Source organism: Emydura macquarii, unplaced genomic scaffold (genome assembly GCF_026122565.2).
Source record: "Emydura macquarii macquarii isolate MOO-44397 ecotype Brisbane River unplaced genomic scaffold, CSIRO-AGI_Emac_v2 contig_3287, whole genome shotgun sequence".
Lineage (NCBI taxonomy): Eukaryota > Metazoa > Chordata > Testudines > Chelidae > Emydura > Emydura macquarii.
In genome coordinates this window covers 6,727,586-6,795,337 of record NW_027133424.1, presented here as the reverse complement: position 1 = coordinate 6,795,337, position 67,752 = coordinate 6,727,586, and the positions used below count along the sequence as shown (strand labels likewise).

The 67,752-nt window shown below is 42.8% G+C and overlaps 1 protein-coding gene across 2 annotated transcripts; it reads right to left on the bottom strand.

The window, feature by feature from the left end:
• Nucleotides 1-25,194: 25,194 nt before the first annotated feature.
• GORAB (golgin, RAB6 interacting) lies at nucleotides 25,195-40,979 on the bottom strand. 2 transcript variants are annotated; one of them, XM_067532518.1, is made up of 5 exons: nucleotides 40,894-40,979; nucleotides 35,372-35,720; nucleotides 31,773-31,874; nucleotides 29,865-30,005; nucleotides 25,195-27,264 (listed from the first exon to the last, which is right to left on the bottom strand). In XM_067532518.1, exons 1-5 carry the CDS (start codon nucleotides 40,901-40,903, stop codon nucleotides 26,787-26,789), a joined length of 1,080 nt encoding a protein of 359 aa, XP_067388619.1. In that variant the 5' UTR covers nucleotides 40,904-40,979; the 3' UTR covers nucleotides 25,195-26,786. The 2 variants fall into 2 exon arrangements, with proteins under 2 accessions (XP_067388619.1, XP_067388618.1); XM_067532517.1 differs by lacking the exon at nucleotides 40,894-40,979 and adding an exon at nucleotides 37,526-37,784.
• Nucleotides 40,980-67,752: the final 26,773 nt, after the last annotated feature.

The window sequence follows — 67,752 nt, the reverse complement described above, 5'->3', positions numbered from 1 at the left end:
AGGTTTTATTACCAGCCAGCATAGCAAAAGCACTCAGAGGTCATCCAAAAACTTTCATCAGCACCAGGGGTCACTGGATAGCACTTGGAGACAGGAGACAGGGGCAACGGGGAGGGAAACCAAATAAATAAATAAGTGCATTTAACCCCAGCATCAAGTGATCTTTATATTTAAAGAAATCAATGTTCTTTACAATCAGCAACGCTAAAACAGCTGTAATTGCCTGTCAGGAACTACAGACTAACTGCAAATTTAACCAAGAATTTTATCCACATACATTTTTTTTCCACCCTTCGCAGTTGGAGATGAAAGTTTGGCCCTGTGGTGGCTTTCAGGCTGGATATCAGATATCTCTAACCCTGAAGGGAGAAACCTTCCCACCAAACCCCTCTTGCTGACAAAAAAATGCATCCCATAATCAGAGCCTGGGCAGACAAATTGGCACCAGTGCTTTTTTTCTTTTCCAAGGGAGGAATAAGCCCTCAGAGTTTAGGCACAACTCAGAAATATCTGGGGGTATTATATTGCAGGGGGGGGGGGGAGGGGAAGAGAGAAAGAGAGGAAGGTAATTCTTAAAAGCTCAGCCTTCACTCACCGAAAGCAAGTTTATGCTTCTCCATAAATCTCCCTTCTAAGTGGCCATTAAAATAGCAACTAATTTAATTAAAAAATCTCTTTTAAACACTCATTTGGATCTTGCAAATGAATGATGTCATTTGCAAGCTATTAATTAAGTTAAAAGAAATTTTTTTCAGTGCATTTAGGACTCTTTTCAAAGCAAATATTTAAATACCCGGGCCCTAATCCAGGAAAATACTTCAGCACATGCTTAATGTTAAGCATGTGCTTAAGTGCTTTGTTGGCTCAGAGCCTAATGCATAACTTGCATTTTAGGCCTTGATCCTACAAAGGCTTATGAACATGCTCAACTTTACACCCGAGTTTATTGGGACGACTGGCATGTTTCAAGTTAAGAAATACATGCATTAAACTTTGTGGAGCAGAATCTCAGACTATTAACATTTGGCAGACCAGGAACTGAATTTGGTTTAAAAAAAAAACAAAAGAAGAATTTCGGTTATGTACTTGCCACATTGTATTTTAATGCAGCTTTGAATGAAATGCAAACACAACATAATGCTAGTCTGTGAGATTGGGAAGGGTGACAATCCATTCCACATTTTTCAACTAATAATTAGGTGTGTTTTTAATTAAGAAACTGTTAACTGCTTCAGAACTGAATGAACTGTGCATGGCATAAATTCATGTGAAAGTGGGACTACTGATGTTAACAACGCACAATATTGGGGGTTCATCTTTCTGATAATAAAACAGGAAACAAATAATGTAACCCAGGCTCTCAGAAATCTAATCCATCTTTAGGGCTCTGGCTGTAAAGTTTGTTCTGTAATTTATTAGGGTTCCAAACCAACCCTTATTGAATAGCCTTGTAGTGTAATAAATATCAGCCTTGTTTGTTTTTGTAAGGAATAAAATCACACAGCTTTATTTCTAAAGTGGATTATTTAATTACATTGTAATGAACAAACTCATTGTCCAGGTTGACCAGGGAGGAGCTTCACAAACATTGCAGGCAAGCAGAGAGGTCGAAGGAAAAAAAGTGATCAAACACCCAAAATTATTGAAAGGTGGGATTTTACTCTATGAGAAAAATGCTTCAAACTGGAGACCACACGACACTGTAATTACTGTAGCATCTAGAGACCCCAAGTTTGGGGGCCCGCTGTGCCAGGTGGTGTACATACACACAGTGAGAAACAGGCCCTGCCTTAAAGATCTTACAATCTAAATTGACAAGACAGACAAAAGATAGGAGGGAGAACACAGGGGAAAATGACTTGTCCAAGGTCAACCAGCGGTCAGTGGCAGAGCTGGGAATAAACCCCAGTTCTCCTGACTCCCAGTCCAGTGCCCTATCATACACAGTCTCCACAGTTGTGATTTATTTCCCAGCAAGGTACAGATATCAGTTTCCCCCACTGCCAAATGAAATTCTGTCATTTCTGTGTGTATTAGCCCTTCTGTGTCACAGATTAAAATAGTCTCTCGTAGTTTATGTTTTGCCAGTAGATTTCTCTTTCATGCAAACTCCAGCTAAATCAGCCTTCCTTGAAAGTTATAGTAATGCTCCCATCCTGCATCCTATGCCTTAATATCTCGAAACCTGGATGTCAAAAAGATGAGGTTCGACCGCTGTGGAACTACTCCCTTTAGGGTAAATCTCTCCTTCTATGAGCTCCGATCCAGGATTTTTTATTTCTCATGGAACTCATTTGCAACAATAAAGAGGAAGGGGCAGCAGATATAAGTGGGATGGTGTAAGAAACGTTGGGATAAAAATGACTAGGTAGATTCCTTACTGCTTACTGAGTAAGAGCTGCGCAAGATTTTCTGGACAAATAAATAGTTTATTCAGTGAAAAATGCAGATTCGGTCTACCTGAAACTATTCGTAAATTTGACAAGAATAGTTTCAGCCATTCACAAAATAGCCAGAGGAGAAAGGAGAGTTACCGGTTATTCCTCACCCCATCCCTCTATTGTCACATAACTGTTCGCCCAAGAGTCAGAGCGCTCCCCTGTGATTTAGAAGACTGTGGTTCAAATCCCTGCTCTAGAACAAGCCCAACATTCTGAATCAACAAAAATTCTAAAAATTTTCGGATTTGGTTCCACTCAAACCCCAGCACTTTCACCCCCCAAAAAAACCTGCCACCAAACTGAAAAATCAGTTATTGACTCAGCTCTGTTACAGAGCCAGTGGGAATATGGCCTTCCTAGCACAGGACAGAATGGGACACTCCAAAAAAACTACTTTCTTTCCCTTTCTGAAAATATCTCTGCTGCACCACCCCCCTCCTTTCCCCGGCTCCCTTTCCTGAGTATCCATTCAACTTTAGTAGCGTCTTTGTCCCGAAGTAGCCGACTAAGGAGGCTGATGTCCAGATAAGCACGTCCAATACATTTAATTGCACAACAAGCGTTCCTGGGGAAAGTCGAACAATTACAGCCAGCAAAAAATAGAGCCGCTGGCTGTCAGAACACAGCCCATCAGTCTTTTCTTGGGGGGTACAATTAGCGTGCTGCCGGGAGCAAAGCTGCTTCGACTCTGCCACAAGGCCCTGCTGCCCCCAGATAATATTTTCATTTACCCTAGCCAGCCATTCAAAGCTGAGGTGTCAGTGATCTGATTTGCAGCCCATCAATTGGAAGTAACATGATGAATCAGGCCCTTAAACTTCCATTGAAACCAACAGCTGTGACATGACTAAGGACCTTTGAGGATCCAGAGTTTATTGCGATTTGTGGCTGCAATGAGTCAGGGCTTGCAGCCCTTTCTTTGCTTGAGTCGTCTGGCAGCAGTGAAATCTCATTCATTAGATTGAGTGAGGGGCTACAGGGAGCCCTGATTTAGCACATGTGGGAATGCTTTGCTGAATGGGCACCTGGGTTCCTATATGGGACTAATCCAAAGCCCACTGAAGTCCAGGGGAGTCTTTGCATCGACTCCAATGAGCTTTGGTTTAGGCCTTTATTAGCTGCTGCAACCAATTTTCTTTCTAAATAGACTTCCATATGTTCAAAAAAAATCTCCCAAGTGCTGGAGTTCGTTACAGGGTAAATCTGGGCTTTATTATTCAGCTCCCCCTTTCAATCAATCCCCCCTTTTAATTCCTTGATCAGGCACTTCCAGCTCCCATTTCACTCACTCTCTCTAAGTGCCTTTCATTGGAAAGCAAATATTCTCGCTGCAACAGATTCCACCGCACCCCATGCCCCCAAAGAATTCGTTTTACTCCGTGGGGGAATTTTTATACCTGGAAATTATTGGGAAGAAGAAATGCTTTCATGTGTTGAGGAAGCAGGGGGGAGACAAAAATCTAGGATATCTGATCTGAAAACTTGGCACATGTTTCCAAACTGGCAGGTCTGGGATCCAGGTCTGAGCAGAGGTGGCTGAAAATGCTCAGTAGCAATGGTGATGAATATTCTACCAGGAAAGGCTTTTGGATTATTTGTGGAAGGCAATTTCCATTTTCATTGAAAATATTTGGGTTTTTGTCTCTCTCTCACACTCTCACACACACACACACAAAACTCCAGCTTTTAGTAACTGAGTTTTTTAAACTGAAATTTTTTTGGTTTACAACAGAAACTGGAGAAATGTAGACGAAAATGAACATTTTTCAGTTTTTGGGGGTTTTTTTAGACAAAAGTGGGAATAATAATCCATTTCCTGACCTAGATGTCTATGACACTTATTTCTATAAGAAATTTAGAAACCTGCACACTATTTTCAAAAGGGACTTAGACACTTAGGAGCCTGAGTCCCATTGGCTTTCAATGAAACTTAGGTTCCTATGACCCAGATCCTCAATGGTATTTATGATCTAAAAACCTGGCCCTACATGCCTAAGTCAATTTTGAAAATAGGACAGATTCCTAAACAACTTGAGCATTTGAAAATTTCTTTCTTTTCCTCAGTTTCCCTCCCTATTTCACAAGGCTGTTGTGTGGATAAAATCCATTAGTGTTTAGTATAAGCGGCTCAAATCCTAGAATGTGATGTAAGAGTTTCCACTGATGTATATGATAAGTGTAGGGCAATAAAGAATGAGATGCAATGCTATTCCTGTTATATTATATACACATCATCCCTTCCTCCCCAACTGACTGTTTTCGACACAGAAGAGGTAAAGAGAAGAGATTTAGTGCTGATTAGAACAAATGTTGCACTGTGCCTTACAGATTTCAATGTGTCTCATTAAAATTGGTCTTGCAATTTACATATCCTTTAATAAACAAAGCTTAAGGCACAAACACTGCAGCGGATATAAATTTTAACCAAACATGAAAGGGAAAAAATAGTAGAACTCAATGATCCAGGACATTTTACAGTAAATTGGACTTCATCAGTGGTTTTTATTTTTATTTGATTTTTGGAGTTCTTTCACTAAAGCTGTAAGTTTTATAGCATTTAAATTAAAAGTGTGAAATAAAATATTATATGCCATCAAAATTCCTCTTGAAAAAAGACCCAACTAATTAATGTCTTTTGGCTCTGCATACATTATACCCCACCACTGTAAAAATTCATAAAAAATAAGAGATGGGATTAGGAGTTTAATAACCTTGCAGACATGCAGTATTGGCAAAGAAATCGCTGCCTTCTGGGAACTAGGAGCTTGCCTAGCTGCTTTTAGTGGTGTTTTCAAACATTTACATGCCATTGGAAAATGTCTGAAAAGAAAATCCTTGACTCCTGCTTGTTTGGTTTCTGGAAATAGCTGCATAAAGTAAAGACATTTCCTGCTATTCTCTATATTGTTCACTTTGGGGCAGATTCATCTACTGCTAATAGAGTTTGGACCATGCACTTCAAGGGACAAGTTTGTACAAAGTGAGCGGGATGAGGTTCATGATTAGTGAGGACTGAATTGCCCCCTCCCCAGTAATCGCTCTGATTGCAGAGTGGGCTGGAACTATATTAAAGAACATTATTATCAGACATGTAGATGAACACAATGTGTTGGGGAAGAGTCAACAGAGCTTTTGTAAAAGGAAATCATGCCTCACCACTCTATTAGAATTCTTTGAGAGTGTCAACAAGCATATGGACAAGGGCAATCCAGCGGATACAACATCCTTGGACTTTCAGAAAGCTTTTGACAAAGTTCCCCACCAAAGACTCTTAGGCAAACCAAGCAGTCAGGGGATAAGAGGGAAGAACTTCTCATGGATTTAGCACAAAACAATCAATGAGAGTCCTGTAGCACCTTAAAGCCTAACAAATTTCTGTGAGCATTTTTGTGGGCTGCAACCCACTTCGTCAGATGCATGAAATGGAAATCACAGATAGGAGGTGTGTATATATATATATATATATATATATATATATATATACATCCAAGGCTAAGAAACATAACAAAGGGGAGGGCAAGTGTTAACAAAATCAATTCAGTTAGAGTAGATGAGGCCTATTCACAACCACTGATTAGAGGGTGAGAATGTGTGAACAGTGAAAATTACTTCTTGTAGTGAGAGAACCATTCCAAGTCCCTATTCAGACCCAGTCTGATTGTGTCAAGTTTGCAGATGAGTTCCAGCTCTGCAGTTTCTCACTGAAGTCTGTTCTTGAAGTTTTTTTGTTGAAGTTTGTCAACTTTCAAGTCAGCTACAGAGTGTCCTGGGAGATTGAAGTGCTCCCCTACTGGCTTATGGATGTTACCATTTTTTATGTCTGATTTGTGTCCATTTATTCTTTTGCGTAGTGACAGTCTGGTTTGTCCCATGCACATGGCAGAAGGGCATTGCTGACACATGATGGCATATATTACATTAGTAGATGTGCAGGTGAATGAGCTCCTGATGGTGTGGCTGATGTGGTTAGGACCTGTGATGGTGTCACTAGAGTCGATGTGTGGGCAGAGCTGGCAACGGGGTTTGCTGCAGGGATAGGTTCCTGGGTTAGTGTTCTTGTTGTATGGTGTATGGTTGCTGGTGAGTATTTGCTTCAGGTTGGGGGGCTGTCTGTAAGCAAGGATAGATCTGCCTCCCACTGCTTGAGCGAATGAGGGATCATCTTCTAGGATAGGTTGTAGATCCTTAATGATGTGTTGGAGAGCTTTTAGCTGGGGGCTGTAGGTGATGGCCAGTGGTGTTTTGTTGTTTTCTTTGTTGGGTCTGTCCTGTAGTAGGTGACTTCTGGGTACCCGTCTGGCTCTGTCAATTTGTTTCTTCACCTCCTCAGGTGGGTACTATAGTTTTAAGAATGTTTTATGGAGATCCTGTAGGTGTTTGTCTCTGTCTAAGGGATTGGAGCAAATCCGGTTGTATCTTAAGGCTTGGCTATAGACAATGGATTGTGTAATGTGTCCAGGGGGGAAGCTGGAGGCATGAAGGTACGTATTGCGGTCAGTTGGTTTTCAGTATAGGGTGGTATTAATGTGACCATCGCTTATTTGTACTGCAACATCCAGGAAGTGGATTTCTTGTGTGGACTGGTCCAGGCTGAGGTTGATGGTGGGGTGGAAATTATTGAAATCCCGGTGGAATTCTTCGAGGGACTCTTTCCCGTGACTGGGTCTGAATAGGGACTTGGAATGGTTATCTCGTTACAAGAAGTAATTATCACTGTTCACACATTCTCACCCTCTAACCAACGGTTGTGAATAGGCCTTATCTACTCTAACTGAATTGACTTTGTTAGCACTTGCCCTCTCCATTGTTTTGTTTTTTATCCTTGGATGTATATATACACACACACCTCCTATCTGTGAATTCCATTTCATGCATCTGACGAAGTGGGTTGCAGCCCCTGAAAGCTTATGCCCGCAGAAATTTGTTAGGCTTTAAGGTGTTACAGGACTCTCATTGTTTTTGCTGTCTACAGACTAACACAGCTACCCCTCTGGAACTTTTCTCATGGATCTGTAACTAATTAAAAGACAGGAAACAAAGGGTAAGAATAAATTTTCAGTTTTCACAATGCAGAGAATTAAATAATGGTGTCCCCCAAAGATCTGTACTGTTCAACATATTCATTAGTGTACTGGAAAAGTGAGTGTACAATGAGGTGGCAAAATTTGAAGACGGCACAAAATTATTTAAGATTACAGTCAGCTCTGGATTTAACAAAGAGTTAGAAAAGCATCTCATGAAACTGGGTGACTGGGCAACAAAATGGCAGATGAAATTCAGTGTTGGTAAACAAAGTAATGCACATTGGAAAACAATCCCAATCCTCATTTCACTCAAATTCACCCATTTTATTATTTAGACATATTGCATTTGTATACAAGCACTTATAAAAATTAATATTTAGTTGTCTGATTTCATGTGATGTAATTGAATGGCCTTCTTTTTTTTTTTTTTTTGCTTCTTCCTACCTGCACTTTACCAACTTCTATACTCTCCTCTTTACTAAGATATAGAGTATCCCCTTTAATAAATCCTCCCCTAAGGGATGTCTCTGTACAAACTGTGTGCTCCTCCACACCTGTTGGCTTTCTCCCAGCCCTTAGTTTAAAAACCTCCTCTACAACCTTCTTAATTTACCTGTGAGCAATCTGGTTCCATTTTGGTTTAGGTGGAGCCCATCCTGTCTTTCTAAGCTTCTGCTTTGCCCAAAGGTTCCATAATTCCTAATAAACCTAATTCACTCCTCCCAACCCCATTGTCTTATCCACACAGTGAGACCTGATCATTCTGCCTGTCTAAGTGGCCCTGTGCATGGAACTGGAAGCCTTTCAAAGAATGCTACCATGGAGATCCTGGACTTTAATCTCTTACCTAGCAGTCTAAATTTGGCCTCCTGGTGCTCTCTCCTATTGTTCCCTGTGTCATTTCCTACAAGTACCACAACCTCTGGCTCCTCCCCACCACTGCACTGTCCAGATACCTTGAGAGGTCTTCAACCTTTGCACTTGGCAGGCAAGTCACCATGCGGTTCTCCCGGTCATAAAAGCCAGCTACCTATATTGCTAATTATAGAATCCCTCCTTACTATTACCTGCCTCTTCCTAATACCAAGGTCCCCTCTCCCAAAGAGGTGTCCTCAGTTTGTGAGGAGACCATGACATCATCCAGAAGGAAAGTCCCAACTATGGAAGCATTTCCCTCCACTCCAGGTTGATTTTCTCATTCCCGGAGACTTCCATCCTTCTCAACAGCACAGAGGCTGTCAGACCAGGGCTGGGACCACTTTTCTGTGTCCTGGAAAGTCTCCTCTGGGTACCGCTGTCTCCTTTAGCTCCTCCAGTTCAGCCAGCCTGGTCTCAAGGGTCCGTATTCAGTCTGAGGTCTGGGAGCTGCTTGCACCAAATGTACACACCCCCCACCTGCCCACAAGGCAGGTAATTGTACATGTTGTATGCAGTGCAATAGAGGAGATAGCCCCCACTCTGCTGCTGGACTTCTGCCTGCACTAGTTTACTCTTGCAGAGTTGTTACTTCTTTTTTGGGAAGAGAAGTTTATTGGCCTAAGTTTAGAGAATGTTTATTAGGTGCATCTGGCTCCTGCCCTCCTTCTCTAAGCTCCTGTTTGCTGCTCCTGTTCACTAGCTCCTCCGGGCACGTAGGAACTTCCTCTGGTCCATCAAAGGTTATTAGCCAAGAGGGTCAGAGACACAAACCCATGCTTTGGGTGGCTCTAGTCTGACTGGCAGAAGCTGGGACTGGCGACAGGGGATGGATCACTCCATAATTGCCCTGTTTAGTTCATTCCCTCTGAAGCACCTGGCAGTGGCCACGGCTGGAAGACAGGACACTGGGTTAGATGGACCATTGGTCTGACCCAGTATGGCTGTTCTTAGCTTCTCCTCAGTCATCCCAATGGGGATGGAGGGAGATCACAGCTTTCCCCGCTCGTGGAATCTCCCATGGATCCCATCCCCCAGGCTGGTGAATGCCACTGAATCGCAGCTGATCCACCGGTGCCAGGGGTCATCCACACAGAGGCTTTGATGCGCCATGTCAGTTTCGTGGCCAGCAACGTCAGGGTCTTGCACTGGCTGTAGCTACCTGCCTCCTCCCCTAGCATCCTCATACGCCTGTGGTCAGAAAAGATCAGCCCTAGCTGCTCACTTGCGTATTGCTCAAGCTGCTGGGAAAGGTACAATATTATCGAGTGGGGCCTGAACCCCACTGAAGATGGGAAACCATCCATGCCACCCCTTAAAATAGGTGGCAGAATTTTAACAAGGGGAACCCAGGAGTCATTTCCAGCAGATCACAGAATTCTTACTCATAATTAGCACCTATCCAAGATCAGGGCCCCAGCGCGCTAGGCGCTGTATACACATATAGCAGAAGACGTTCCCTGCCCCCAAAAGCTTACAATATAGGGGTCTGAGCCTGCAATTCAGAGGCTGACTGCTGTGCCCACAAAGAGGCTTCTTGAAATTCACATGGGTCCATGCAGGCTTAGCTTTTACCCCCTATGCCCTCTTTTGCAGGTCCGGGGCCTAAATGGTGGTGCTCTCTCTGCTAGACCATACTGCTACCGATAGGGGTGTGTGCACCTATTGATCAGAGACAAACCATTGTCTCAGATCCCCTATCAGACACCAGGGAGAGTGAGATGGCTGGTGCCAGCCTAGAGGTGCAGGGGTTCAGAGCTGCTAGTTATTCTTCTGGATGTGTATAGGGGGCCAGTTTCCATCTGGGTTGGAATCGCTACACTCTGGCTGTCTGGATCGGCAGCTGAGCCACATTCAAATCCTAATGCTGAATGTTTTAGTGCCTAGCTCCTTTTAACTGGCACATGTTAAGAGCTTTGAATTAACAGGTGCATAAAAACTGTCAAAAGCCACTTAAATCTCGAGACAGTCTGTCAGTTGTATTAAAAAAAATACGATGTTGTGTAACCACATTCTCTCAACACTTGCAGCGTATTATGGCATTACAAAGCCATGTGCTCCTTCCTCCCACAAAAAGCTGCAATGTTTAATCTCTCTCTTTGGGGAAAAAAAAATAAGATAGAAGAGTAGACTCCTGTCTGGGAGTTGATGCCTTCTTTCCCCATGAAATGTGGAATTCGCCCATCAAAATTATATTGACCTAAGGTGCAGGATTGGCACTGATCGGTCACGTCACAGTGATGGGTGGAAGATCTCACCACACCCCAGAGCTCAAGTTGGGAGCACTAGGCCATTCAAAAGGGGAGCTTTCCCAGAGGAGACAATCCTTGCTCCTATGGGTGGAACAGTCCTGGGGAATCAGTCTTTCAAGCAGGACATTTTTATATCATTTTTAGAGGGTTTCTAAGGCCATGTCTACACTGATGGCGGCAAATTCGTCGTCGCCAGATCAATCTTCCTGATCAATTGATCGGGTCTACACTGATCGCTCAATCGATCCAGAAGGTCGACGGTGGTAAACCACCGCCTCAAGTAGCGTAGCGCTGCGTCGGCACAGCGCAGTGTAGACAGCGTGCAGAAGGGAAGCAGAGCAGTCGGCGTGAGTTACGCAAGCTACTCTGCGTAGTTTGCGTAACTCCTGTCGACTGCCGCCGAATCTCCAGGTAAGTGTAGACTAGGGCTGAGATGCATTAGTTATCATTTTTCCTCTCCTCCTGAGTCCTGTGCAGCTAGGCTTATGGAAACAAGCTTCTGGCTTCCTAGGTGAAAGGATGCAAGATATAGTTCCAGTAGAATTTTTAAATTCTCTAAAACAGTTTCTCTTTTAAATACAGGGCAGATGTGACACACATGGAGTGTTACTGTATAAAGGTTTTACTGGCCCTTAGATTGGGATGACCTGCAGGACCCACTCATGCCTTTAACATGCGTGTAATGCAGCTACTTCAAGTGAGTGCCAAAACAATCCTTCTTAAACACATTACATCACCACATATTCGCTCTTCCTTTCTTTAGCAATGCCCAGATGGGTTATCATTTGTCAGTGAGTCCAGCTCTGGCTAAACCTGACCGGTCCATGGAGCCCCCATCAGAAGCCTGAAGGCAAGATCCAGAAAGTTTCTCAGCAATTGTTGGAAGGAGGAAGAGACAGCTGGACAAAGGACAGAAGGAGGAAATTGTTATCAGCGCTTTAGAGCAGAAGAGCTTGGGTTGAGTTACCGAGTTGTCCAGCTGCTGCTGTGGATGTGAAAAGAGCCTTGGAGGTCACCTGCTGAAGAGTGACTGTGGCCGTTTTTATTTCAAAAGAAGCTGCTATAAATCCATAGATAAAGGCCAGAAGAGACCATTATGCCCCTATAGTCAGCTAGAGTCCTGCATAAAACAGGCTGGAAAACCTCACCCAGTAAATATGTCTTGGCTCAGTTTGTGGTGACTGTGGCTTCCACTCCCAGAGACTCAAGTGAGATTGGATCATTTATTATGCACGGCAAGAGGCACACACCTCCTGGACATAGCTGAGGATGAGATGGGATAGCTGAAAGCAGTCAGCATTAGCCTAATTCTGTTCCCACTGAAGCACTGCTCTACACCTCCTGGACATAGCTGAGGATGAGATGGGATAGCTGAAAGCAGTCAGCATTAGCCTAATTCTGTTCCCACTGAAGCACTGCTCTACATCTATAGAACAAACAATCGGTTTGTGAGCAGCTGGAGGATAATAGGGTTGTAAGGAATAGCCAGCATGGATTTCTCAAGGAGGAGGACAAATCATGTCAAACTAACCTAATTTCCTTCTTTGACTGGATTAGTGGAAGGGGAGGGTGGGCAGGTGAAGCAGTAGATATGATAGATTGATTTTAGTAAAGTTTTTGGACACAGTACCACAAGACAGTCTCATAAGCAAACTAGAGAAATGTGAGCTAGATGAAATTTATAAAGGGTGGGTGCACAACTGGTTGAAAGACCATTCTCAAAAAGTAGTTGTCTATGGGTTGTGGTCAAACTGGGAGGGCGTACCTAGTGGAGTCCTGCAGGGGTCAGTGCTGTGTCTGGTACTATTCATTATTTTCATTAAAGACTTGGATAATAGAGCAGATAGCATGCTTGTAAAATTTGCAGAGGACACCAAGATGGGAGGGGTTGCAAGCACTTTGGAGGACTGCATTAGAATTCAAAGCAACCTTGAGAAATTGTAGAATTAGTCTGAATTCAACAAGATAAAAAGTCAATACAAACAAGTGCCAAATACTTCACTTAGGAAGGAAAAAACAACCCAATGTACAACAAAATGGCGAATAACTGGTGAGATGTAGTACTGCTGAGAAGGATCTAGGGGTTATAATGGATCACACATTGAACACGAGTCAACACTACGATACAGCTGCAAAAAAAAGGCTAGCATAATTCTGGGGTGTAACAACAGGAGAGTCTTATGTAAGACAAGGGAGGTAACTGTCCCATGCAACTCAGCACTGGTGAGGCCTCTGCTGGTGTAGTTTGTCCAATTCTGATCACCACACTTTAGGAAAGACAAATATGAGAAAGTCTAGCAGAGAGCAACACAAATGATCAAAGGTTTAGAAAACCTGACCTGTGAAGAAAGGTTAAAAAATGAGCATGTTTAGTCTTGAGAAAAGATGACTTGGGGGTGGAGGGGCTTCCTTTGAGAAAAAGCAGAAAAAAACAGTTATTTGGGGAGCTGGGGTCAGGAGTGCGGGGGCACATGTAAAAAAAAAACACAAAAAAAAAGACAAGTGGAGGCAAAGTAGAATCCCTGCGGGAGCCTGGACTAGTTTTTCAAACAATGGTAAGATTTACCAGTTATAAAAAGCCTGCAGGCCAACAAGGTCTCCCTAAGCAGAGCTCTGTGCCTGTGCGTGTCTTCCTCCTTGGAGTGATGATAATCAAAGCATACAACATGCTCTACCTCCTGTGGTGATAGGATCTTGGTGTGTTGGAGACATGGCTTGTACGATGCTAACAGTAGTACAGATCGACGTACATGCCTACCCAACACAAACGTGATCTGAACAACAAAAATCCTTAACATCACCACATAAGTTAAGAACGGCCATACTGGGTCAGACCAATGGTCCATCTAGCCCAGTGTCCTGTTTTCTACAGTGGCCCTCCCCTATCATCCACTCCCAGCTTCTGGCCAAAAAAAAATGCTGCCTTTTTTTTTTTTTTTTAAACCTGAATCCAGATCAGTATTTTGGAAATCTGAGCTCATTCCTGCATGAGGGAAGTTGACAGCCCCAGAAGAGCCTGTTTCCACAAAACACGTGGAAGATTCTTTGAAAAGTAGGATGCCTGGATTAGATTAGCCCATCAGTAGTTCTAACTCTATGCTGAGCACTGGCAGGCGACTCAAAATATTGCTAAGATTGGCAGGTGTATTTCATGGTTTGCTTGCATAAGATAACAAGGTCAGTGGATAAAAGAAATGCAGTGAATATCTTGTCTCCTGTTAAGTAAGATATCTGATACATGACACACCAGCACAGGACTAAAGAGGTCTGGATTCACAGATGGCTACAAAAATTGAACCCAGACAGAAGTTCTGATTGGTCCAGTACCAAGCTGAGGAGGAGGAGTCAAGTTTGTTCCTTCAGGGATCTGCTCTGGATCCAGTATTATTTATCATATTCATTAAATGACTTGGAGGATGGAGCAAAGCATGCCCATATCAGATTTGGAGCACAGAGGGACCATAAACGCTCTGATGGATAAGATAAAAGTTCAGTGTGAATTTGATACATTGGGGAAAGGGGCTGACAGAAATAAACTAGAGACAGAGTAATTCAAAGACAGAGCACAGAATGGGGGAACTTCAGGTAGGCAGTGCCACACAGAAGGGGCTTAGAAAAAGACTTAGCGAGGATGATAAATTGCATGGAAGTCAATAATTGAACACTGTTGCAGAAGAGGCAAATGCTGGGTTGGAGTGCAGCAATAGCAGTCCTATAGCTAAAAACAGCAAAGTCATTTGTGTTTTGTGTTTGTACAGCCCCTAGCACCATGGAGAGGGCCATGACTGGATTCCTAGGCACTATGGTAATACAACTATAGTCCCAGTAATAAAATAATAATATCCCTTTATTGGTGATGTCTGATTTGGACTAATGGATTCAACTCTGGGCACCGTCCTTTTAAAAAGACCAAAACAAACCAAAGGGGAAGAGAGAAGAGCAGCAAAAGTGATACGAGATTCAGTGGGGAAAGAACTGTAAGACCGGTTAAGGGAAGTTGTGTTTTACCTCATCCTCCATTCCCCCATTTGTTTGTTGCAGCCCTCTGCTGCATCTTGTATCTGCAAGACCAGCCGTTCTCAGCTAAGGGTCTGCGGCCACGGGGCAGAACCCCGCCCGCACAGGGCTGAAGCCCCAAGGGCCCCCCTACATACACACACCAGGTGGCTGAAGCCAGGAACCCCAAGGGCCCCCTGCTGGGCCCTGGAGTTTTTATAGCATGTTGGGGCAGGAGGAGGGCCAAAAAGGAAACAGTTGAGATCCTGTGCTAGACCACACTCCCTCCCATTAGTAATTCCAGCACTGGCCTGGCAGTCAAGAAAACTTGGTTCTACCCAGGCTCTGCCACCAATCTTGCTCCTTGTTCTTCTGTTTCCCCTCCAAACCTTTGTCTTGTTTATTTAGATTATAAACTCTTCAGGGGATGGAACTGTCCCGTACTCTACGTACATACAGCACCTAGCACAAAGGGGCCCGGATGTTGGTTAGGTGCTACTCTAATGTAAATATTAAGTAACTAAGGTGCCTGGAGCAGAATCTCCTTCAAATGCATATCAGTAGGGCCTTGATTGGTGCTGCCCCAGTAGAAATAATTAATAATAATTTGAAAAGGATCCCAAGTCATAAAGCTCAGATCTGGATCTAACCATCCCCCCCAGCCTGGGGTTGTTGGGGTCCAGGATTTTGATTTGTGATCAGCCCGACTATGATAAAGGGATATTACATCACACCAGGGACAAGGACCAATTATTCTCCCCATTCTGCCAAGAAGAAATAAGAAACAATAGGCTTAAATTTAAAGGGTCAAATTCAGCACAGCACAGACCAAGAGAAGACAGACATTGCTAGCTTAAAGCAGGCTCATGGCCCCTCTAATCCTGTGTCCCAGCTCCAAGCAGTGCTGGCACCAGATGCTTCAGAAGAAGATGCAAGAAGAACCAGAGCAGCAGCTATGGGATAACCCAAGAGCAGTTTCTTCCTTAGCCCCATTACTTAGAGGTTGGCTTAGGCCCTGAAACAAGAGGGTTTTGTAGGCTGCTGGCCTGTCTCCCCAAGCCAAGGCAAGGTGAACAGCACACCCAACATCTGTGCAGGCCCTTCCTTCACAGCATAGCCTCTTGGTCAAACACAATAAAATAGTTCAACAGAAATGCCCCATGAAAACCTGGTCTTTTCCCCTTACCAAGGGTCTTCTGCTTGGGCCCAGAAACCTTTTCTCCTCACCCACTCCTACCTACTCCAGCACCTGCCACACCATCCACACTGCTGCCTGCATTTCTTCATCGGCTGCACTCATTCAGACTTTACAAGTCATCAGGGTCCAGCTGGCTCTGATCAACCAGGGCCAACCACCAATTTGAAAAAGGCTCTGTCTCCAAACAGGGCTGACCGCCCTGTTACAAGTTTACTGCCCTTATTAAAACTATATTCTGTCTAAACTAACTAGGGGGTATCTTCATTAGCCATAGAAATGTCTAAGTTTTGTTGTTGTTGTTTTTAAATCTTGCTCAGTTCCTGTCCTCAGTTAGTGACAGGATACTAACAAGGGCAGTCAGGCACAAGGGTTAGAGCTGGGACAAACCTGAGGCTGGGAGCAGTTGATAGTCAAGTAACAGGCCAGGGCTGATACCAAGAGTCAGAGTCCAAGTCAGGTTTCAAGGTCTCGATGAGAAGGCAAAGGTCAAGTCCAGCGAAGGTCAAAGTCATGAGTTCAGGAGCAGGCCCACTCACTGTAACTACAGAAGATCCATACTGTTGCCTGGACACTGCCTGGACTGCCCCTTGGGTGTATATAGGATGGGAAGCCAATCAGGAGCCCTGAGGCAGCTGCATGTCAGACCCCTTGAGGCGAGACTTCCCATGGTCTGAATCCACAGCAGGTCAAAGAACCATGAAGCAATAGCTGGTAGCAGCATGCTACTGTGAGCAGCTCGGCAGGCCTGGATTTTAGACCCATGGGGTCTTACTGTTCGATCTTGTGGCAGAGAATTCTCCAGTGTAACCATGTGCTGTGAACTAGGTGCATTTCCTTTTGGTGCTTTTAATTCAGTAGTCTTTCAGTGTCTCCCTTGTTCTTGCATGATGTGAGAGGGCAAACAGAAGTTCCCAGTCTTTCTCCTGTCACCCTGTACAACTCCCTTGACTTTGCTGAGATTGCATGGGGGTGTCAATTACCAGAGAAGTCAGCTTTTGGACCCTTCTCCCAAATGAACCTCTGAATTTTTTGTGGTTTGCCCATTGCTACCATGATGCACAACCCACTCTTTCTCCTGAGCTCTGATCCCTTAACAAGAAGTGAAGTGGCAGGCAGAGTTGTAAGCAAGAGATCTATATTGAGCAGGCTGAGAGGCCATGATTACATGGTGAGGCTCTAGGGTTTGAGTACAAACTGCCTGGCCAAGACTGCGTTCCTGAGCCCGTGGGAACTTTCTCCAGTTCCTACTCGTGCTGATTCTTTCCCCATATACAGGAGGAAAACACACCTCAAGGCTGCCCGGTTTTCTACACCCTGGTTAAACACAAGCACTGTGTTTACATACAAATGTTTTCCTAAGACTATTTTGGACACCTCCCTGCCCTGCCACCACACACACCAGGCACTGCAGCCAGATTGGCGACATTGGAACCCATCGCTCAGGTTTGTAGAGATGGAAAAATAAAATAACTGACAGCTCTGCATAGCAAACAGGTGGGAGCTGGAGGATGGGGGATTCTGGGGGAGGAAAGGAGCAGGGGCACTAAACCTGTCCAATTCTCCTGAGCACCTCATTACTGCTGATTTATGTTCAGCTAATTGAGAAAATGACTCTAACTCCTCAATCCAGTCCCTAATTCATAAGGCCCCTGGAGCCTTTAAGTGTCTCTATCTGTATTTTAAAGCTATGATTTAAACCCTGTAACAAGCTGCAAGGATTTGAAGAAAAAAGTTTCATCTGACATCCTATATATACATATATGTTGGGTTTGGTTTTTTTTCGCTTCACTTCTCCAGTTACTTGGTCTTTCCCATCCTGCCTGGGGAGGTTGCTGCTGGGACATAAATCAGGAGAAATGCCAGAGGAAACCAGTCACGTTCCTCTTCAAAGAAGTCTGAGCCCACCTTAATGGAGTTAGAAGAAAAAGGCTTGCTCTGGCAATTAGCAGGCATGGGGTTTTCATTATGCCAAGCAAAATGGCTCCTCTCCCCATTCTCTCCTTGGAGAAAATCCCCATCTAAGAAGATGCAGTGTGGTCTAGTAGAATGAGACAAGTCCTCAGAACTACTGTCTCCTGGGCTCCCAATCAGGTTCTTCCAGTTCAACCAACTCTCTCTGTGACCTTGTGATAGTCTAACCTCTGTGCTTCAATGACCCCCTTCTGTCAAATGAGGATAATAATCAACTTTACTCCTATGGGTAGCGAGAAGATAAATTAATGTTCGTAATGTGCCCCAAGTCTATTTGTTACCTATTAGTGTAGCTTCGGTTTGGAGAATGCTGATAGTAATGAGCGTTTAGGCATTTTCCTTAAATATTATTGGTTGATGTGATTCCAAGGTGGGTTGGTTTAGACAGACACCCAAAAGCGCAAATGCTCATCAAAATTGTATTACTTAGATTACAATACCACAAGAATAGCATTTTACGTGGAATTACCAGACTTCCAGTGTTGGTCTGGATCCAGGGTTTTGGGTTGGGCCAATCTCTAGAAAAAGTGGTGACTGATTTTTTTGGACCTCCCAAATGATTCCTGGTTTGAAGGTTTGGCTTACTGAAGTCATAGAATCATAGAAGATAAGGGTTGGAAGGGACCTCAGGAGGTCATCTAGTCCAACCCGCTGCTTAAAGCAGGACAACCCCAACCCCAACCAAATCTTCCCAGCCAGGACTTTGTCAAGCTGGGCCTTAAAACCTCTGAGGATTGAGATTTCACCACCTCCCTAGGTAACCCATTCCAGTGCTTCACCACATTCCTAGTGAAAAAGTTTTTCCTAATATCCAACCTAGACCTCCCCCACTGCAATTTGAGACCATTGCTCCTTGTTCTGTCATCTACTACCATTGAGAACAGCCTACGCTCCATCCTCCTCGGAACCCCTCTTCAGGTAGTTGAAGGCTGCTATCAAATCTCCCCTCACTCTTCTCTTCTGCAGACTATAAAAGCCCTGTTCCCTCAGCTTTTCCTCATAAGTTCTGTGTTCAAGCCCACTAATAATTTTCGTTGCCCTCCACTGGACTCTCCCCAATTTGTCCACATCGTTTGTGTATGTGTGTCGGGGGGGAGGAGGGGGAAGATGGGGGGGGAGGTGCAAAACTGGCGACAATACTCCAAATGTGGTCTCACCAGTGCTAAATTAAAGGGAAATAATCACTTTCCTCGATCTGCTGGCAATACTCCTACTAATGCAGCCCAATATGCTGTTAGCCTTCTTTGCAACAAGGGGACATAGTTGACTTATAACCAGCTTCTTGTCCACTGCAACCCCCAGGTCTTTTTCTGCAGAACTGCTGCTTAGCCATTCGGTCCCCAGGCTGTAGCAGTGTATGAGATTCTTTCGTCCTAAAACTGAAGGGTTCTGCATTAGTCCTTGTTGAACCTCATCAGATTTCTTCTGGCCCAATCCTCTAATTTGTCTAGGTCACGCTGTATCCTATCCCTACCCTCCAGAGTATCTACCACTCCCCGCAGCTTAGTGTCATCTGCAAACTTGCTGAAGATGCAATCCACCCCATCCTCCAGATCATTAATGAAGATGTTGAACAAAACCAGCCCCAGCACCAGCAGCTGGGGCACTCTGCTTGGTACCGGCCACCTAGACATCGAGCCGTTGATCACTACCTGTGAAGCCCAATGATCTAGCCAGTTTTCTATCCACCTTATAGTTCATTCATCCAACTCATACTTTTTTAACTTGTTGGCAAGAATACTGTGGAAGACTATCAGAAGTTTTGCTAAAGTCAAGATATATCACGTCCACTGCTTTCTCCACATCTACCAGGCCAGTTATCTCATTATAGTAGGCAATCAGGTTAATAAGGCATGACTTGCCCTTGGTGAATCCATGCTGACTGTTCCTGATCACCTTCCTCTCTTCCAAGTGCCTCAAAATGGATTCCTTGAGGACCTGCTCCATGATTTTTCTGGGGACTAAGGTGAGGCTGATTGATTGGTAGTTCCCCAGATCCCTCTTCCCTTTTTTAAAAATGGGCACTATATTTGCCTTTTTCCAATCATCCGGGACCTACCCCGATTGCCACGAGTTTTCAAAGATAATGGCCAATGGCTCTGCAATCACATCAGCCAACTCCCTCAGCACCCTCAGATGCATTGCATCAAGACTCATGCACTTGTGCATGCCTAGATTTTCTAAATAGTCCTGAACTTGTTCTTTCACCACTGAGGGCTGCTCACCTCAGTCAATGGGAGTTTTGCCTGTGCAAGAATTGTAAGACTCAGTCCCCCTTACATGTAACTTCTTGATGTGGAGCTGGTGAAAAAAAAAATTAAAAATGTGAAGTTGTTTGCATTATGCTGTGTTTGAAACAGATTCACGGCTTGTGATTTGAATTTCTCAAAATTTTCATCGAAAGCCAGGTTCTTAATTACCATTTTCATCATGGTTTGGATAAAACTATAGTGTAAAAAAACAAACACATGCACAAATTGTTTGCAACATTGAAATCTTGTAGACACATTTTAGACAAAATTTAGACCAAAAATAGGTGATGTTTCAGAAATAAATTTTCTTCCAAAGTTTTATCCCATTCTCTCTCCTAATGGCTTGGAATAACATTCAGTTAGTCACTGGGTCTGGTAGAGATTTACATATTTAATATTTTTACTAATATTTTTTCATTTCCCACAAATATGCTAAGAAGTCAATGCTGGTGAAAGGTGCCAGACTAGCAACTGTGGAAACTGAAGAACTCTAGTAAACCCCATAGGGAGTACCAATGGAGGGAAACTGTGAGAATAAATGAACTAAAGATTGTGAGGCACTAAGACTCTAAACTACTGGGGTCCAGGTAAGAACATCAGATAGATCAGCGGTTCTCAACCTTTATTTCCCCGAGTACCAGTCGGGTCAAGTACAGTCAGGTCAAGTACCACTGTACCTGACCCGAGTACCACTCGGGAAAAAAAAAACTTTCGGCAGGGGGGGTTGCACAGGGGGACAATGAATGCCCTCCGCTGAAACCCTGCCGTGGCAAGGTTTCGCGGGGGTGGGTGGGACTTGCGGTGGCAGGGGGGGGGCAGGGCAAGGTTTCATGGCGGGGGGGGGGGGGGGGGAGCGACTTTCAGCGGCAGATTCGGTGGCGCAGTGCGGCTCGCGTACCACCCAGCCTTCTTCCAAGTACCACCGGTGGGACGTGTACCACCGGTTGAGAACCGCTGAGATAGATAATAAACATCTGCTAACCCATTCAGAATTAAAGAAGAATCTGCTACAAGCCCTCTAATCCAACTTAAATCCCTTTTAACACATTTCTTCTCATTAGGTTTAGGGACCAGAGAGCTCTTAGGGTGTAGATTCTATTGGACCAAGCAGGGAGTGAAGGGGAGAGGGAATTCCAGCACTGCAGATAGACCGACATTACCCTGCCACTTAACTTTAGAGCAGTTCGCTTTGTGACCGCTTGTGCCCAGATCCTCAAAGGTACTTAGGTGCCACCCATTGATTTCACTGATGGAAGTTAGGCACCTAATTTCTGTGCCTTTGTGACTACACAAACTCCCCAGAGTAGGGTCATCATCTTGTAGGCACCATTCCCAATATGCTTTTCTTTGTAGCTTCTCCTTTTGAATTTGCAGAGATAAGTAGCTGGAGGCCTAAAATAGCCATTTTACTGCTGCTGGTTGCATCACCCACCACATCTAACTGCTAAGTGCTTTTAGACACATAGACTTTAAGGCAACAAGGGATCACCATGATCATCTCTTTATGTAGAACTTAAATATTTTCTGTGATAGTTGTCTTAGGCTGAGAACTCTTCAGGTCTCAAACTAAGCAGGGATCTGTTGAATCAGCAGTCAGATGGGAGACAGACAAGAACAACCCAGCCCACAGCAGAGAATTGTATTGGTTCTATAGTGTGGAACATTCCTCTGTGTGAATTGGAACTGAAACAATACCCCAGATTAGGTTTGGCAAGCCACACAGGTGAGCACACCTTTGTGATAGATGGTCCCTTACACCAAAGAGCACAGCAATATTCAGGTTACTCTCCGTTCCAAAGGACCAGCCACTTACCACAGATCAGTTACAGCTTAGATCTCACACCGAATCCAACCCTATAATAAACTATCTGAAGATTTATTAACTAGGAAAAGAAAATAAGAGTTATTTATAAGGATAAAGCAGATAAACATATATACCCACAAATGAGTTCCAATCTTAAATTTCAAAAAGTAACTGAAGTTTCTATAATATGCAAGCTTTGTGTGTCTTTTAGGGCTAACCGAGGCCATGCACTGGCATTCTTTTGCTTATGCTCAGCAATCCTTGCCCCTTCAGAGTCCAAGCAGCATAAAAGATACAGTTCCTACTTGTTAGGGCTTTTTATTCCTTCCCTCTTCTGCTTCGAGTTGCAAATTCAGCTGTTGGGAGGAATTCACTTGTGCATCTTCTCTTCGTGGAGGGGGAGAGAGCAATCAACCAGGTCTTTTGTCCTCTGATGTTCCACAATCGTTTGTCTGGTGTTGATGGCCTTTTTTGTTGGGCAGGAGATAACACTTCCTGTTGGAAACTAGTATTTCATACTTGTTAATGCTTCTCTCCTATCTGGTCTTTTACAGTTACAAACACAAAATATTACCTTGTACCGTGAGACAGATATTATAAGTGAGATTAATGCATGCAGCAATTTACAAGCATTTCATAAAGTCTAAACACATTTTTATAACTCTAGTACCTATTTTAACAATACAAACACATAGGTGAGCCAGATTGGTTCCAGCCATGCATTTGTCAGGGTTCATTAGAGACCTTTGGGCCTTGGCACAAGCTGGCACCTGCTCTGCCAGCATCATAAATGGGTCAAGTGATTTCTGGCTGCAAAGTGCTTTGGGATGAAACATTCAATGAAACCATAAGATATTGTAAATTGCTACCCTCCTTCCCCAATCTCTCTCTAAAATGTTCTCCACCCTGAGCTGAGAACGGATTCATGATCACACTCCCAAAGGCAGACCTTTACACAACAGAAATCGGCACACCCTAAATGAACCCATCCTTCAGAATCCTGAAGAAAAACATTCTTCTACTCTACTGCCATACTGTTACACTCATAAAGCTTGGTGCATGCCATAATGCAATAGACTGAATGTTGTGAAATGCATTAAATACTACAAAGCTAGGAATAACTTTTGCTTGATTTCAATTGTTCTATTTCCTTTGAGGAGAAAACAGTTCAGTTCCACCAAACCATCTCTTGGCACGTCTAACTCATACACATTATTGTTATGATTGGATTGCTTAACTCCTTCAGGGGGAGAATTTAAAACTGTCAAATCGGCACCCATCAAAATATCTGTGAACATACTCAAGCTATGTCAGCTGAAGTGGAGATGATACTATTGTAGTGTTTTACATCACAGTCAGAGAAGAGCTTTGCAAGCAGGAGGAAAAAAACAATTTAACCCCTTCTTGCAGAGAAAAATGATCAAATGTTAGAATCAGAGTTGGAAGGGACCTCAGGAGGTCATCTAGTCCAATCCCCTGATCAAAGCAGGACCAGCCTCAGCTAAACCATCCAGGCCAGGGATTTGCCAAAGCCGGGCCTTAAAAACCTCTAAGGATGGAGATTCCACCACCTCCCTAGGTAACCCATTCCAGTGCTTCACCACCCTCCTAGTAAAAAACTTTTTCCTAATGTCCAACCTAGACCTCCCTCCCTGCAACTTGAGACCGTTGCTCCTTGTTCTGTCATCTGCCACCACTGAGAACAGCCTAGCCCCATCCTCCCTGGAACCCCCTTTCAGGTAGTTAAAGGCTGCTATCAAATCCCCCCTCACTCTTCTCTTTTGCAGATTAAACAAGCCCAGTTCCCCCAGCCTCTCCTCATAAGTCTTGTGCTCCAGCCCCCTAATCATTTTTGTTGCCCTCCGCTGGACTCTCTCCAACTTCTCCACATCCTTTTTGTAGTGGGGGGCCCAAAACTGGACACAATACTCCAAATGTGGCCTCACCAATGCCAAATAGAGGGGAATAATCACTTCCCAGGATCTGCTGGCAATGCTCCTACTAATGCAGCCCAATATGCTATTAGCCTTCTTGGCAACCAGGGCACATTGCTGACTCATATCCAGCTTCTTATCCACTGTTATTTATTTGCATTTAATATCTCCTTAAGGCTTCTAGCCAGATCACCTCAGTTCACAATCTCAAAAGCTAGATTTGGCCAGAACTTAGATGAGAGGCAGGGAGAGGAATCAGCAAGTAAAACCCCCATATTAAGAAACTGGCACTGCTAATTCAGTAGACATTCTTCTCTCTGACCCAGTAAAAATCCTCAGCATTGTGTCTGGGAGGGATTGTGGGTGCTGTTTCTCAGACATTTCAGCTGGATATAAAACTGCTCATTTCCATAGCAATGGTTTTTAATAGGACATGGGCTTTAGATCAGTTAGCCACTCTTGAACATCTCCTAAATTGATAAATCTTGCCCCATTATTCTGTTTGAATCGTTCACTTTGTTACTATTATTGGATGACCATTTTCCACACATATTTCTCCTTATCAGGTGCTCACATCTTGTGTTAACTGTGAGCATTTGTTATTCGTTATTACCATTGTGCAATTAGATATTTCAGTTGGATGTCACTGTTTCTGCTTCCTGCTTGGATAAGTGCAACTATTAAAAAGGGGATCAAGTCACTGGGCCTCGGAATCTCTTGGGGGTGAGGACAGAAGCTGATCAGCAAGATCAGGCAATTCTGGGGACACATTTAACTTTTCATTCTCTCCAAACTATCTGGGTCAAGTCAGGGCTGAGATGTCATTGCTAACAAGGTTAAGTTATTGGAATAGCAGCAGCAGAGGTCAGCTTTAAAATTAGTTTTCTCCCATAACATTCACACTATGTAATTACAGGTACAATTAACTAAAACTTGTGGCTAGGTCCCTCTCTGGCTATTTCAACTGCCGGTCAGTGCTCTGCCAGGGCCTTTCTGTAGCTGAAGCTACAAAGGGTATAATATAGCTCAAGGGTTTGGGATAGTTTGGGTGGTTGAGTAAAGCACTATCTCCCTTTCCATGCTTCTGGCACATGCTTTTATTGAACTTGCTGATCTCCAATTTTGTCAGCTGTCGCCCTCAGCCACAATCACTGTCACAAGCCAATTTGTAAGTGCAGCATCATCAATGAATGTGTCCAATCCTAATTCTGCAGAACACAGGCAGATCTCTAGGCTCCATCCAGGAGAGTAAGAGACCTCCTCTAGTGCTGTGTTACCATGCAGGGTCCCAGATACAAGAATATTCCATATGTAATATAAACAAAAGCAGTTACTGAATTTTCTAACCTCCAGTTTTTGTAAGCCATCCATCAGACATGGTAATTAGGGATGTGTGTGGAAGGACTTCTCTTGAAACCGCTTTCCCCTGGAAGATGCTTATTGCAGCCACTGTGACGAAGATGGTTCCTACTGCTCCTCCACATTGCAATTAGTTGGAGCTTCATGGTATGGGACACAGCTCTGCAAGGCCATTTTACACACTTTTTTGTTTGGAAGAACTACCTTTGGGGTTCTGGTTGCACAGAGAGGAAGGCTGTCAAAGGGTGCATCTTTCAGGCTTGCTACATGATTATTTGGAATCTACTCTGGTCCCGTCTCTTGAACATGTGTATTAAACGCCAGATACTATAATTGTAAGTAAAGACGCATTGATTTATTTTTAGAATTAAAACTGAGAATAAAGTACATGGTTTTCAATGACTGAATAGATAACTGGTCCCCTCATAATTGGGTTTGGTGGGGTCACTTCAGTGATAGTCAAACTGGGACACACAAACATTCAGTATTACAGAAACAGTTAACATTTCTGTGGTGAAAGAAAGCTGCAGATTGTGTAGCAGAGAAGATATGAAAATTGCTGTCTGGTTCATGGTTACATCATAGGCTCTCTGCAAACCACCTCACCCCAAGAGGTCAACACAAAACCAGAATTGTATTCCTTTGTCTTTCCCCATCTGGAATGATTTTTTAAAATCCCCACAAAACCAATAATTGGGCAAATTAACAAGGTTCTACTGGGGTTATACATACCCACCCTTAGGACAAGGAAGTATGTTAACTTTCATTTATTGAACGTTACATAATTTGCTTTTGGGGTTATTTGTTGTTTTATCAATGCCAATTTGATTTCTGGGATTTAAGGCAGTTACACTGATGCTGAGAATATGACAAATATTTGTAACCGCATTAACCTCAATACTAGCCAGATCTCTAGCATAGGGTTTCTTTCTACCATATATGAAACTGATACTTCTGTAAGACATTTGATGCTGTAATTTCACAAAACAGACCCCAAAGACCAGAAATTGAGAATTTTACATTTAAAAAAAAAAAAAAAAGACACCAAAGTTATAAATAGGAAATATTACAGTCAACCTGGCCTTTACAGCAACATACAAATCTAAATTTGTTTATAATTTTCTACAGAATAAAGTATCAGCTACCATTTCCAAGGATATCTCTGAAAGCTAGCCAGGTTTTACATGATTAAAAACTGCTAAAGGAATTTGTGGACACATTGGAAATATTATATCACTGTACATGAGGAAAATAACATATCTGTAATAAAATCTAATCTCTTATGACACCTTCTCAAGAAAACAAACATTTCCCTCTCTTGGTTTGATGTCTGCAGTGGTTAGCTGGGAATCTTCACTCATACACAAGCCCAGCCTTCAATATTGCTGCCCACTTCTTAGTACTCTCTCCTAGCAAGTCCCATTCCCACAAAGCACCATAAATAGTGAGCAAATCCAGGGATGAATGGACCTAAAAATACAAAAAAGTTAGGACAGACAGGTGACCCAGAATGACAGATTTGGACAGGTCACGAAAAATGATTATTTTAAATCAAATTTAAAATAGAGGTAACGTAAGAGGAATGTGTTACTGGCACCGCAGCCATGGGTTAACCTACAGCACACAGTAAGTCAAACATATCATCCATCAGAGGCTACCTTATCTACATACAATAATAATGTATCAGAGGGAGCTGGACTTACATCCCTAGTAGTGTTTACAGAGTGATTTTGGCCGTCTACATTTGAAAGCGACTTGCTACAGGAATTTCCGAGCGGCTCCACTGACTGTTCAGAATCATTCTCCTTCACTGTAGTACATGGAGCTGCATTTTCTTCAACAGTCAGAGACAGATTCTGAGACAGGGCAGCTTGTCTCCCTGCTTCTGCCTCCTGCTGCTGCAGCATCTGCTCCACCTCAATCTCAAGTTCCAGATTTTCTTCATCTGCCTCCACTTCCAGCTGTTTCATTAACTCTTCCAACTTCTTGGCCTTACGGAGTTCATTCTGCTGTATGATAGTACATAGATGCTCTGTGAGACGCTCCTTGATCTCAGTCTTCCGCTGGAAATCTAACTTGGCTGCTACATACTCTGACTCTGCCTTATCATATCGCTTCCTGCAAAAATAAACTTGGTGGTGTTATTCATCCTGAAGAATCCCAAAGTGCTTTACAAGTTATACACACGGATGAATACTTTATCAATCACTGAAGGGCATTCTCCTCTGGAGAGGGCAATGCCAGCTATTTAATAGTACACAGCAACATTGCTTCAACAATTTTAAAGGAATGGAAGCAAAGGAGAATGTGCCAACGGAAGAAAGTCCACTCCATTAGTTTCCACTGCTGCTACATTCTAGCAGCAAACTCCCTTGTCTTAAAGGCACAGGTGGCAAACAGTTCTATTGACTTTTGCATGAGATACATCTCCAGCATGCTGAAAGAAACCATCACTAGTAACTGCTCTACATATTCCAATGGAAAATGAACTATTCGGAATGATACTAAAGTGATCCATGTTTATTCTATTGTTAGCTAATCAGATCAACAATCCAACAGATATAAATGCTATGTAATTAAGTTGCAATGCCACTTCAATCTTTTCTAAAAGTGTACTTTCCCTGCCATTCAAAAAAAACCACATACCTAAGTCACTAGCAGTACACATGCCGATGTAGAAATAATTGTATCATCAGCATGGACACTTACCAGTTCTTATATTCTGACATGACAAACACTTATAGTTATAATTATAGTTATTTAGTGGTGCACCATAATGGTGGAAGGACTTAACTAGTAGAAGGATACCATAGGCTGGCTGACAGGGGAGGGAGGCTGTGGATACTACACCTTGTGACAGAGAGTATCCACAAATACAGTATCACAAAGGTGCCTGTAAAAACAGAGAGCTGCTTCATAAAGCTAGATTCAGGTGTCCCATTACCAAGCAATAGAGGGACACAGGAGTCCTTTTGTTTGAGGACGTGGAACAAAATGAAACAGGAATTCTCTCAGAGTCTATTCCAGTAAGAAATAACTGCAGGCCTCTGCCCTCTGCTGCAGCTCTGTCCCTGGCAGTCAATGACATAGCCATGTCCACAGCGCCCCCAAAATCCCCACTTCTCTTTCTGTCACAAGGGAGTCAGAGAGATCATGTAATGAGTCACAGAGAAGATGTAATGAAAGACTCAAACGTGAAGCATACATGCAAGGAACAGAAGTCAAGGTTACTGTGGAAACATTTATCCAATTAAAACTTTAACCTGCATTCATATAGGTTTTTTTTGCATTGGAATATTTATAAATATTCCATTTTATAACAGTCAGATGTCCAAACTATGCAATTAGGACTGTAAATATTGCACTTCTTGGCAGGTTAAAGTAATTTGGCATTTAGCCTTAAAACATAGGCAAGGCTTCAATAATTGCTCAGAAAGGCATTGCTTGTTAGGTAAATGAAAGCTTTTAATGGTGGGTGGCATATTCTACAAACACTGAAAATTCATGTGTAACCCTACTTTCCAAATCATGAAAAACTGTTTATACAAAACACAGCAAACTCAGACATATTTTTAAAGCTTTGCCTTCTTTCCCTGTTAAGTTAAAAAGGTGGAAAAAAGAAGGTTAAGTACAGTTTCCTGTAAATATTCTGTATGTTTTTTTCCTACCACTGAGAATTTAAGATGCAGTTTAAATGGGTATAACGTTGTCATAAAACATGTCTAAAGGTTTCCTGGTTTCTGAAACCTGTTTGAGTTAACACACACAGACAATGAAAAGCCTTCTCTGGTGTAGATCTGAAACTGGGATATTTTTCCAAAATATCCTAAAGTAGTGGAACAACATAATGTCCGTTAGTCCCTGACATTTTAAGTGATAATCAGTCGAAAGCTACCTTCAGTTCTGAGCTACCACTGGTATTCATTTAAAAGCTAATTACCATGTTTATTGGTCCGGGGTCAAGGTATAGCAAAAGTCACAAGGAGAACGACAACTTCTACACATTGAATAGTGAACTAACAACCACAACCAAACATTTCCATTTCGTTAAACGGCTATATAAACATGCTTACGTTTACATACTCATGTTGTGGTTTACCCTCTACTAATGAGGCGCTCCAATTAATTCTGCATGTTGAAGGATGCTGCAAATGGCTATCATCAGAGTTGCAACTCCCTTGTGAAAATAATAATTGTAATAAAAAACTCAAATGAGTAAAGGGACATTATGAACCTTGGAAGACTGAAATTGACCATTTGGTCACAATTCAAGAAAGCACTTAAGTACATACTTTGCTTTAGGCATGTACACAAGTCCCACAGATTTCAATAGAATACATTACATGTGTTTGGTTCTTTTAAAACTGCTTTATTTCCCAGGAAAAAAGCCAACAACTAAACCACCTTGTAACACAGTAGGCTTATGTGCAACCCTACCATAACAGACCAGCACATATGTAGGATGAAAGGGAGGAGAAGAGGCCAAGTAAAGTTTTCAGTCAGGAAACTTATTTCAGGTGCAAGCTTCCAAAAGCCCACTATGAACTAAAGAAAAACCACTTTATATTAAAACTTATTAAATATACCTGAATTGTGTCCTTTAATGCATATGATTAAAGTGACAAGACTCCCATCAGTCTTTCTTCAGTGAAAGGAAACTGCATTTTCTCCATACATTTTCTCAAGAGTACTCTCTGCTCTGTCTGTTAATTGCTTACCGAGCATATGAATAGTCCATGCTGGCCTGATCGATTCGGTTTCTCAAGATCCCAATGTCAGCAGACACCATGTCATCCAGAGCCTGTAGCTCCTTTTGGAGCCGCTTTAGTTTCACTGTTTCAGCCTGAGTTCTTTTGGATCTGCAAAAACAAGAGACGTGTTTCAATTACAGACCCACCAACTCATTAGTAGCTGCTTCAAGGTTTCTCTTTCATAGTTTAAGACTCTTAATTTTTCTTCCTATATCTGTGGGAATCTAAAGTGTCTGCTATTAACAGTCTGAAACAAAATTATGTAACGACTGCAATCAAAGTGTCTAAAATGGATTGTATTCCTTCACTCAGAAAACTCACTCTCTCTACCTAAGTAATTTTAAGTGTAAGGACATAGGACTTTGCTAGAAAGAAAAAGGGCACTTTATCCTGCAAATTTCCCCTTTCAAAGAATCCCAGATAGTAAGAGCCAAAGAGAGATTGGTTCACCTAACCCAAATGTGGTTATTTCCATTTTGTAAGATTACTTTCTATAGGCCTGATCCAAAGCCCAATGAAGTCAATGGAACAATTCAAATCAAATCTGAAAGATTTCAGTCAAGCCCTACAAAATCTTCTTCAACTCTGTTTATTAAATTTGTAAGTTTTCAAGAATTAAAACTATCTAGAGGAAGCATGTTTTGGGTTTCAGACCCAAGCACCTAAGGTAAATTTCAATGGAGCTCTCATACTAGGCCATGCTACTCCCACCCATCATATTAGAGAAACCATGCTTATTAAACACAAATTTGATCTTCCTATCAAATAGTCTCAGATATCTTAAAATCTCCAGTTTTTGATCAGCATTAGCCAACCACTGTCACCTTTTTAATCAATTCACCAATTCTTTCAGCACTTGGTCATGTAACCAATATACTTTTCCACACCATCTGTGTCCAGATACATATCTTGGTACCTCCAAATGTCCTACATCATTAATTCCTTTATGTACAACTGTAACAGAGATTTATCCTGATACTCCCACAACTAAATGTCATCTCAGCCCTATCTTTCACCCATTTCCCAGCAGACTAAGCCCTTTTAGCTCAGCCACTTTTTCCAAATAATATATTAGCCATCAACTATATCATCTAGTCCTCTCTGTTTCACTCACCCAATTCTTGTAGTATACAGTCCCATCCTCTGAAACCTGTTGGAAATTGCTGCTTCATTCATCTCTATACACTCCTTCTTGACTTAGCATTAAAGGTCTGTGACTTGATACCAACACTTGTTTCTCTCCATTCTGTGCATTGAGTCTGAACTTAGCACAGCTGGTTGTCCTCTTCTATTAGACTCAACTAGCTGCGTTTTTCATTAATGCTACTACTTTGTCTTTAATACAGATCCTTTCATCAGAGGATCTCAAAGCATTTAAACTACACACCTTAATTAATTAAGCCTCTCCAGACCTCTAAGAAAAAAGGTAATATTCCCATTTTACAGGTGAGGGAACAAACAGATTCAGTGGCTTTCCCAATGTCCCATAGCAAGTCACTGGCACAGCTGGGACTAGAACCCAGGAGTCCTGACTCCCAGTCCCCTGCTCTAATCCCTGCATACTACCACCAAGTGAAATGCTCAATCTCTGATCTGTTCAAGAACATCAGATTCACTCCGTAAAGTTGTAACAGGATTTATCAGTCTGCAGAAGGAGCTGCATCATCAGAAATGCAATCCACATAAAAAGAGCTGCTTACTTACATTTCATTATAAATCATGGGGTGACTACCATATATTGTTGCTCATTTGCACAAAAAAAAAAAACGTTAGTGCAGAGTAAAGGGGGACAAGTTGGATTTGCTAAAACGTAGCAACTGCTCACACAATAAATATCTCCCTTCCCCAAGTATGGCAGCAGAATGGCCTCATCACCTTTCAGCAATGGCTTTGGTCAGGAGTGCCTTCTTGCGTTTATTCTTCTCTTCCATCAGCCGCTGCTCCTGCTGGAGGACTTCCCAATGAGATTTCTCCTGCCTGCGCATTAACAAAGCAACATGGTTAATCAAGGATTCGTTTCTTTCCTGCCCCTCCCCACCCAAAACAGCACTCATACTCTTTGCATTTATTTTGTTGAAGCACCCATTAAGAATTCCCAAGAATCCAAAGGCAGCTCACCACCTTGGTTCTGTGGGAATTAGGGAGACTGATCAGGAAGAAGAGTTATTATAGGATGCTCAACAAGTTTAATCTAAAAAAAAAACCCCAAACAAACCAGGGTCTCCTATGAGCAAAGAACTTGCAATTAATTCTTTGCTACATTAGAATCCTGTGTTTTCAATTAAAATGAAAGCACATATTGTGCAGAAATAGGTGAATTTTTCACTATAAATCATACACATCGGGGGACATAAGCTAATTCCCAGACAACAGGAAGCACTGCTTTCATATAAGAGGAGACTGAAGTGGATGTGATTTACCTCAAACAGGACTCAAAAAAGAAAAAGTCTACATGGCTCCCCTTCTTTCCAAGCTTTAACATTCCTCTCCCATCCCCCCTGTCCTGAAATGTCCCTCCACCTAAGCTCATACCAAAATAAATGTAGCTGTATTATTTTAAGTTCATATTCACCTTTCCACAAGGGAATGTTTTCTTATTTGCCCCACACCATCCCATCTCTAAACTCCTGGGCAGGGAAACATTTTATGGTAAAATATAAATTCATTCTAATGGTATTAGATGAATACAACAGCCTTTGGTGGCAGAATGCCATTTTTCTCTATGCAAGTCACATCATGTTAGCAGTTGTGGTGAAGTTTCATCCATCAGCTTGCAAAGGGATCTCAGTAACAATCCTCTCCCCATAATTTAATGCCTAATATGTCTCCTCTTCCATGGGCAAGGAAAACAGGATACAAAATTATTATTTTTTTTAATTTAAAAAATCTTTTTTATTTAAATTGGATGTCTGATTTAATTTAAATTACAATAAGGTTTTCTTTTTAAAAACAAACCTGTTTAAAATAAAATCTGAATTTAGTATAAAATACATTAAAGCCTGAACTCATAATTTAGTTGTAAATGTGAAACATGTTTTGATAAGAGAAGTTTATGTATCCCAAACATTCAATGTTATTTTGCTTAATAAAAAAAGATATGCTGTTTTGTGTGTTTAATTTCCAGTTACTCCCCTAATGCAGTTTGACACAAATCATGAGCAAAAAGTTAATCGTTTAGTAAATAAGCAATTAATCATTCACCATTATCTAGCATACTAAAAATGTACAATTAATAAGAATCTGAAAAGAATAAGTTATATAATCGCTTAAATAAATATACACAGATATAGTGTATCCTCCTAGGTAGCAAAGAGATGTACCAAACTAGACTGTAAAGGTTCTATTTAGTTGTAAATCAACATGTTTTAATGGTTATATCAACCAATGAGAATGCACCTTTCTTGAGAAAATAACTGAAGTACAAACGGAAACGTTGATTAAAATTGATTACTTAAATTGAGGATTTCCACTTGCTGATTTAAATGGCCTTGACTTAAATCAATCCACCCTGGAATTCATCATCAAAAGTTACTTGATAGTTAAAGAGAAGGAAAAACATTTTTCAAACCACTGTGATGCTAGAACATGGTGGTGTTCTTTGAAGTGGGTATGTTCCGGTGAAATATACATGGTGCTTGGAGCTGCAATGGTGGCTGCTAAGCAGCTACTAATGGGTTAGCTGCAGAGTATACTGAGTGGGAAAGTTTGGCCCTGTCAGTGTGAAGTAGCAAAATCTATGGCTTTCCAGAAGTATGTACTTTACTTTTTAAATGAAGACATGCTCCAGAGCATTACAAAATGCTTACAGAAAAGGGAAGAATGAACATTTTACGGAGTACTGGGACTCTCACTGATGGAAAAAGAAACAGAGCGTATGGAGGCATGCAGGAAAAGAAACTTAAAAATGTAAACACAACAATCACCTTAATATAGAATGTGCCAGATATCCAGTATTTATTTTTCCTTTGAAATACATGTAAGGCACCTAAGCCATTTATGCACTGCTGTACCAGTTGAGAGGAAAACTTCTTCCTGACTAAAACTGCACATAGCTGCCTACAGGAATATGGAATAGTGGACTAGATGGGGCATGTGTCTGATCTAGTACAGCAATTACTGTCCAGATGGTTCAGAGAAGGGTGCAAAAAACCCAACTGTAGACTCCTGTGGGGTAATCTGATCTCCATGATAGTGTCATCCTAACCCCTACTTGTTAGCAATCATAGACCTGAAACATAATGCTTTATCTCTTTCTCAATGTTTGTTTAGCATTAACTATTATAACTTTGGAACCTAAGATCTTATTACTCTGGGTACACAGAAGTAACAGACAAACAAGGGCAAAATAGTTACAATAATAAGACAAATATACCATCTGGCAGTCTAGTTACTAAAATGACTAAATCATGAAAACTATTCCAATTTCAGGAATTTCTACATAAATCAAATATTTATTACTCAGCTTTACAAACTGGGTGAAAAGAAAAAAATACTGGCCTAAATTACTGACAAAAATTGTGAAATTCATCAAATAAATAAGTTGATCAGCTGTGTTAGCGAGAATGAGCAGAGAACAGAAGGTTTGCAGCAGTGGGGCAGGACATTTGGGATGGGTTTTGAGACAAAGCTATACTGAAGTGAACAGGAAGAGTTTAAGACCAACTTTTAAAAGAACAAGTAATTCAGTAGTTTGGAGAGAGAAACACAGCTCACGAGAGACACGACAACACAAGTGAAAAATGTCTCCCCTCCGCCCTTTAGAGTAACAAGAAAAAATGACCAAGGAGACAGAGACTGAGTCAGCAGCTAAGAAGACATCAGTGTGTAGCTACTTAACTTCACGTCTTCTCTTGATGCAAAAAGGGTGGGGTTTTTTCAATCCTATTAGTTCAACACGACTGAAAAACCCCGTCAAGATGCAGCCTAGCACATCTGAAACCATGTTAGCTGGCCATGATTTAGCCAAGGGAGTAGACTAATCAACTGAAACCTTCCCCCAACCAAATCAAAAGAGGGCCTATAGAAAGCTGAGAAAAAGGAGAGCAATTTTTTGAAAGGGGCAAAAGTTACACAGAACCACAAAGATGCACTTCTAAGTGTAAGCTTTGTTGATTCTGATTTATTTATATAGTATACCAGAGATGCGCTTAGCCCTTTAAAGACAATTTAAAAAAACAGTCCCATGACCTAGATGCCTTACAGTTAGGTCCCCAATTCTGCAATCTTGCCTGCACTGAGTCTGTTAAAGACAATGGGACTCCCATCTGCATGAATCAGATTGCAGGACTTTGGTCTACATGAGATATAACCAAACAAATGGTGGCAATTAAAGGATGAGCAGGAAAGAAGCGAAGGAGAAGACTTCTTATTCTAAAACACAGTGTAGTTTAATATTCAATGTCAATTTATTGTACAGCAAAACAATGAATTAGAAAGGAATAAAACCAATCCCTTGATTTTACAGACTTACTAACAATTCCACTCTTTTTCTCTCCAGTCTGAAATCCATCTCTGCAGGGAGGTCCTGGACTTTTTTATTGCCATTACAAGGGTTTCCAAGTCCCTGTGCAGTCTGTTGATCTCTGGTGTCATGCTGTGTTTGAGCCATGGTTGGAGAGGGAGGAACTGGTGGTAGAGGCTGCTGAGGAAGACAGGGCTTGTGTTTTGGTACAGAAAGCCGCTGTTCTGAAGGCACAAAGGCAGCTCCATCCTGCAGTCCCAATTTCCGACATTGTTGCTGAAGAGCTTTTTCTCGTTGCAACTGTTGCCGGCTCTTATTTACAGACGGAGGCCGACGCTGCTGATCAGAAGATTCAGATGGATCTATTTATTGTTTAAATAAAAACAGAAACCATTTAGGAAAAACAGAATCTTGACAATTTATTTTCTTAGAAACTCTAATTAATGCTGGTAATACGATCAACTTTTGTCAGAAAGTCATGTGAGTTGGGATATGCTAACAAACCATGTGACAATGTTTTGCTACTATAATATTAACATTAGAAGTTCAGAATATTTCAATGAAATACAGGAGCTCGGATGGTGGACAGAACACCTGGATTACTCAAAGCTGTGGTAAATTCTCCATCATTTGAAAACTTTCAATCAAGCTTTGAGATCTTTTCAAAAGGCATGCTCTGGTTCAATCACAAGTTGTTGGGCTGGATGCAGGAATCATTGGATGCAACTGCACAATGCAGGTGGTGGTCCGACTAGATCAGTGGTTCTCAAACTTTTTGTGTTGGCGACCCCTTTCACACAGCAAGTCTCTGAGTGTGACCTCTGTTACAAATTAAAAACACTTGTATATTTAACACTATTTTAAATGCTAAATTTATAACCCTATTGTTTAAAATGAATTGACCTTTTTTCACTGCTTTTAAATTAAGACTAAAACACATTTTTATCAAATTATTTTTATAAGAAAAAAGAGTTCTTTTAAAATAGTTACTTTGTCAATATCACTTTTCACAGCAGACTCAGCACCCTATTGCCACCCTTCTGCACTGCTGCTGCTGGTGGCCACTCTGTCTTCAGACCTGTGTGTGTGAAAAGTGACATTAAACTTACAACTATCACTTTTCACAGCACAGACTTCCTAGCACCCCATTGCCACCCTTACTTCTACGCTGGTGCTGCTGGTGGCCACTCTGTCCTCAGACCTGAGTGTGTGAAAAGTGACATTAAACTTACAACTATCACTTTTCACAGCAGACTTACTAGCACCCCATTGCCACCCTTACTTCTGCGCTGGTGCTGCCTAAAGAGTTGGGATGGCTTGAGAGCGGCAGCTGCTGGCCATGTGCCCAGCACTGAAGCCAGAACTGCACAAGTAATGGTGGCAATGCCATACCATGCCACCCTTACTTCTGTGCAAGGTTTGACCTTTGTGCTGGGGGGGAGGAGGCTAATGCAAATTGTGCAGTGGCCATGGCCCCCACAAGCCTTTCCTCTTCAGCACCACCCCTGCCTGTGTGTCTAACTGTTAATTTTTTTTTTTGCCGATCTCAGTGTTCTGACTGTTTTGTGGTTTAATGCAGCTCTTCAGCCCTCTAATGTTGCCTCAGTCCCAGTGCCTGCCTTAAGGAAAACGGTACCATGGGCAAACTTCTATTTTGGTGCCTTTTCTTGGGAGGCAGAGCGGGGCTGGCTGGTGACGGTGGGGGGTGGAGCTAGCCTGGAGGGACTCAGACCATCAACCCCGTGCATGGCAGGATTTTGGGCTGTCACAGCCACACGTGGGGCTGACAGCTCACAAGCCAGGTGCGATCACCTGGCGACCCCCACTTTGAGAACCCCCGGACCAGATGATCATAATGGTCCCCACTAGCCTTAACATCTATGAGCTGGGGGGGAGGGGGAATCTCATCGCATAAACCAACAGCTACGGCTGGACGCCCGGCCCATGCTCCCCGTGCTACTGGCCAACGGGGCTTTCGCCCTGCCCAGCGAGCTGGCCAAGGCCCGGGCACCGCCGCCCCCCGCTTGCGTCTGAACGCGGCCGGGGGCGGCCGGGCCCGCTCGCTGCCAGCGGCGCCGTGTCCCAGGAGAGGCCGGGCTCGGATGCGGTCCCGCGGCCCCAGCGGCCGGCCCCGGAGCGGGAAACCCGCCCCACTCCCAGCCGGTACCTGCGCGCGACCCCCGCAGCCTCCGCAGCTCCTGCTCCGAGAAACCAGCCCAGCCCCCCGCCATGGCGCCGCCTCATCCCGGTTCCCGACCCGGCGGCGCTGCTTCCGCCTTCCGCTGCCACGTCGCGAGCCGCCGGCACTCGGCAGGAAGGACCCCGCGTGCCCGAGGCTGCCCGGGTACCGCCGTCCGCTCCCCCGCAGCCTGTTACTCCCTGAGGGCGGGCAGCCGTGAGGGGTCCTAGCGCGTTACCATGGGGAAGGGGCGGGGCCTAGGAAGGAAGGCGGATGCTAGGCAGGAAAGGGAGCTATATGGGGGAGGAGCCTTGCAGGGGGCGGGGCATCTGACTCTTCCCTCCCATCCTGCTGCCCCTTGTCCCTTGCTCTTCAGGTCCAGGGCGGCTTAGCCCCAGCCTTCTCCCCTTCTCCCTGCCTTCAGGCTGCCACTGCTGGGCCAGGAGCCAGGCTGGCATCCCCTCTCCTCAGCCCATGGGGCGCTGCCGCAGAGGGCGCTTCCCCACTGAGCAAGCAGGCGATGAGACAGGAAGAGAGCACTGCCCCTGGAGCCCTCCCTCTGCATGTTGCAAAGCACCGAATGGGGACAGCCAGTGGGAATGAAGTCATTTAGCGCCTCCTGAGTTAATCATTTCCTCCTGTACAATAACAGCTCGTGGCAGCCGCCAGGAGACAAGTCCATGGCTGACATCAGGGGTCGTCTACACTTAAAACGCTACCGCGGCACAGCTGCAGTGCTGTAGTGCTTCAACGTAGGCACCACCTGCTCCGACGAAAGGAACTAGATAATCCAGCTCCCTGAGAGGTGGTAGCTAGGTCACTAGAAGAATTCTTCCATCCACCGAGTGCTGTCTGCACAGGGACTTAGGTCGGCTTAACGATGCTGCTCAGGAGTGTGGACTTTTTACACTCTTGACCAGCGTCGTTAAACCGACCTAATTTTCTAGTGTAGACCAGACCTAAGAATTTGATCACACAGGCATCAGAGCTAGAAGTTGAAGACTGACTGCATGCGGGCCCGCCAACAGCAATTCTAGGTCCCAGGGCAGAACAGTTAATGGCCCCCCTAGAAAGGGAGGGTTGAGGTTTACGACCGTGGGCAGTGGCGGAAGCTTTTCCTCGGGAAGAGTAGCTCCCTGTTCCACCTCTTCTGCCCCAGGCCCTGGGCACTTGGCTGGCTCTCTTCCACACACCCCATTCCCCCAGGTGGCGGGTGAGGAATGAGGGGGAAAGAGGAACACAACGAGCGGCAGAGACAGGCAAGGCCTGGGACGGAGTGGGGATGGCGTGTGGGCAGGGCCATGGTCAGGGAGCTTGCCTCCCCGAGGAGAAACTTCACCCACCACCCATGGCCTGGGCCCTTTTAAATTGTCGGGCCCCTGGGCAATTTCCCTCTTTGCCTCCCGTTGGCAGGCCTGATTGCATGAATGATTATTTAGCTGGGAAAAGCAACCCAAATTTGGCCAAACTACAGGCCTTTGAAACATTGCAGTTCACCTATGCTCAGTAAAGACTAACTAGAGCTTCACAGCGTATTGCTCCAAAGATTCCAGCTGCTCAGGGCTGAGCAAGACTTTCCCTGCAACTGTAATTCCTAGATGCACCAAACTCTGCCAAGTCTGCGTCCAGGCCAGGGATCTTACAGCAGGGAGCCTATCTCCCTGCTGCTCTCAACATCCCCACCCTCATCACCGCTTATGCCCGGGTAGCATGGAGGAGAAAGTTGCCTGAACCATGTGCAGAAAAGACAAAAGCCGGATCTGGGGAGGGGGCGAGTAGAGTGGGACAAGGAGCCTGGCAAGAGGAAACTGGGATTGGAGGCTTGTGGGAGGGAAAGGGAAGCTGGGATTTGGAGTTGGATAGGAGACAGGAGTGGCTGGGTAAGGGCACCAGGAGTTGTGAGGGGAGGCAGAGGAGATTGGAATTGGGTGGACAAGGGGACTGGAGGCAGGGGTGAGAAATGAGGGGTACTGGGACTATCACAAAGAACAGATCTTATGACCAGCCAGGAGAGACTGGGCCCAGTGTGGTGGGTGGAAGGAGGTGTCAGGGGCTGTGAAATCAATCTGAGAAGTAGCCAGGGTACAGCAGAAGAACTGGGATGGGAGGGGCAAAGCAATTGAGACAAAGAGCTGGGGGGCGGCAGAGTGGATACTGAGATTGCGCAGGGAGCCACAGAAAGAGCTGGGGATATAGGAGGAAAAGATAGATAGGATGAAGAGTCAGGAGAGAGTAACCAGTAGGCAAGGAGAGGGGACAAGGAGCTGGAAAGGGGTGAGGGAACTGGGAATCACTGGGCAAGAAGACTGAGTCTGGGAACGAGCATGAAAACTGAGATTAGGATGGGGGCTCACAGGGCGAGTCTATGATTTGCTGGGCAAGGAAACTGGAACTTGGATGAAGAACCAACAGAGTGGAAACTGGAACTGACAAGGTGAAGAGGATGGGACTGGGACAAATAGCTAGGGCTGGGGAAGAGACAGGACAGGGACAGGATGAAAAGGACAGTGCGGAAAGACTCAAGCTTGGGGGAAACAGAAGAGTTTGTCCCTACTAGAGCCCAGTCCCCTCCAAAGCCTTCAGTGGAACCCAAAATTCCCGAGTTTCACCATTCCTATAGTGTCAGCATATTTCTGTGAAATCCACTGGCAAACTATCTATCTTCCTCTAGTGTGGGTCCCCACAGAGGGTGACAACCTACTACTGCTGTCAGTTACTCCATTAGCTCAAGCAGCCAAGATCTACGAAGTGGATTTAAAGGTCTCAACCCTACTGATGACTCATGAGGGCGTCAATATAATGTCATTTGATGGAATTTCTGTTTTTTTCAGTTTGCTTTTTTAAAAAACCTAGGAAATTACATACAAAAACTATGTTAAAGGAACTTTATTATGTTTGCACAGTCAAGCACACAAAAGTTAGGAAATGCCAGAATGAAGGTTGCTTGTGCCTGTATATTACTTTTACACACACACACACTCCCTCATAACATATAATATGTTTGGGTGCCCCAAATATGTTTTTCTAGACACTCACGTATTTGGATTTCTTTTAAGTTTAATCTTAACTGTGAATTTCCTGTGTTGATAATGCTTGGTTTTGGGATAATTACAGTATCCCTGTAACTTATTATACCCTAAGTTACTGATGTGTGCGCTCTGTCTTAATTCTATTCTAACATTTTGTTTGGGAATACCTATATATTTACAAATAAACACAAAGGCAAAAGACAATAATACATTTTATAGCTCAACAAAGACAGCCTGAAGGAGCGCAAGTATTTTGTCTATCTGCACACAATTCCTGTAGCTGATTTAAACATACTGCAGATCCAAATAATTATAGCTCAAGTTTACCTCCAGTCATGAAAAAGCCAGAAGGGAATGCAGAGGCAGCAGTGGTCCAGCTTAGCTGAGATGTCCCAACAGACAGGAGGCTTAAGTAATACATCATCTGCAATAAAAAGGGACATTTGCAGTGTTTAACCACATCCCTTCCCCTTCCATAGTTTCCCAATCTGTAAAGGATTAGCCAGGCTCTGAAGTTTTGCCATGTCCAAGCCCTCGGAGAGAGAATTCATAACTAGATGACCATGTATAATCCTAAGATTTATCTTGGAAACACTTTAACAGCTTCTGCATGACTAACTCATCCCATATATACTGGTCCCACTTAGTGAGAGGAGGAAAGGTCTTGCATTTCCACACTCTGGCAGTAATTAAAGGGTCTATAAGGGCTGGCCATACTGTCCCAAAAGGGCAAAACTGTCCCTAAGCAGTCTGGTTTCAGGCTTTGGTATGAAATGGAAACTGTACTGATGTCTGACAAAGGAGACGGGTAAGGTGTCTGTGATGATTATATTTGTTCTATCAGCACCGATAGCCATGAGGTTTTATCATCTTCCCTGTGTGATCTTGGGAGGAGGGGGGTTGACTTAGTGATTCTTCAGTTAGGTGGAGTTCTTCTTGTAGTCATCACAGAGCAAAGAAGGAATCCCAATTTGGGGCAGAAGAATCAAAGGTCAAGATGTGAATGCTCTCCAACTTTGGTGGGTCGGAATGCAGCCTGGATTATGGACATGAATTTCACAGTTAGTCCCTATATGTATCTCTATAATAGACTGAACCCAATCCCCACACATCGACAGGTCCTGAACTGCTTAAGTACAAAATCCAGACCTGAATTTTGAATCTCTAAATTGCTTCCAATTTTTAATATTACAAACAAAAATGGAGCACCATATTCTCTTTATTGCAGCAAATATTTCAGGCATAAAACTCCCATGAGTTTTATAGAAAAGCATAAGGACTTTTGAATTGTTAACTAGAACGTTGCGTGGCAAAACAGCTCTCCTATTTAACAGTTTCCATCAGTCCATGGTTTAATTACCAGCCTCTTTGGCCAGCTTTCTCCAGCAATAATTATGACCTAGTGAAGTCATTTAATTGGACATTTACAAACACCAGACCTATAAAAATGGAGACCATCAATTCTCTCTGGTTTGCAAATGACCTAGTACTTTAGATTTGCTATTTCTGTCTTAGAATGTTTTCACAGTTACCATCACTGGAACACACGGTTTGAAATGGGCCACGAGAATGAGGGAAAGGACTTTTATTCTTCTGCTACCACCTTTATAGGAGAAGTAGATAAACCAGCTCAGATAAAGGAAGAACCAACCCTTTGCTCAACACTGGAGCTGAACCTGAGAGTCAAAAAAGGTCTGCTAACTTCCTACCACCATGATGGCCCTTATTTCCACATCCATTCTATATCATTTTTGCATGACTTTCTACTTCTTGATTCAGTCCAGGACTGGTAGTAGAGGATTGCCATAATACCGTTAGAACACCTCTTCTCATGAGATTTCTAATCCAGTTCTGAAATGCCATTTTAAGATGACAAGTTTAGATTGCTGGGCCAGATCCTCAGATGGTGAGGCAGGCCTCCAGTGCAGAGATGATTTGTGTCAATGCATTACAGTTTGTATCAGTTTATTTTATACCCATCTCCCCGTTTAAAAAGCCAAATTAGCTTTTCTGCAGGAGATTCATCCATCCACTCAAGAGCATGCTGTATCTGGATTGGTGATATCTATGCCTCTTTTTTCTTTAATCATAAATTGGGGGTAGTGCATGTTGTGACCCCTGCACTGGAAATATTTTAAAAACCCATCATTCCTGAAATTCTGCACACTAAGGTGGAAGCAGAAATAGTTTTACAGCAGTACATTGTGAATAAAAGCAAGCTTTTTTAACGATGCAGGAGATTTGTGTGATTTAAGTTGGAAACAGGATTGTTTCTTTTTAGTGTTAATATTGTTTAAACCTCACATTGAGAAGTCCAGAGGATTGTCAGACACAATTCACAATCTCAAATGGTGTGAGGTTTGGAGAAATATTCATCTGACCAAAAAGCTAATTCCGTTTCATGGAAACTCTGGTGATAAAGATATCAACATGGATCCTTTTTTGATACCACCAGAGTGTCTACAAATTGAAAAGTATGGTGGTTTGGAAGGAATGATCATGTCTGACAGTGCCCTGTTCTCTATGGGAATAAATGCATATGCTCCAGCTAAAATTGAATTTAGTTGTAAATTTAACATATTTGCAAAAAGGTGCTCATTGTATGTACTGAATACATCCATGTAATGACACCTTCTACTGATGACTTTATGCTCAATGATATAAAGATTAATAATCTCACCACAAGGCAGGAAGTTTTAAAAACTGGGTTGGGGGACAAATTATTTCTAACATGGCACTGAAAACAATTAAAAGTTTAAAAACAACAAATGGGAATTTTAGGCCTGCAAACACTTATGCACAGGCTTAACTTTAAACACACAAATCATCTCATAGACGTCAATGGGGTGATTCACAAGAGTAAAATAAGACACATGCATAAGATTCTGCAGGATCTGAGCCTCAGGACTCAACCTACAGAGGTGCTGTATAGGCGCTCAGTGCTGTGGATGTGTTGAGAATGATTGCTCAGCACCTACCAGTAACTCTGCAGGATTTGCATCTTTCTGCCTGAGGTGCCTGATCCAAACCCAGTGAAGACAGCTGATCAGAGAATCATAGAAGATGAGGGTTGGCAGGGACCTCAGGAGGTCATCTTGTCCAACCCCCTGCTCAAAGCAGGACCAACCCCAAATAAATCATTAATGTCTTTCCAATGATTGCAATGGACTTTGGATGGGACCCTAAGGCCCTGATTCAGGAAGGCTCTTAAGCATGTGCTTAACTTCAATCATGTGCTTAAAGTTAATCAAGTGCTTTCCTTAATCAGGGTCAATGGGATTTATCCCGGGCAGTGCTGAAAATTGTGTCTCTGATCCAGCATGCACTTAAGCACTTAAAGACTTTGCTGGCAAATACCTAACATGATGAAACCCTGAGACCAGAAAGACACTATAACTTTACTACATCTATCAGAATCAGGAATGGCTTATCAGTGAGTATACTTCTGCTGGGTACACCTTACCTTGCTCCACTGTCTGGATGTTTTATTCTGGATAAAAGAAATTAATTGAATGAGTCAAAAACCCTATTATGTTGTGGGGCATGAGGGGCATTGATTCCCATACTCTCTCACAATTACTTCTCCAGATTGCAATTGTCTGAACTGACTAGTTAGGCAAAGAACACTTTCAGATACCCCAAAACAGATCAGTCCACTGGCCCACCATATAAAGAAGACATCAATACATGGATAAATCTCTAATTGTTCTTGATGGCTGAGTAGCTTTGATCACAATTAATATTCTTCCTCAACTGCTGTATCAAATGCAGATGTTTCCTTACAGTTTTTAATCAATTTTTCTTTGTGAAACTAAACAGGGCATTTTCATGCTAGGCACGGCCAATAAGGAACCATGTCTCTCTCTTAAAACATTGCTCTGTGTTTAGAAGGAGAATGTAGCTTTTCTAAGATAAATCTAAACCCTTTTCTTAATGCAAAGTCACCTATAGGCATGGGGACAGGGAAATGAAAAGATATAAAGTACATTACTCTGTTTCATGGCTTTCTAAGCTTGAGAATCTGAACTTGCCAGCTGGGGTCAACAGCCAAATGTATGACTTAGGCCCAAAATGGTCTTTTCTAGGACTTCTTAGTGGGGACAAAAATCCATTTACCTGGAGAGCTAATATCTAAAAACATGATTCTGGAAACACCCTATTTTTTAATCATACTGAAGCTAGAAACTTCATTTTAAAGGACCAAGGCTTATCAGGTCTCTGTATGGAGGAAACCCACCATGCATAGAACTCACCCCGCCCATGCAGCAGAGGGTCAGTCCTGTCTGTGGCCCTACTCCCCTCTTTCCAGAACTCCAAGGGTGATACTCTGTGGAGTTGCAATCCACTTAGGAGAAGTGGGCAGGTTGTGGGGAGGCAGTGAGAGAATGGCCCCATGACTTCAGCAGGCCCATATAACCCCACCACCAGCAGAAGACTTGTAGATGTTGCCTGAAAAAGATGATATAGCCCAAGTCTATATTGCGTTTCTAAGGACCCCCTTCATTGTGGGGAACCATGGCCCTTTAAGCAGGCTCTCAGGGCAACCATAATCTGGGGAAATCTCTGGTAATATGGCTCTAGTGGAACTAGGGGGAGAAAAAAGGAGAACACAGGGACACTAGAGCAGGATTAGAGGCATGTGGTGTGACCTGCAGGCCATCTCTCCAATCCCCAAAGGAACAATGTGGAAGAAACTTTGCACAGAGAATTTCATTATTCCATCCTGTGGGTTTACCCTGGGAGGTGGCAATCTGGACCAAGATTTGTAACAACCCAGAACAATAATACCGCAACCTCTAGGCAGGACATTCGGGGGAGCTGAGACCATATACTATATGGGTAGGTCTACACTGCAGCTGGGAGTGAGCCTCCCATCCTGGGTAGACGGACTCACTATAGTGGTAAAGTAAAGCTGTCAACTTTCCTGAAAGTCTGTTACCCGACAAACTGTACACGTTCAGAGTCCATCTTAAATCCTGCAAGATACTAAGATAGGCATTTAAGATTTGCTCAAACAAGTCAGCCTGAACCATTATTAATAGGTTCCAGATTCATAGCCTGGCAGGAGAAACAGCTCCAGAAGAACAACAGTAATTCTTTAAACGTGGTCTGGGCAGTGATGCAACCATGTACCAAAAGTTGAGGACCTGGATAAAGTGGACAAGGAGTAGACATATAGGAGAGCTGCAGTTGCATTAAGTGGGACAAGTCCCATGTTACGGTCACTCCAATAATTGTTGCTCCTGTCTGGAATATTGGCAGGAATATTGGGAGATGCCCCCTCATTCCCTATTGCACCCATGCATCAAGAACCAGATGACTATTTCCCCAACGCTCATGGACATTGTTAAGGTGCAGGGGTGAACTGTTTTCAAGCCACATGCTTGTGCTTCTCTTAGGATGAAATCCATGATTCACACTGTGATACCATGTTCAAGTACACTCTTTTTCAACAAGCCTATTTCCTCCAGCAGACACAGCTGTGGTCAGGTCCTGCTATACACTTCTCTTGGGGAGCTTTGACCAGCTGATAAATACAGTGACCAAGGACAGCTTATTCAAATCAGATATTTATTTGTCCATAGGAATTTAGCAAGCAGAATGAAAAGATTAAGACAAGAAAAGACTAAACATTTGTTATCTTATCTGAACCTTGGCCTTCCTGGCCAGCTCTAGGTAGACTCACAGAATTGGGGGACAGCAAGACAGGCTGCACCCATGCAGCCTTTCCCTCCCAATCTGATTCCCTAAGTCAGCATCTATGCAGCCCACTCAGCTCCCAGACAGATTTTTGTCCAGTTCAGACTCTCTTCTTTAAGACTTTCTGCTGGAAGACCTCCCAAGATGTCGAGCAGGACCTCTGAACTTGCCCAAATGGGCTTATGCATTTCTTCTCCCACTAGGTTGAGGTACTGTCCATTAAACATCCAAAACTGAATTGGTCAGTATCTGGTTCTTGGGTTCACATGGTGAGCTCCAGCAGGAATTAATTCTCTGTGTTCCATATAGCAACACAATAACTACCAAACATATAGAGATACACACAATATTTGTAAGAATATTGTAGATAGCACGAGGTTCTTCACATAGATTGACACTGGAATTTTTCATCTAGCTCTAGAGCATTTGGGTGAGATCATGTGTTGGGATCAGCTATACTGAAATCCTCAGATTTCTAGTGTGATTACAGAGTGGAGAGAGCATTGATAGAACTGGGAGAGATTTTGCAGCCAAAATGTTTCTGTAGAAAATACATATTTGGTGACACTGAAGCATTTTGCAAATTTGCATCTTACAGAGTTGGTTTAGTAACAAAATTTAAAAAAAAAAAAAATACAAACATTTAGTTTCAGCATTTTTTAAACAAAACATTTTGTTTGACCTGAACTGAAATTTTTCAACTTTCTGATTCACCAAAAATTTCAAAGAATTTTGTTTTGTGTCAATCCAAAGTAATATTTTTCTCAATTTTTTGGACTTGCCAGTGAACTGAAAAACCCAGTTTGAATAATTTTCATAATTCATCATGTTGGTTCTTCCTGTCTTTTCCTAAGTTTCTAGGATCATTGACCTCTGCATTAGCTACAGAACAAGGCAGTTTGAGCAAACTTCTGAAGTGATTACCACACTGCAGGGCCTTTCTTAATTCCCTTTGGTCAATCCATACGTTTGTTTCCCCCATATTTAGATTTAGAATAGAGAGATCTTTCCAAACTTGCTCAGGTCTCATAGAACCATAGAAGATTAGGGTTGGAAGGGATCTCAGGAGGTCATCGAGTCCAACCCCCTGCTCAAACCAGAACCAACTCCAACTAAACCATCCCAGCCAGGGCTTTGTCAAGCTGCACCTTAAAAACCCCTAAGGATGGAGATTCCACCATCTCCCTAGGTAACCCATTCCAGTGCTTCACCACCCTTTTAGTGAAAAAGTTTTTCCTAATATCCAACCTAGACCTCCCCCACAGCAACTTGAGACCATTGCTCCTAGTTCTGTCATCTACTACCACTGAGAACAGCCTAGCTCCATCCTCCCTAGAACCACCTTCCAGGTAGTTAAAGGCTGCTATCAAATCCCCCCTCATTCTTCTCTTCTGCAGACTAAACAAGCCTAGTTCCCTCAGCCTCTCCTCATAAGTCTCCTAAAATCCCACTGGATCAGCAGCACAAGTCAAGAAGAACGGAAATTCTTGAAGAGAATCCAGGAATCAACAGCTCCTTTGAACACAGCTGGGTGCTCCTCAGGCAAGTTAGATCTTCAGGAGCTGTTATACTCCACTTTGCTCCGACTAGTTAAACCAAACCACGTGTGAAATGGCAGCTGCCTCTTAATTTTTTTAACAGGATAATTTCGGGACTCATTTGTTTTTTTAAATGACAAAACTCTTAAAGTGGTGCCTTTTCTCCCTTAATGAAGGGAATGCGGAATGCTGCTAAACTTCCATTGCTGTTTATAAACATTTAATAGTTCCTGAAAATCTTAAAATATTACCATAATCCCAGTTTCCTTTTTTACCCTTCCCAGCCTACCTCCCTAAAGAAATTTGACTTCCTCATCCCCAGACACCTCTTCTCTCTCCCCAATTCATTTCATGATTAACAAACAATCATCCTTATTTTTAAAGGCCTCTGAGTCTTTGCCCTGACCCTAGAGACACTCTTTCGCTTCAGATTGTGTAAAACCACTTCCTCTCTGTCCCTTCTCACCACCTGGTCACTCTTGGTTCTCTGCAGCTCTTACCATCTTGTACAGCCTTCTTGAAACTGTCCTCATTGGTTCTTCATCTCAAATCTAGGCTGAAAATGTATCTATCCTCCCTTGCCTGTGACTCTGCATTTCTTTTCATCATGGTATTAGCTTTATGACTAAATACTGTCATTGATTCACTGGATAATTGCCCAGATTGTCCCCTCTTGCATGAAAAGCCACCAGAGGGGCCTTTTTTATGGGGAAATCTTCGTGAAGAATTCCATGCACAGATGACCTCAAAGTGTCCCATTGAGAGGCAGAGGGAGTTACCATCCCTTGTGGAAAGGCCACCTCCCATGTGCTGATCTTCTAGGAAATTTTCTAGGTCTACTTTCTATACAAGGCTGGTTTTTTTATATAAGTTCCAGAGGGGTAGCTGTATTTGTCTGTTTTTAGCAAAACAGCGAGATTCCTGTGGCACCTTAAAGACTAACACATTTATTTGGGCATAAGCTTTTGTGGGCAACCGACAAAGTGAGTTTCTGCCCACGAAAGCTTATGCCAAAATAAATGTGTTAGTCTTTAAGATGCCACAGGACTCTTGCTGGTTTTTTTATAAGGTTTGAGTAAAAATGGTTCAGTCATTGTAAGGTGAGAGGTGAGTGGAAAAAATACACTGCTCCCATTATAAAATAAATGAATAAACAGTCTTACAACTCCTGTTGAACAGCTTCGGTACCAAAACAAATGAGAGTAGATTGTTGAAACGTGAGAGGAACACACACCTTATTAGAGGAAGTGCCTTTGATGGTTCTCAAGAATACTGGTTTTGACGAGATTAAGATATGAGTCTCTATTTTTTTTTGCATTTTGCTCATCCAAAGTTAGTATTTTGTGCATCTAAGGTTGTAGATGTATAATTTTATATTGTGATTTGAGAAACAAAATGTGATTCTGTAGTTAAAGCCCATCAAAGTGCACAAGGGGTTGTGTTAAGGTTGCATGGGAAACGATGCAGTTGGCATTTCCTGACTTTAGAGTGCTTTAACTGCATTCTGTTACTGTAACCTAGAGTTATTTGATTAAAAACATAGACACACACACACACACACAAAAGTGACACTCCATTTTATCATATTGTCACAGAATCGGCTCACTCTGTTTTACTGGTTGTTAAAATCTTTCCTTTCTCCCACCCCTTCAGACAGGGCATAGCTGAAACCAAGGTCAATTTCTATTAATAATGTTTAACAGATGGACCTTTTTGTCCAACACCACACTGACATTAATATCTACCCAGCTCACAACCCTCCCTCTGAGGTAGCTAAATAATTCTATCAACATTTCACAGAGGCAGAGTGACTACATTCTGATAACTTTACTCAGGTAAGGATGTGAAAGGAAGGATGGTGTCATGGTTAGCACATGAGCCTGAAACCTGGGATGAAGTCCCTGCTCCACCACAGACTTTGTGTGACCTTGGGCAAGTAATTTAGCCTCTCTGTAGCTCAGTTCCCCTTTGGTATAATGGGGTGATAGCACTGCCATAAATCCATTAAAGACTGTGAGGTATGCTGACATTATGGTAACGGGGTCAAGTACGTACCTTAGATAGACAAGTATATTGATACCCTACTCCATGTAGCATGAATAAAGGTAGCAGAGTATGGCGTATGTGATTGTTTAGGATTAGATTCATAGATTCATGGAAGATTAGGGTTGGAAGGGACCTCAGGAGGTCATCGTGTCTCACTCCCTGCTCAAAACTTTCTGCCACCCACATTCATGTACCTTACTTTAATTGAAAACTATGGGACTATTTGCAGGGAAAGGCACGACTTTTCATAACCATGGGAGAATTGAGATCTTAGGCTTCGAGGTTAGCCGAGGTTTAGCGCTCGTGATCAGCGGCAGCCTGAGGAAGAGGAACTGGAGAGTGCTGTCACATACATACTGGTAATATGGGCTCTCGGCCATTGGCTAAGGAATAATAGCCACATAATGACGGAGGGGAACCACTGCTGTAAGGGAGGAAAATGTGAAAGAAGATACTGAGACATCACACATTGGAGGGGCCAACTGAATGAGTTTTACCCACAAACCTCCAGGATTTATATGTGACTGTATATTTCTAAGATGCATAAAGATGACATAGATGGTGCTGAGGGAATAGGGTTTGCCACAGAGCGTCTTCTGCCATTCCGGAGGCGAGGGGTTGGAAACCAACATACGCATTTTGTTTTGCAGCCTCCGAACATTTTCATTTGGAAAGGCTACACCCATCCGGCCCCATCACTGGAAAGCTATTAGCAGGAAAATGAGTGACGGCAGCTCAAGGTTAGAGAAGCCCAGATGAGGCCCTAAAGGCATGACAGCATCAAGGCGCCTAGTATGCCTTAACTGCTAATTTGCCGGACACTCACACAGCCTAGTTCTGGGGCCTCCCTTAGGCTGTAACTGAGTGGAACCCATTAACATGTAAAAAGGCTTGCAGAAATCAGAGGGGAAAAATGGTATTTGTGGAGACCCATTACTCAGTGCGCTTTCATGTGTGCCAAAGTTTGCTGGCATGGCTTCGAGTTTGATAGGGAACATCTGGGTTGCTGTTGCTGAATGTAGATTGGCTAAGGGCAGTGAACAAAGGGGGGTCTGTGCAGGAATGTACGGGTGGGGGAAAGAAATGCCTCTGAAAAGGAAAAGCGAAAATACTCTCTTGTGAAGCCAGCTTAATGCACATCCCATGTTCATGCTTTTTAAATGGGATAAAAGGCTTTCCCTTCCAAAAAATGCCACGATAATGAATGTTAGGCACTGGTCGTAACTACACACAAACACCCTTGTGCCTGTGCATATCTGCTTATTACTAAAGATTGGTCAAATGACTTCGATTCAGGGGCCATGCTCACAGCAGTGCCAAAAACAATCATGTCTCAAAACAACAGCTCTTTCCAGCAGAGACTCTCCAGGCCCTTTGCAAACATCCGTTCTCATCTTGCCCCTCTGAGGCTGGGCAGTGTTACTACTATGATTATCCCCTCCCCATATTGCTGAGAGGGAAACTGAGGCACAGAACGCTTAAGGGTGGGATATTCAAAAGCACTCAACACTGACTTAATTCCTAGTGGTAGAACTTCAGTGGGAGCAGAGTTAGGCCAATTCTGAGCACTTCCAAAATCCCACCCTAAAGGCATAACTGGTGGAAATTTACTACTTTTTCATTTTTTTGATGAAAATGTTCAGTGACATTTTGAAATCACACACACAAAACAGAAAAAAAGTGTAGACTAAAATGTTATGAATTCCCCTCCGTACTATTTTCAACTAGCACTAGAACTGGGTGACATGTCAATTAATTTTGTTAGTCAAAGTTTTGATTTAAAAAGTGTTGATGACATTTTTTCATCATTCTTCTTTCCTCTCCCCTCTCCCTAACCCTTTTTTGACCAATTCACTTTAATGGCTACATTTTCCAAAGCACATCCACCATCATGTACACAGAGGCCAAAATCTGTGTGTGCACTTTTATCCCATTATTAAAACAAAAAACAAAAAAACAACCCAACCCAGTGGGAGCTTAAAAATGGTTTGAAAATAAGGAATCAAGCCCTCCTGACTGCGTGGACAAACAAGTACAACAAAATAAAGACTCTGCAACTGATCGCATGCTGCCCAGCTAGGTGGCAGTAGTGGGATTTTCAAGCAAGAAGATGGAGCCCCTCAAAGATCACTGAAGGATTGGTACAAACTTAAGAGATAAGGGAAGGGCACCTGCTCCTCTGCTACTGCTGAGCTGAAAAATAAATGGTGGGTGTAAAAATGCAGGGAACCCCTTGAGTGTATTACATCTTAGTCTGTCTTAGGTACTTATATGCAGCCCCAGCCTTCCCCATCACCATTATATCTAAGTGCTTCACAACACCTCTGTGAGGTAGGGAATATTATTACCCCTATTTTACAGATGGGAAACTGAGGCACAGCAAGACTAAGGGCTAGAATTTTAAAGGTATTTAGGTGCCTAAAGATGCCGGTAGGGGGCTAGTGGGATTTTCAAAAACACATAGGTGTCTAACTCCTATTGACAAGCCCACAAGGATCTGTAGCTTTAGATCCTTAAATACCTTTCAATATCTGGCTCTACGTGACTCTCCCAAGGTCACGCATGTAGTATGTGACAGAGCAGCAAGCACCGTGTGCCATGCTTAGCACCCTAGCCACTACACCATCTTTTGATACCTTCTCAAGGATGAGGAGCCAAGCTGGGAGGAGCATTGAAAATCAGGCTTCTATTTGGAAGCTAATTTCAGCCTTTCCTGTGGAATAGATACTGCTTCATAATCATGTGGCAATGAATTACACAGGTTAATTTGGCATTCTGTAAAAAAAAAACCAAAAAAAAAACCACTCTTGTATTATTTATACTTGTTGCTCTTTGACCTCATTGTGTCCCCTCTTGTTCAACTATTAAAAGAAAGGGTAATTAGCGGAATGCCTGATTTGCCTTTACTCTACCATTCATTATGTTATATACCTCTGTCATATCAACTCTTATTTATCTCCTCTGAATGATGCAGGCCAAATCTCTCCTCATCCTGGCCTCAAAGCATCTAGGCAAGGATGCTGAAAGTGATTAATTTCTACCAGATCTTTTTTTACATGGGGTGACCAAAACTGAACACTCTATTCAAGGTGTGTATGTATCAGTGAATTATAAAAAGATGTTAGAATATTTCCACCTATACTCTTTTTTGATCACTGCTGTCCATTAAGCAGACAATTGATGACTAGTGCAATTGGTGATTAGCACTAACATTTTCAAAAATGCATACATGACTTAGGACCTTAGTCTCATTTCAGAAGTGACTTATGGCCAGATTTTCAAAGGTATTTAGGTAACTAAAAAAGCAGATATGCACCTAACATAATTTTCTAAAGCGCCTTAGAAAGTTAGGCATCCAACCTTCTTAGGTGCTTTTGAAAATCCTACTAGATATCTGTCTGCATCTTTAGGTGCCTAAAGACCTTTGAAAATCTGACTCTTAGGAGCTTACCTACTGCTGACTTTCAATGAGACTGAGGGTCATAACTAAGTCACTTTTGGAAATGTGACTTAGGCACCCACGTCACAAATTTTAGATACTTTTACCCAAGGTTTATTCCCTGAATGTTTATAATTAGTTTACAACTCAACAACGCTTATGAGTAGCTCAGATTGTTCCATCCAACATATTTCACTGTGCATTCATTCAAATCTGTCTTTTAACCAGTTTCTGATTAGAGTTGGTTGAGAAAACTTTTAACTGAACGTTTTTTTAATCAGACAACACCAATTTGTCAAAACTGAAACTTCATGGGGAAGGGTGAGTTTTGATAAATTTTTCCCCTCAAAAAAATTGAGAATTTTTAGATGGTCAAAATATTTAATTTCAACATTTTCAAAACGAAAAATTCTGGGTTTCTGGCTCAAAACTTGTTTAAAAATTTAAGGTAATTATAGTAAAAAAAAAAAAAAAAATTAAATGGCTCAAATCAAAGGGAAATGTTCTGATTGATCTGAACCAAATTTTTTTTCTTCCAGATTTTTTGGCTTGTGAAAATTTAAGACTTTTACTTTTTGTCCTGGTTCAGGGCAGGAAAACTTTTTTGGTATCTCAAAAATTTTCATGGTACAGAAGATCCATTTCCCACTCAGCTCTATTTCTAATCCACAACAAAGGTTTACCTCTCAATCATGATTGCTTAATTTCCTTAATAGCCCCTTGCAGAATAATTCATTAAAGGTGTCTCAAAATGTCAATTACACAATATCAACCGGTTTGATAGACGTGACCCCTTCAATGAATTCTTACTGGTAACAAATGCATGATCATCCTTAATAGAACCCATGCTTGTCTGTCCCTATCACAGTGTGTTCACTTAGGTGTTTTATAATTCTGTGTTTAAGGGCTAACATAAGGAGTGTATCTATGTCAGCTTTCAAGCTGCCGAGATCATCTAATTTTGCGATAACTATTTAGGGGGAAAATTAGATCTTTTTTTTAGACACAATGTAAAAAGTGGTTTTTTAAAAACAACTCTTCCATAACCCAAAAGCGACCAATGGGTTTGTGCTCAAACTTTTCTCCAAAATCGCCTTTGGACAGATGCCAACTATGAAAAAATTTAAACCTAAAAAGTGAATGTTTCAGAAAGTTATGAGCTTGTGAAAACAGGGGTTTTAATGGAAACTGTTTTACTACCTTAATTATGGCAGCACGATGAGTGCCTGCTGCAGTGTATAATATTATCAAGCTCTTGGCAGCAGGTAACAGATCTCTTAATGAACTGCTGTGGAGGAACAGGGCATCAATTTATTTGCAAGAAAACTTTTAGGAGCTGCATATTTTTAAGCATTTTTTAAAAAAATTGTCTCTATGGGAGCCTTAATAAAGTTCTAGGATGAATCAACACAAGACACAATTGTATATTTTGTTGGCATTGCTAAAAGATAGGGTTTTTCTTTTCCATAAAACAATAGTGTTTGAGTTTGGTCCAAGCCAGAAATTTTGGATTCGGATTTCAATCCTCCCAAATTGTGGGGCTCTTCAGAGCCAGGTTTTTGTTCAGCTTGTTATAAAGTGAGGGGCTGTTTTCAAAATGGGGACCTGGCTCTGAGTTTGCATTTTGAACCTCACCCTCACCCCGCTATGCTTGGATTGATCACATCCAGGGTTTTGAGTTGTTCCCATCTTTAAATAATGTTTTTACAGCAAGTTGATGCTCTAGTGCTAGTTCCCAAAATTTACCTTTACAGAGCCCAATCCCTGGACCCAGAGGAGCAGTGCTTGATGCAGGTGTAGAGGAAGGGTGTTAAGCAGACACAAAGATAGCTGTTCTCCATCTTTACATCTGTAATCCTGAGGCTCGCTGGGGTCTAGTTTGTCCCCAGCACAATTTAGAATGACTTCAGGGCTGCTCTAATTTTGACCCAACTGCAACAGCCCCCACAGGGACCACTCTGGTAACGAAATTGCTGGAACACAGCAGCAGTATGACCACCCAGGATGTGACATAGGGATGACTGTGTCGGCTCTCTGCCACTGAAGGATTCCCTTATGCATTGGGAATCCTACCTGGTCACTTAGGCCATTTAAATTTGCTTTTCACAACCACGGTGGCATCAAAGCTGATTTAATGGGACAGAAGATCTGCCTTGCAGACACTTTCCAATGGTCACTCTCCTTTCTCCACTCAGTGAATGACACTAATTTTAGGGATAGTGTAAAGACTCTGAGGAGTCTGTTGTACAGTTATAGGGGAAGGGGCATATAAGTACCTATGATGGCTAGACAAACAAATTCCTGAGACTGTGTTAATGTACCAGAAATTTAGACCCAGTTATATGTTGTATAATATTAATATAAACAGTAGCACTCTGAGGCCCTATGGTGCATAGTAAGAGACAATCCCTTGCCCCCAGAATTTGCAGTCTAAATAGGTAAGACAGATGGGGGGGAAACAAAAGCACAGGATCCCAGATCCTCAACGGCAATTAGGTACCTAACTCCCATGGAAGTAAATGGGAGGTTAATACCTATGTACCTTTGAGGATCTGGGCCAGAAAGATTAAGTGACTTGTCCAAGGTCACACAGCAGGTCAGCTGCAGAGCCAGGAACACATCGTGGGTGTCCTGACCTCCAGTGCAGTGCCGTACCTACTAAGTTAGATTGCTGTCTGGCTAAAGTCTTAGGAAATGAAGGACTCCATGGCACGGGGGTGCAGGAAATGCCCAAGGATTCATGCACAGGTCCTCAAAGTTATTTAGGCTCTTGACTGCCACTGAAATCCATGGACGTGGGGAGTCTAGCAGTTACAGCAGCGAACTCCAGGCCCCAGGCAGCGAGTCCAAGCCAGACAGATGCAGGGAACACCCAGGAATTACATTTTAGTGCAGATGATTAGATGACTAAGTCATTCCATACTGAATTAATGCCTGCTTCCACCTGGCAGCCTGAGGTGGCAAAATAGAGACCGCTAGGTGGGATGCAGTGGAGTCAGATGGGCCTGTGTCCCCCTCCCACATTCCATAACCACCCTGGAAGTGCTTGGCTTTCTCGGAATTTGTCTAACCGAGGATATTGAGCTTTACTAGCCCCGCCTGCTGCAAGGCTGGGGGCTCCAGACTATTTTGCTTGCTCCACCCACTGGAGGGTCAGAGATTATTGACTGCCTCACCAGCTCTGCCCAGCTTGCAGGCCCAGGGCTCCAGACTGTTTGCTTGCCCCACCTATTGGAAGGCCAGGGGCTATAGACTCCTTGCCTGCCCAGCCCTGCCTGAGGGCCGGAGGCACCAGACGCCTTATCAACCCCACCCTACGGGAGGGCCAGGGGGCTACAGACTGCATGTGAAGCGCCCCCCCTCCCCCTCCCCCGCCTGGGGCCGGGGCTAAACACTTGTCATTTGCTAAGCTTATTCCCTTGGACCATGGCGTTGTGGCCTTCCTTGGAGCCTGGGCCTGAGGTAGGGTCACGACGCCCTGGCTGGACCGTGCCACCAGCCTACATGGAGAAAACTCACATCACAGGATGAGGGACTGTCTTTGACTAGGGGCCTGTCCAGGGTTTCACACAATGGAGCACTGAGCCTGGCTGGGGCCTGGAGGTGCTCTGCAATACAAATATAATAAGAGCTAGTGCTGGTATATAATAGAATGGTTCCAAAGGCAGGTCTTGGAGAGGTTTTCGGTCGTGCCCAGCAAAGTTCACTTCTTGTGTGCCAGACCAGGATGTGGGAAACAATTGAATATAAAACAGCTCCTGAAAAATCACTCCAAAGTTTTACACAAGAAGAGGTGCACGCTGGGACGGGACACTTTGGGAGTTTAGTTGGTTTCAGACAGACAAACATCCTTGCCAGGCGTATCCTATAAAGCTGCTAGTACTTTATTTTAATACTAAGTCATCGTGTGTTAATTAAGGGCTCCCACTAAGCTGGGTTGTATTTTCCTGATCTTGTAAGGGACTGTGGGAATCTGGAAACCACTGCATTGCAGTTCATTTTCATTTTATAGGGCCCAAAATAGACAACTAAAAAAAATACACAAATTCACTGTTTCCAATTAAGGGATTTCTGTTAATTCCTTTGCCACCAGCATTCCTGTTCAGTAAACAGTATCAGTGGCTATTCGAACATGGAGCAGGAAAGAGACATCTTTCCGCATCTCAGTAACGGAGCCAGCATCATTCCTAAATGGCAGGTAATGGTTACAAAGTAAAATCTGAGCTTGAAGCATCAGTGGCTAAACCAAGGGATGGTGAATTCACAGGCTAATTTTAACCTGTGGCTCTTAACTTTGGTTTTCTTTGTAAGGCACCTTTATATGGAAAGAGACTTTGGCCCAGGCCTCAAAGGTATTTAGACACCTAACTCCTGGATCTGAGCCTTTCTGCCTCACTGCTGGAGGGCAATTCTGCCAATACCAGAATAGGTATTACAAAGTGCAATGTTCCTGTGCTCTGTGTCTATCTCTCTCATGACAATTTTCTTTCTTTCTTTCTTTCTTTCTCTTTCTTTCTGTCATTGTGTTAAAGTCACAAAGTGTGAAACACATTTTGTAGAATCGGCCAGAAAATAGTTTTCTCCCCGCAAAAATTTTGATGAACATGAAAACCTTTGTTTTCACTGAAATTTCTTGTTGAAGATTTCTAGTTCTTAAACACCAAAACCCCCCCAAACCAGATCTTTTCAGCTGAAAATACCCAAACCAGAACTTTTTTAGCAGAAAAAATGCTGGCCAAAAAATTTGTTGAACACTGAACATATTTGAACCAAAACATAAAACATCTTTAATTTTCAAATGAAAATTTTCAGTTTGGTGTTTTCCAGTGAAAATGTTTAAAGAAAACAGACTTCCCATGAAAAGGTTCATTCAATCAAAAAACAAAATTTTCCACGGAAAAAAGGTGATGGACAATTTTCAACCAGCCTTATGCATGTATGTAAAAGATAGCAGGTGTGATTTACAACTGACCCCCCGACCTTCACCCCCCCTAGCTCTCTAGAACCTTTCTCAGATCACTGTTCAACTCATGCTGTTTAACTGTAAGCTTCTCCCAGGATACAGTTACCTTACCCCATGCATTAGCCGTAGTTATGCCTTCTTTAATAGAACCTCATTACACAATGTTCTATTGAGTGTTCACATTAACTAACTAAAGGAACCCACTTAATGGGTCCATACTACAAAAGCACAGTGCATTTGCCATCATGCACCAAACTGAAGACCATAACAAAAAATATTGAAGCCCTATCAAATGATATTCCTCGCTCAGCTCTTTGTCTACAAAGTAGAGCTCAAGTATCAGGAGAGTGTTAGGGTCATATTAGCTTGAATGCATAGGCGTTACATTAGCCAATAGCTACATTAGATCATGTTGCACCAGCATACAATAGAAACATGCTGCAAATTATAAATAGGCTCGAAAGGATTAGATTTTTTTTAATCAATGAACTTTGATTTCACCAAACACATAAAATCAACAAAAAATATTTTCACTAATAATCAAAATTTACAGATGGGAAAAGCAAGAAAAATGCTACTCGAGAACTTACAATTTAGTTTAAGGATATGTACTTTGTATATTTTGACACGCGACATTGACAATTTGTATTTCAGTGGTTATAAAGCTTTAACTTTTTAAACTTCAATAGCTACGGTCATTAAATAATTATTCTCTGAACTCTTCTGTTGTTTGTTCCGCCATAATTTCCCAGAAGTGTGAAAATTTAAAACCAATAAATTTTTGTAAAAGGTTAACAATAAACATAGATGTTATCCATCAACATTATAAAAAAGAAAAACTGAATTCTGCCATGCCTACTTAAAAGAAGTCACACATTTTATTTTGGGCAGCAAAAGTCAAAGCTCATTCACTAGTTCATTCCAAATCCTCATGCCCTTTGGCGAAGGTGTCCTGATGAATAAATGTAGCACTGTATAATTTGTTTCTTTGACATGAAGGTTATTGCAATATCTCCATAATGCAGGGATGATAAAGTAAAAAATGTACAAACATTAAGAGGAAAAAAATATGACCTGAAGAACTTTTAATGCAAGTGCAACCTAATCATGATTCAAACTCAGTACCTTTGAAATATGAGGAATACCTTTTGGCTCTCTAGCCTTTATGATCTTTGGCATACTGTTTTGTATAATTTACAGGTGATGTTGGCCCACTAGAGGGAACCCAGATGGGTCCCTGAATGCACTAAAAAGATTAGTGAAACTGACAAGAAAATAATTATAACTAAAACATAGGCCATATCCCCAGCTAGTGTCAATCAGCATGGCTTTATTGATCTCAAGCAAGCTATGCCAATTTACATCCTCCCAGGCCCAAAGATTACCAACTTCAAAACTGGTCTGTCAACTATGATCCTTTTATGTGAAAAAATTTCATCCAAATTAACTTTAATGTGTAATCTGATTCACTTCTCCAGCCAATCAGATAAAAATGAACCATCATTTTTCTATGTTTTGACTCTGTATTTCTCCATAGTTAGTTTTTTGTTTGTTGTTTTTTTTCTCCTGTGTTGTCAGAATGAACAGTTCTGTGTCAAAACCATAAAAAGATATAGTTCTAGCCCCAGTTCAGGGGAGTGTCTCTATTCAGGGAAACAATTCAGCCTGTGCTTATAATACCATTGAAATCACTGCGACTTAAGCACACATTGAAAGTTAAGCACATGCTGAAGGGCCAAGTGTTTAAAGATATTTAGGCACCTAACTCCCCTTCAGGATATGGGCCTATGCACCTGTCTGCACCTTTCGGTGCCTAAATACCTTTAAATATCTGGCTGTCAGTGCTTTCCTGAGAGGTGGATTTAAGCATGTCTTAGTGCTTTCATGGCTTGGGGCCCTGGTGTCTGGAGTCACCATAGTAACACTGAAGGGTTTGCTTCTGCTCTGATTGAATAGATATTAACAGCAGCACTTAACTAACTCAGCACAGTGGGCTAACTTTTATAAATCCTGCTTATAGAATGGTTAAATTCATTCTGCCAGTCTTCACAAGGGACAAACTTAGGACAACAAACCAATCATGTTGATAAAACAACAAGTAATAAATATTCCCTGAGGTTCCGAATATGAATTTCCCATCATTATCTCCCAAGTTACTAGTGAGTTTCTTATATGAAGGCATGGAGTAGAGCTGGTGGAAACTTTTCCACCTAAGTGGTTTTGACAGAAAATGTTTTTTCAATTAAATGAAGCCTTTTTAGAAAAAATCTGTTTCATCAAACATTTTCAGGCTTTTATCAAAATACCCCAAACCTGAAAATGGAACATATTTATTCTTAAATTGAAATTTTTTTGATTTAAAACAAAAAAAAAATGGTTTTGATTTTTTTCCAATGACAATTTGGGAAGAAAAATGCCAGTGAAAGCAAGCTTTCTGGTTGATTTCAACGCAATTTTTTGTGGCTTTTTTGGACTTTCAAAAACCCTTGGAAAGAGTCCTTCACAGGCGACTATGAAGGAAATTAAGTAGTTATAGTGTGAGAGGTAAAGAACTGGAATGGATTAGAAACCGGCTAAAAGGACCAGAGATAAATTATTAATTTTCAACATGACATCAACTTAACAGCTGGATGTCCCAAAGTTCTTTTACTAGGACTGTTGTAAACTATATTTTTCAACAACCTGGAAAGGGGAGTGAAAAATGAGGTGATAAAATGTGCAAATGACATAAAACTATTTAAGTTAGTCAAGACCAGAGATGATGAGGAACTTCAGAGGGACAACGTGAATGAGCTGAACGCTGGATTCTACATTAACCATGCAAGAAAAAAGGCCTATGCATCAGCATAGACTACATCAATTTCACCCGTGCATAGCTTTGATTATAAGTTCTTTGGTGGAGGGACTGTCTATTATATGTTGGTACATGGGCCTCGCACAATGGAGCACGCGGCCCATAATACAAATGATAATAAATGGTCACCAGTTCATCTCTGGCTTTGGTTGCCCATTTCAGCATGGGCTGACTGTGCCTACGGGCCTAATTGAATGGGCCTACGGGCTGGTCTCCCTTCTTCCCCTACCTCCACATCAGAGTGAGGTGTGTTAGCAGGCTATGGCTGGGGAAAACTTTCCCCGACCCACCCTTGTGCTCTCTCTGTTCTCCGGCTTCCCTCTCCAGGGCTTCTGCTCTGGTGAGTTTCACCAGCACTAATAGGAACAGAAAATTAATTAAAAATAAGGAAAGAAGTTATTTCAGCCTGTTTTATTATTACCATGGCAGAACCTAGGAGCGGTGCTGTCCTAGATGAGGTACAAACACATGTCACAAGGGTCAGTTCCTGACTCCAAAGAGTTTACATTCTAAATAGACAAGACAGACAAAGGGGGTGACAAACAGAGGCAAAGTGATTTGCCCAAGGTCACACAGCACTAAGCATGGGACTAGTCTATTGAGCCCATGCTCTTCTCCATTACAGTGGCCCACCACCCCTAAGTATTGTGCTGTTTAGATTAGGTTTAGAACAGATAACTGGGGTCCTAATACAGCCCTGCAGTCTGGTAGCACTTTTGAAGGGGTCTGCTTTACACACATCAGACACTCTTTTCAGTGCTTCACAGGAAGCTCTTTTGCACGTTAGCTTATTCTCACTATGCTGTTTACTTTCAGGTGACATCTTTTGAGGAGCTTTTATAAGCCACCAAGTGAAGCAGCCCCACCTGATCTATTATTATTCCAAAGGAATTGTCCAGGTATGGGCATTTCATTCACCTAGCATTTGATCTGGAACCTTCGTTAATGAAAAATTTGAAGATGCCGACATATCTAAAGCGATAGTCAGTGTGTGGGAAGTACTGCGTTATAAGGCTTCTGGGGAAGATTCAACACACCCGACACTTAACAAAATGCCAAAGCCAATTAGGTAATCTCTGGGGTCTGGCCCCCTGGCTTTGAGGCTTGACACTCGGACCAGAGCTCTCAGGGAGGTGTACGCTGCATTAGTTCTGCACTTTTTCTGTTAGTGTTAGCTCAAAGCTTCCGCCGCTCTCTGCATCTGGAGCCCATGTACAGCAAGTGGCAAGATTTATGTCCTGCTGAAGCATTCCACAGTTTTTAGCACAGAAATGATTGAATTCCAGATGTTAACAAGATGCAGGGACCCCTTTTTTATTACTAAAAACGTGATCTCTTGTTTTGTTCACAATGAAACCCATCAGATTAGCTTATTAGGAGCAGAACAGCCATCAGCTTTGGTGGGAGCAGAGCCCACGCTGCTATCGGCGAGATTGTGTTCCGAGTGGCCTTGGTTGTTCCTGAAAGCTCTGACAATCACACCAGTTCATGGACCTAAACTGAATGACCTCATGAACTGGGTACCATTTGCACAGATCATTCTATTCTGTGTAAGTTCTTAGACAGCCCTCACCGCCACAGTCTGAGGTATCCTACTAGCTTGCCCACCCCACTCCTCACCAGCCCACCTGGAGTGCTTATAGGGAGCCAGGAGTCTAGAAGCCATGACTTCTAAGCCTCCCAGCTCAGCTAGGGTTTTCAGGCTCCTCCACAGCCTACCAGGAAGGACGATAGGAAGCTGGGAGCCTGGAAGTACCAGCTTCCAAACTCACAGCTCTGGAGTAGTCTGGGATTCCAAGGTCCACAGTTACAGGGCATCCCACCAGATCACCAAGCCACCAGAGCGTCAGACCCGGGGCTCCAGTCTTCTTCATGAAGAACTTAGAAAATTTTGGTTTTCAAAAACTCTCTAAATCCCCAGTGAAACAGAATTACCTCCTTCTGCACAGCTCTAAGATAAGCGCCTTTCAGTAATACATTAAATGCTATGACTAACACCTGCCCACCCACCGAATGGAAAGGGGTCTGTTTAGAGCTGCCACCTATTCAGATTTATCACAGTAATCTTATCATGACATCACAAGATGCGCTTCTTTACACAGCAAGGCTGATTGGGCGTGTGATGGCTTTGCAGCCTCTTGGTGGGATACAGCGTCATCCCATGGCTAATTCAACTTCATGACATGAACTTGCAACGTTGGTCACATTGTGACATGATGTCAAGAGGGATGAAATAAATTCAGGATGATTTAATTTTACTGCAAGCTGAGCTTGTGAGAAATTGGGCCTGGCCAATGAATTCTGAGATGCTCAACTTCCCTACAGGTGTTCCCAGTTCTGCTTGCAGATAGCATCCCATTAATTCCAGTGAGAGTCACATGCATCCCTCAGAGGAAAATCAACCTCTTGATTTAGAAGCAGAATTTCCCACTTTATCCATTGCAGGCACACAGAGCTATGTCAGCAACCCCACACCACAGCCAGGCCAGAACATGACTTGGTTTCCAGTCTCATGCGCCATTCTGCAGTAAGGGAAGGCATCTTCCTATTCCATTGATGCAAGTTGGTCATCACAGCCGGGTCCCTTCCAACTGTTCAGAGGGGGAGGTTGAAGAGATACATAAGAAAACTGCTGTGAGACTGAAGTAGCAAGAGGATGCAATGAAGCAACACCCGGCTACTGTTCACCGGTGGGGTGCTTCAGCCTTGGGGTGCTGTACCACCCCTTCAAAAACACCAGGAAGCCTTCATTTGGGGGTACCTTTTATCCAACGAGCAGATTCTCTCACCTGGAAGGCGCCACGCCGCTCCAAAATTACAGCAGAGATCTAATACTACCATAGCATCACGAGGCCCATGTGAGATCAGGGTGCGCCACATGCATAGAGCAAGAGTTAGTCAGTCCGTGCCTCAGGAGCTGTGAGCTACACAGGCAGGTGCCACAGTTACAGTGCAAGCTACACTACAGAGCCCTTTTCGTTCCTCAAGAGCATTCTGGTGAGTAGGTTTGCCCCACTCTATTGACAGGCCCATGAAGGGTGCACTGGCCCTTTAAGATCTCATGTTCCCAGCCTGTGCCAGCTAGTCTTTAAAGTCTATGTTATAATCTTCCCAAGGCCCTGACAGCAAGGCCCTGGGAAGTTTACACCTCCCCCACCCTTGCAGCAGAAGGAAGAAATACCTGCTTAACTGTTCTTTAGCAACCTCACCACATGGTCCCTCTGGGGCTCCTAGGTCTTGGCTCTTTGCCAGCCCACTGCTAAGGGGATTCCTCAAAGTAGCCCCCAGCCTCCCTGGCAGCCACCCCCCTGTCTAAGCTGCTGCCTTTTATCTCAGCTGTTGCTGATCAATTGATTAGCCACAGATGAGGTAGTAGCTGCTTCCTCGATTAACCCCTGAGGGGCTGTTGCAGCGTAGAGTTTATATACCTCATCACAACCCCTCTCTGGGTGGAACCATGTGGTCCTACCACACTTAGAGTGGATCTCTGGGATTCAGCCCCCCCTGTTTACCAGCTGTGATAACACAACAGGCCTAGCTGTGTCTAGCACCTGTACGCTCTTTTCCTATGGGCACCTGTGACCAATGGCTGATTAAAGTGACTCAGAAACAGTTTATTCAATACAAAGCATCATTTATTTATTCACCCAAAGGTACATAGCAAGCAGAGCAAAGGGTTAAACAATGAAAAGCCTATTAGCCTGAGGCTTACCTAAACTTTATTCTTTCCTGCAAATTTTGGGTAATTTCCACTTAGCCTAGACCTCCTGCTCCTGGCCTGGGAGAGACAGCCAGCCCCTCTCTGTGTCTGTCAACAACTCTTCTCCAGCTGCTGCTATCTCCTCACATCCCTCTCTTGCCCCCAGCTGGGGTCTTTAATGGTTTAGTACTCCTAGACCCTAGGCTTGGGCCTGGGAAAAATTAAGCTGGTACCCTGGTTGAAGCCAGGCAGGGTAAGCGTTTTCCCAATTCACAGGTCCTCCCATTGTTTTCTTAAGGAATCTTGGTGTTCTCTGTGGTGGTATCTTATCTTTCTCATTAGTTCATATCCTACTCCCAACACAGTCAACGAAAAGAAGCCCATTGAGTTAAAGGGATGTTTCATGGAGTCCAAGGCCAGAAGGGACCATTGTGATCATCTAGTCTACTCTCCAGTATAACAGGCCAGAAACCTTCCCCAAAATAATTCCTAGAGCAGATCTTTTAGGAAAAATATCCAATCTTGATTTAAAATTTTTCAGTGATGGAGAATCCACCCTGATCCTTGGTAAGCTGTTTCAATGATTAATTACCCTCACTGTTAAACATAGACACTTTATTTCCAGTCTGAATTTGTCTAGCTGCAGCATTGGGGCAGAACCCTTGCAAAAAATATTTGTTTGCTTTATCTATGGAGCAGAGCCAGTTGGAAAATGGTAGGAATTGTCTATGAAAAATTTAAAAAGAAACTAAAAAAAGTTTTCTTTGAAGAAAAAAAAAAAGCAATTTTCCAGTTTCTCAGCCAAACCTCAAACCCACTTTTTGTGTGTGCGTGTTCATTTTCAAAAACAACTGAAAATAGAGCTTTCCTCTTTTTCAGTTTTGGAAATCACAAAAGCTGGGAGTGGGGAGAAAATCACTTTTCTATCTTTCATTGAAAAAAAACAGAACATTTCAAAAGAAACTAAAATTTTCCATGAAAATCTTAATTTCCTCCCCTAAAAAGCCATCAATGAAAATAAAAAAAGACCACTTCTACTACCTAGTGCCGTCACTAGCATTGCATTCTGGGATAGACATCTCCGGGATGCGCCAACTCCACAGTGTCTCCTGGCCATGGTCAGCAGAAGTGCCTGGTGGGAAAGGTATCCTGTGGTGATCATTAACTCTGCCGAGTCTTGCTGGCAGGCTCAGTAGCCCAACAGGCTGGGATATGCACCGTCTGGGAAGAGCTAATTCTGGTCTGTGCTGACACCAATCATTTTTTCCTCCATTCTTGGCACAGCATATTTTGTTCAAACACACTTCAAAGAGGCTGCTTTATAGAAAGAATGTTTCAAAAATATAATATTTCCATCTGTTATTCCAATATTATATGCTGTGGGACTTGCCTTATGAACTATTTTCCTTTCCTTGCTCCCATTTAGATGTACAAATATTTGATTATAAAGCCCTCAGGACTGGTCAGCCAGTCAGGCTGTTGGACTGCGAACAGAACCCTACCCTATAATTTTGTCTGTAGTGGACACCCCCTACTGGGGAGCTAACTGCTGGGAGTTTATTCCATTGTAATGCTGGGATTGTTCCCTCTAAAGGTTTCTCTGGAGGGCCAGGAGGAAGTATATTCTTAAACCCAATAAAATAAACTTTATGTGGTTACTTCATTGTTTGATTATGCTGTTTCACATTTCAGTGCTTTATAATAAACGCGTATGATGGCGGCAGGGTCCTGCAGTTTATTTTAGAAGGGGCGTCTCATATATTTCATTTGGGATAGAACAGCTCAACTTCAATTCATAGCACAAAACCTCAGAGCCAAAATTTGTTATGGGAGACATATGCACACTCCACCACACACTCAGCTACACACAGATGGATACACACCTCACCACAAACACTCACACAGTTACACAGCATGCACTCCACTACATACATGTGGATGCACACTCTGCTACAGGCCCATGGACAGACACATGCACACACAGTCGTACACACATACTGATACACACAGCACACTCAGCTATACACACATATAAATACACACCCCACTCCCCAGCTATCCAAACACATGGTTACATACTCCGCCACACACTCAGCCACACACACACACGCTGCACATACATATGGATACACCCCCCACCACCACCACACACTGACAGACTCTACCACACACTCAGCTACACACATGGATACATACTCCAGTGCATAGTTAACCACACCCACCCACCCTCACCACAACATACTCAGGCACACCCACCCACACACACCCCATGTCATACTCAGCCACACACACACCCCATCACGCATGTAGACACACATTTCACACTTGGCACACACACACACCCCATCACACACAGACACACCCACAGATACCCACACCCTGTCACACACACACAAAACTCACCACATTCTCAGACACACCCACACCCACATATGCCACACCACCACCACCACATACTCAACTAAAATAGTTGACATGCATCTGACGAAGCAGGTTTCTGCCCATGAAAGCTTATGCCCAATTAAATTTGTTAGTCTTTAAGGTGCCACAGGACTCTCGCTGTTCAACTAAAATAATGTACTGAAGAAAACCCTCAGTTTGGGTTATTTCTTCGTCTTGTAATACTTGGCACATTCTGAGACCAGAGCGTAGAATTTCACACCTCATTAACAGGCATATGGGCACCATGTTTAACCTCTTGACATTGGCTCCATGTTCCTATTAAGCAGAATTTGTGTTAATTCTGTCCCAGTACTAATTACTGTCACTAATTCAACTAGTTGCCAATGAGAAGCCACAAGAATGTAGCTGTATTAATTAAACATGTCCTGTTGAAGTAGAGTATCCTTTCCTAAATTCATTCTAAACTGTAAAACATCTTCAATAGTCAAAGCAAGGCCACGGCTGTACCTTTGCCATTAAGTGGTAGCAGGTCAGACGAGATTA

Excerpts from the sequence above, each read along its gene's own strand:
- GORAB (XM_067532517.1), bottom strand. The coding sequence starts at position 37,589 with ATGGCGGGGGGCTGGGCTGGTTTCTCGGAGCAGGAGCTGCGGAGGCTG. Across the intron at positions 31,875-35,371 it reads GAGAGAAAAAGAGTGGAATT|GCAGGAGAAATCTCATTGGG; the intron begins GTTAGTAAGTCT and ends GTTAATGCGCAG. Across the intron at positions 27,265-29,864 it reads ATGGACTATTCATATGCTCG|GAAGCGATATGATAAGGCAG; the intron begins GTAAGCAATTAA and ends TTATTTTTGCAG.